The 72,089-nt window shown below is 37.9% G+C and overlaps 2 protein-coding genes across 3 annotated transcripts in view; one reads left to right on the top strand and one right to left on the bottom strand.

Annotated features, from left to right (window-relative positions):
* glrbb (glycine receptor, beta b) overlaps positions 1-1,668 on the bottom strand; it is a 30,207-nt gene extending 28,539 nt beyond the window's left edge. Inside the window, exon 1 of one of the 2 annotated variants that reach the window (XM_075481874.1) lies at positions 1,318-1,668. The gene's annotated coding sequence lies outside the window, so the exon portion shown is untranslated. Of the gene's footprint in view, positions 1-1,124; positions 1,211-1,317 lie in introns of those variants that run through there. The other variant, XM_075481876.1, reaches the window with a different exon arrangement.
* Positions 1,669-12,186: 10,518 nt separating this feature from the next.
* On the top strand, positions 12,187-65,303 carry pdgfc (platelet derived growth factor c). Its single transcript, XM_075480740.1, has 6 exons — positions 12,187-12,936; positions 45,295-45,487; positions 49,226-49,406; positions 60,936-61,143; positions 61,380-61,600; positions 64,161-65,303. Exons 1-6 carry the CDS (start codon positions 12,759-12,761, stop codon positions 64,272-64,274), a joined length of 1,095 nt encoding a protein of 364 aa, XP_075336855.1. The 5' UTR covers positions 12,187-12,758; the 3' UTR covers positions 64,275-65,303.
* The last annotated feature ends 6,786 nt before the right edge of the window (positions 65,304-72,089 follow it).

The raw sequence follows: 72,089 nt of genomic DNA, 5'->3' as shown, positions 1-72,089 counted from the left end.
AATGTGGGAATTTTTGTATTTAAGCATACTTGTAAAATATTTGCAAAGCTGAATCTTTATCAAAATCAGAATCAGAAACAGTTTTATTGCCAAGTAGGTTTACACATACCTGAAATTTTTCCGGATAATTAAACAAAAGCAATAAATAAGAACAGTAAGTAAAGGTGAAAGTGAAAGTGAAACAATGGAACAAGTATGTACAGGTACTGTAGACAGTCCGTGGAGGAGATAGTACACATTAATGTGATGTGTAGAGGGTGGTGGGGGTGGGGGTCAGTGTCAGTAGGGGTCTCTGGTCTTGTTTATACCCAAATATTGCCAGTAACACTTGGTCTTCATCAAAGTGTTGTCTAAGTTTTTTTTTTCCTGTTTTGTGGTGTTAGATATTGCATGATTTATTTTAGTTCATCTTGAACAAAAGCTAACACTAATCTGTGTAATGCTCTTTCTGCTTTTGGAACATTTCTTTTTTTTAAATAAGTAATAACCTGCTCATTATGAACAAGCACACTGAACAAAACAGAAAAGAGAGATGAGCTGAGACCATAACTCAACCTTGGCACTGGCTGATTTAACACTGTGCCACCACTGAAGAACATTGCATTTTTCTGTTTTATAGCTGGCATTGTTAAAACTGCAAAGACTTTGTCATACAGTGACTCAAACAGCAATACATTGTCTGCCCCATGGCTCTAAGCTCATACAATGTACATGTCCAGTCTGCCTTATAAAGTCAACTCATATGTACACCCTGAGCCATAAAAACACATAATGTGGAATGTAATTAATACATGGATTGGGGAATATTTAGATAAAGATGAGATCATTTCAAAGCTATCAATTTTAATAGTAATGCAACACACATATTTGATTTAATTCGATTAAACTCCACAAAACTTGGCTCCACGAAATTTCACTATTGCATACGTCAATGCACTAATTGCTATCTATATGTACTGCTTAAACCCACGAGGAAGGGCCTGTGCAGTGCTCAAGAGAATTATTATATAGAGGCAGTTCAAAACAAACGAAACAGCTATCGGAGCTCTCACAACCTGTGGCTGCACGTTGGCACGGCTCTCTTTCCAACAGAATAAAAGTAAGTCAAAGAAGCTGATACTTACCCGAAGCCTAAGCATCAGGAGAGAGAGGGGGAAGCGTAGGGACAACACAGAAAGCAGCGACCACCATGACGGGAGGATGCAGGAAGAACATGCCAACACATATGGACAATGGGCGTGCGATTTCACGTCATGACTACATGCTATGAACATAACAGACGGTTTATCACAAAACGCGCTGCGTTGTTCCACTCACCGTTTGGCTTTGTCACCTGTCGATTCGTCTGTAAACTGTGTCCTAATAAGCAGACCGTACAAGTAATCCTTATCAGAGCCTTCCAGACCAGTCGCTGTCTTTCCTTTCCATTCTGTTCTTCGCTCACTTCTGTGAAGCGATTTGTTGTGTACAATTTAATGGGGGGGAAAAGTTAGTCTACATCTCGGCAAATTGCCAATTTTTTCTGTTTTTTTTTTATTGCTTCCCCGCCCGCCCGCTTGTTTTTTTTTTTATTTTTGAATCAGTGTATATATGGCTTCTACCCTTTCGCCTCAGCTCGGGATGCCCAAGATGGAGGCTTGTGTGTACCTGCCATGCAACATGCGCAGTAGCGGCTGCACGGAGCTGGAGAGCATCACTCCCATCAGCACCACTAACAGCCGCTCCCCGCCTCCACATCCACAGCCGCTGCTAAACGGTCAGACGTGACATGACTGCAGCAAAACGAAGTGCTTTCAGACACGTGACGCGAGCAAACGCCTCACTATTTATGGCAATGTCCGTTTGGTATTTAGCAGCCGATTGGCGTTAACACAGAGAGGGCTGTGTTCAGACCATTGAAGCTGCAACCCCAAGCTATTAAAGCAGCTGTAGAGTTCAGGATCAAGACATTGGACCTCCTGTTTGTATTCATGGGAATTAGGCTACGAGGTGTTCCACTATAGATATTTGTTTTAAATGTTAAAGATTAAAATCTGGTGTCAAAATGCTGTGTTGAGTTATTACTGAATAAGCATGTAATGGCATCAAATTTAATTATTTGTTTAATATTTGTGTTAAAGAACCAAAATACAAAAATAAAGACATTACAAAATATTTTGCTGGAGCTTTTGATCTTTTGATAATCCCATCAGGGCATGGATATTGTATTTCAGCCCAAAATTTGTTTTATATACATATATATATATATATATACATAGGCTATATACTGTATATAGCCCTGTGATGGACTGGTGACCTGTCCAGGGTGTACCCTGCGTCTCGCCCGATGACCGCTAGGATAGGCTCCAGCCCCCCCGCGACCCGACCGACGGATTCAGCGGGTATAGAAAATGGATGGATGGATGGATATATAGCTACAAATATACAGAGAAGTATAGTCTGTGCTTCTACACTATCTGTAAAGTCAAAGTCAAATTAATTTGTATAAACACAAATTTATTGGTCAAATTTGAGTACAGTTAAGTAGCGATCTGAGTGCTACCAGCCTGTATGTTATACTAAATTTGGAATTTAAAGCAGATTATAATGTATATTTTATCTTTGTGGTGGAGTCACCCCGGTGTAAATCTGCGTCATGGTCAAATGTATAGAGGAATGGATGGATGAATTATTTAAATGAGTTACTCCCATAATTACTGACTGTGACAAAGTTTTTGGCATAAGACCAAACACTTAAAAACTGATTAAATATTTTCACTTAACATGGTCATACTATTGATTTATATATACAGTCAATGAAAAGCCCTTATGTAAAGAGTGATTTTATGGATCATATACTGTATAAGACTTTTATGTGACATATGATTCATGTTCTGTTACACTGCAAAGCTTTCTGTACAGAGCAAAGATTTCTGCAGATGGAATGATCTAAAGATCTCTTTTTGCTCAAGGAATCAAAGGTTGAGAAGCTAAGGTGCATTTTAATGCCTAACAACAAGTGCATACACCTGTAAGCAGTTGTAGCAGTTAACATATATTTCCTGCAGACATAGTCTTCCAGGAAACATTTGGTGATTTTTTTTTTGACTGCTTTCATTTTTTCTTTTTCCTCATGGCTCGAGGTTGTACTGGGGAGCGCTGAGGTAGTCCTAACTCTTAATCACTCCATACACAAAACAGCCCAAGAACAAGATGCCCCCACCAAACTTAATGGTTCCTATCTTCTTGAGGTTGAGTGCCTCAACTTTACTCATCGGAACATACACATTGAACTTTTGTGGCTCAGTTGTTGGAGGTTATCCAAAAATCGCCCAACAACTTTTTTTCTATACAACTTACAGTTTTTGCACAGGGATTTGTTTGCTTGACATTACATTTCTATTCTAACTCCCTGTCTGACTATGTCTACTGAACAGAATTCTGTGATCTCCCAACTTCCCTTTTCACAAGAAAGATGGGATCCAGCATGGATGGTCCATTTAAACCGTAATGTTTCTGCTGTATAGAATGCAGTATTCATAGGGATTCAAAGGGGGTTTTATCATTTTTGGAGGATTTTGCCCCCAAAAAGTTAGAAAAGTAGAAAGAGAAAAATTTAAATGTATATGTGTATGTGTGTGTGTGTAAAATTCACAATAAAAAACAACACAATAAATCACTAACAAGTCATCACACACCATTCGTGATCGAGCTGCACGTTTTGATGTATTTCTTGTATGTGTTTTCTCTAAAGCGGGATGGGTTACACACCCATATTTCTTTTGCAGAACAGTAAACAGCATGCTCTATGTCTTTATATTGGCACCCTTGAAAAACAGCATTGTTTGTGTGTGAATGGATGATTAAGAAGCACAATGTAAAACGCTTTTTTGGTATCTAACCAAGCCAGAATATGAGCACCTTTACTGTAATTAAACAACTCATTGTTTGTCTCCTCTGACCATAAACCTGTCTTCCAGAGAGAAATTTCTTGATCTGCTTTGTCAATGTCATACTTTATTTTTTCTTCATCAGTTGATTTTGAGGGATCTTCTTTCTAATATTGGTAGCGACTTATTTGTGGTAATGTGTAGCTAGTTTGACAGTGACACTGGTGTTCCAACATCTTCTAGGTCGCGGCAGACTTGTCATGGCAGATTGTTCCTTGATAATTCAAACCGGTTTCTCTTCAGGTTAAGACCATTCAGGCCTCCTTCCGGACCGTGGCAAAGTCTTCCTGTAACTTGTACTTACGTGTACTTGTTTCACCTTTTCTTAGAAGAGATCTCAGAATTTGCAGCTGCTTAGCAATGTCTCCAAGATAGATTGCTGACCAGTGTTAATCTCCAAACTTCTCTCTGAGATCTGCACTGAACTCCTTGGACTTTTTCATTGTACTGTGTTTTGGTCAATCCAATGACAGTGGTCAACCAAATCCTTTTTTTATGTTGGCACCATAAGCTTCCGGCTCCAGTTGTTCAGGAATGCTAACCGGAAGTTAAGAGGCCAAGGCAAGTTGGCAGGCATTCTGGAATTTTCAGCACACCTGAATTAATCAATGAATTGGTTTAAAGATGTTATTGAACCAGTATGTATCATGTGGGATGTGGCCTTGTGTTGAGTTCAGAAAATAGAATAAATGTCAAATCCCACTCTAAAATCTCTGTTTTGCCTATTAAATGTGCATGTGTTAAGAGTCATAATACTCCAAACTATGAATATGTCAAGAAATAAAGGGAAAAACGAATTTACCAATGCAATTTAACTTTGAACAGATATTGCATGAGGATTAGTTTGGATATATAACTGTATTCTAAGCGTAGGCATGTAATCCAATCAACAAAGGTTGAGTTGTGGTGTATTATTAATCCATCTATCACTGAACATCCTTCATAAGTCAAATAATAATTTCAAGTTTTCACCGTGAATTTCCAAATGGTTCTTTTTAAAATGCTGTTGACTGTTGAAATTACATCTGGGTCATGCTTTTCATATGTTACTAAATCAAGTATATAACAAAAAAAGTCCCAAAGCAGATTTTCAAATTTCTTTCCATCAACCATAGCACGCACTTGCATTCAGTTGTGGTTGTGCCTTCTCAACATAATAATTTATATAAACACTCCAGAAGCATTTGTGTCATTTTTCATTCATTTGGTATAAACACATGAAATAAATGTAAAGGAAGTCTGATCTTTTGTTCCGACAAAATCCATCGCTGAATACAAGTGAGCTGATTTTCCCTCCAAATTTGATCCATATCTCATTCATCATTTTTATGTCAAACAACCTGGGAGGTCTTTACACATTGATCCACATGGTATAATCTTTACTGACATGGCATTCCATTTGCATACACACATTAATAGGCACCATATGCATCGAGATTAATGATTTATGTCACAGGTCATGGTTCTGGTGTTACACTGAAGAGGCAAGCAGCCAAGCTGAAGGATTCTTTTGTGTTGTTTAGAAAGAATGTTCTCTAGCAGACTTTAAAGCATGGGTGTCATGCACAGTGGTGTGCCAGTCCAGGAATATGTCAGACTAGATTGATGCAATCTACTGTGCAATAATTATATCTGGCATGCAATCCATACTTCTGCTACTACTTCACCAATGGAGACACACTGGTGTCACCAAAAAACACATTTTCCATTTTGTAATGTTTGATTATATGTTTGTTTTTACTCAAGAAGTGATAGATAGTTCTTTAACCGGACCCAAAGAAGCTTGATGGACTTTAGATCAGTGACAAGATAAATTGTTTGGAAGAGGAAGAAACACGTCACTCGAGCTTTGAGAGTGAATCAGACCTTGGGGAACTGTAAATCATTAAGGAATAAGATTAAACAACGAGCAGCCAGACTCATGGGATTCAGAAAATATTGCTGTATTTCTAATATTAAGTTATTATTTCTATTTCAAAATTCCTATTAGTTTTAGCTAAACAGATTCATCTCTTAATCTGACGTGTTTATGCGTCTGGTATTTGTGAATATGACTGTGCCTATATTATCCGTAGGATTATCTGATGAATTACACAATGAACCTTTTGGCTTTATTTAGAAGTTTTCTAGGTGAAAGTGAAATAAATGTATCTAAACTGTATGTTTTATCGTTTTTCATATATGTTCAACTTGCCACAGTTTGGTTTATACAAAAGTGTGCTTTCAAATTGTAATGTTGTAGTTCTTCAGACTTGGTTGCTGATTTGATTGCATTCATCCAAGGACTCAGGTCAGCTGGTCCAGTCCAGAGTCCAGACTGAACATGAGAAGCAGCATTTAGCTGTTAATGGCCCTGTCACACTGTTGCGTATGAGAGAAGCGTATGAGTTGCGTATGAAAATTAATAATATAATTTTCATATGCACGAAAAGTCCTTGAAAATAAAGAATTGTGCGTATACTTACCGTATTGAACCTATGTGTAGCGTATGAGTAGCTTATGGTCAGCGTATGGCCAGCGTATGTCAGCGTATGAACAACGTATAACCAGCGTACTCTGCGTATGACTAGCATATGAACTGCGCATGCCCAGCGTACGTTTCAACGCGCCTATATCAGCAGCCTATCCACATTGCTCCATTATTGCAGTAGACGACGCGCTATCAACATCTCTCGAGACATTCATCTAGATCATGCCTCCCAAGAAGCAACCGTTGTTTGCCCGGGCCCTGGGCCGAGGCCGAGGTCGAAGTCGAGGAAAAGGCAAAAAAAACACAAGAATCATTCTCACCCAAACCTGCTGAAATGCCTGATGAACCTGAGGCTGATGAGTTACATGCTTCTGAGCGATCAAGATCCCCAACTCCTCCTCCTGACCGCTCCCGTGAATCGTCGGTTGCCTCAGATATGTCAGTTGCTAGCTGTACGGTACACCTTCATGCCAACGTATGGAAACTTATGTCCAGCGTTCTCGACCTATCAGTAATGTACCTATATCGTACCTCTAGCGTATTCAGCGTATGCCTAGCGTATGCTTAGCGTATTAACCATACGCTCGCATACGCACAAAAGTTTTGAGCATGTTCAAAAATGTATTTCTGCCTCAGCGTATGCCAACGTATGCCAGCGTATGCCAGCGTGCTTGAAACGTATACAACCTATGCCTAACGTTCCCCTAGCGTATGTCAGCGTATACCAGCGTATGAGTGGTAATTTTCATACGCTGGCATACGCTAGTGCCATACGCAACAGTGTGACAGGGCCATAAGCTGCAAACAAGTGGAACACACTGCCAGTGGAGATTAAACTTTCACCAAATGTAGACATTTTTAAATCCAGGTTAAAAACATTTCTTTTCTCATGTGTCTATGCATGAAATCTGCATGATATCTTTTAACTTATCTAGACTATTGCTTGTTTTTATTCATTTTATTTGTTTCTCTTTATATTCTTTTACGTATTTTTAATGCTTCTTCCACTCCCCGCTGCAATGCTTTTATTTTATGTAAAGCACTTTGAATTGTTTTGTACATGAAATGTGCTATACAACTAAATTTGACTTGCCTTGACTTCAGCATAACACAATATGTGCACACCATAAAGCAGGTATAGGTGCCTGCTTGTTAATGTTTTTTTATCTGTTAAAATGTTTCAACCCCATCTCATGACAAAATGTGTCATGACTACATTAATCCACAGCACTAAGTAAGCTGCAATTTCACAATGAAATTTCAAAAAGACAAATAACAAGCTACGTTTTTTTTTGTTTGTTTTTTAACTCCTTACAGGGATGTACCTCATGTCACGCAATGTCATCATGTTCACATCCCATGTCGTTATGTAAAGATGTACTCATTTGACATTGCTGATTTGGCCACAAATGCTTATAAAAATAAAGTAGGGGGATTGAGAAAGGGATATGTTGCCATCTTATGATTTTGAACCATAGACTGGGACACTACATTTGAACTTGTGGACAAATGTACCTCTTGCATGTTTTCTTGTGTGAATAATTGCTTTAATTCTGGGCAGTTTCTATTTTATTACATGCAGATGAATATAATCCAAATGGTGTAAAGAGAGTATTAAACTGCAATCCCTTTTTTTCCAGCCTCAACATGTCCATTATATAACCACAGTAAAAAGACACTTTTACATAACATGGACATATTCAGGGATTGGCACTCTGGTAGTTTATAAGCTTGCCCATTATCCCCCCCTTGTTATGCTTGCTCTGTCTAATCTATAAATGCAATGCAAATTACCCCAAATAAGTCAAAATCATACGTGATCGAGCTGCTTGGACCCTAAACAGCTCTCAACAATACAAACACAAAGCATACAATCTCACTACCAATCACTAGTCTACAAGGTTGCAGACACAGACATAAAATCATTGCACAGTGTAGGCTTCCAGAATAATGATGTCTTTGGCAGTGTGATATAGCTGACCATTTTATTTCATTAATTGAGCAGATTGCCATTGTGGAAGCTGAGTCTTCCCCAATTGGCAGATGTCTCACAAGTGCAACACTGACCAAAACTACGGCATTGAGCCAGAAATCTTGTGAGGCAGAGAGCCCCTTCCCAAAAATTCTTGGCTTTTTCTACCGAGGAGGGGATTCCTCATGGACAAGAAAATATTTACAAATGAGATGTCCTGCATTTTTAAAAAATGACACAACACATGGTGTTTGCTTGTAACATGCATGTAAGGGTTGTCCTTTTATGTGATCTTGTGAACTGTAGCTTATTTTTTCTTTCTATAGTTTTTATTTTCTTCCATTGTTTAAGCTGTTTCTGATTCATTTTTACATCAAGAAGCAACAACACTGAGCTGTACATGTGTATAACACAACATGCTTCAGTCTTGGATCAAAGTCAAGATGACTTCCTTACTGCTGTTCAGTTAATACAAAACAAAGTATTTGATTAGGTAAGCTGCATTAAACTCAATGCTCTATAACTTGTCAGTCTTGGTTTGTGAGATTAACCTTGTGAATAAGAATGTAGAATAAAGTGTCAAATAGGAATCTTCTTAAGATAGACTGAGGTATCTGAATCTTACAATGTGCCGACTATGAACATACATAGGGTATAATACGATGTATATTTTGTGACGTGGCCACATTTTGGTAGTTAGTGAACATTAAATAAATACTTCTATTTCAAGCAACTTTAATTCTACTACACCACACTTATGGGTAAATATGACATGGTTAATTAGAAGAGCGGGATTTTACATTCAAAATATGTCGTGGGAAAAATGTATTTTGTGTTATTAATTATTGATGATTGATGTTCCATAGTCAGTGGCTGATTAAATGTTAATAATCATACGACAATAATCAAAAGGTATCAAAATATACTGCAGAACCATTTTACTTAGCTTTTCCAAATTGTCCCTCCGTTTTTTCTACCCGGATTAAATTAATGAGGAGCTTTAACTTAATGCTTTTTCAGAGAGATGTTGATCAAGCTCTTTGGAAAACCTGGAATGTAAGGTGATTTAATTCCAGAATGTTATATAGAAGATCATGTCTGTGTGAGCACATGCATATTTACAGATCCAGCAAAGGGTTTCCTATGTGAGTAGAGAATTCAGCATTGCCAGATTAAATATTAAACACTTCAAAGTTATCACCAGTATGAATGTGAATCCCTTCAACTTTACTCTGCAGGAGCAGTGAGCCATTAACTGTGAATGACAAAAGCAAACCAGGCTGTAAGCAGGCAGAAAAACAACCATCAGGAGCTGCATTAACTGTGGCAATAATGAATGTTTTTAGAGATTGAAATCAAATATCCTTGAAGATGAAGGCCTCAACTGCGGCATGACCCTAAATGCTATAAACAGATTAGAAAATGGTTTGATGGCTAGATGGACGATTCCATCAGAAGAGAGCAGGAGAGTGTTTTATCCAGGACATATTTAGAATCAGGATGAAATGTGCTTCCCAGACTGGAATAAAAACATTTCTTTTTAGCAGGGCTAAGAAAGTAGACTCTGAGGGCAAAAGGCTACCTGTAGCCCTGAAGGGCACCACCAGGGGGCTCTGGTTTCAAAGCCAAGTGCAGCCAGGGGCAATTGATCACCAAAAGGGCCACACTTTTAGATTTCAATTAAATGAATACCATCAAGATCTCACTAATATAACTGGATACTTGTCTCACCTGGATATCAGTGTTTTAATTAATCTTTTGAGAGTAAAAGATTTCCCAATATGAAGGAATTATTTGACCGTATTGATTTCCATTTCACAGGGCTACACAGTAAAAATACACTGATGTTGATACATGTTCTGCTAAAACCTTGTAGTAGAAGATAAATGAAAGGCTTTTATCATCTAGGTGCAATGATGTTGAGAGATGATTTAAAAAAGCACACCCACTCCCTTGTGTTTCCACTCATTTCACTTGGAACAAAACCAGTGTTTTGTATAACCTGTGACAAATGCAATGTTTCATGTAGGCTGACTGGGAGAGGGCATTCGTTTGTTTGACAATATGTGTCCCAAGCCTAGCAAGCAAGCCTAAAGGGATTCATCCGCAAGCTGATGGCGGCGAGTTCTCAATCATATATATTTCCATCTCCAGTTTGTTCAGTGGACACAGAGCTCTCCTCATGGCCAGCATGTCTGTGCATGTAAGCTGTGACCCAAAAGGTTTACCTTGTTCCTAATTTCCTCTGTTTATTTTATAGTCCTGTATCAAAGCCTTAACATTTCGCAAGACCACCATGGAAGTTCTGATCAAATGTGGAGAACGAGACAAAATAGCCAACTTTTGCAGACAAAGCCTCATGGGGTGATTGAGTGTGTGTATGCATGTGTGTGTGAGAGTGAAAGAAAGAGGGATTCCACAATGTGAAGTGCTGACATCTGCTGCAGGCCCTTGCAGGGCTGGAATGTGATACTCTCCTTTACACAAAGAGCTTTGGCCCTTGCAGCAAGCACATCAAGACCTCTCTATGCCCCTCTCCGCGGGGGCAACACAATTATGAAATGACTGAATCAATGCCTCATGCTTTCTTTCCTTAAACATTATGTTTAATTAAAACCAATAAAACCTCCCTTCATACCTTGATGCTGCAAAGATGCCTGTTCTACGCTCCCTTTGAGGTGGTAGTTTCTGAGCTATGTGAGACTGGGGGTAAATTGCTGCAGCATTGCATCATGTGTCTTGCTCAATGGGTTCAATATGTCTCAAGCTCTCCTTTGATTGTTGTGTCTGTGCTGCAGCAGATTTAACCATACAGCAGGGGGATACACTGGTGGATTTAGCCTACAATAGGATGGGAGGAACCACATGAAACACATTTGATGAGGTACTACATTGTGCTGGGGAGAAAGGAAATTGGGAACAGGAGGGAGTATTGTTCCAAGCAGTGTCTCTGCTTTGATATGACAAATTGAGAAGTCTTTAAACATTTCCTTCCACAGAAACATTTGGGCAGAGAGCACACAACAGTATGTCAAAGAGTTTTGCTTTTGGTAGACATGTATCTTTCATTTCTCTAAGGGGGTAAATGAATCAAGCTTTGAAACAATCAAGCCAAAAAAAACAAAAAACTGTCTTGGGCATTTGTTCTTTTTGAAAGTTTCACTTTGAATCATGAAGCTCCTGATATGAAAATGCACAGTGGACTACATTGTTTAACCATGTATATATTAAGAATTTGTTTGACCAGTGCTCTGCGCCACAAATCTTGGCACCAAACTGTACAGCTGAAGTAAACACAGAGGCGGGAGATGTGTCTAATCACTATTATTATGAGCAGTATTATCATTTGTATTAATATCATTGTTATCATTACTCTAAAGAAGTTAAACTGATTCTTTGTTAAGTTTCCTAAGAGTAAGAAATAGAATAGACGTGGTTAATCCATAAGCAACAGACGTGGTAAAAACAGAAACGTTTTTTTTTTTTTAATCTCTGTTTGTTTGTTTTTTTTCCTACTTTATCTGAAGTAGCCATACTTCCTCAGTTGTGGAGATGAGAGTCTGAGAAGCTATTTTGAGGGCTACTTTTTATCAAGACCATCTCCTTCATAATAAACTGAGGTGACTTGATCACGTAAACGTTGAAACTTTTTCTCCAAAGTGCTGGAAATGTGAAACTGCAACAAGTGTAAGAACAAAATGGAACTGCAAAACACCTCATCAAATCAGACAGCAGCGGAATGGTTAACATCCTGGGGAGTTTCCTGTGCTGGGAAGCTGTGCTTTATGTATAGCACCTGTTGTGCCGTCAGTCGCCAGTCTCCAAAAACCCAACCCCGTCCGCGAAGCGATATTTTATCTCAGACTCCAAGTTATGACTCCAGACCGCGCCAGACAACAGAACTCGTCTCGCTGTTGCGGATGGTTTTCTGGTCACAGACTGTATCAGGTTGCTGCGCTCTCTTTCTGCCTCTGTGTGTGAGCTTTTGCTCTAATGCGTAAAGATCTGCTGGGATTTATGAAACGAAGTTAAGAACGCACCCTGGGCGCGCTCTTGAGTCAAAATGCATCTGCGTAGTTCTAATGATCTCGTACCATAGATGATATGCGTGCATACGGACGATTTTCCTACTAATACCAGGATTGTAACGGCTGAAAACCAAACTTTGTTCAAATCAGTTTCCAACTTTCTCCAGAGCCAACAGGTGCGCACTTGCACTGCGCAGAGGAGGCAGGTTTGAAGGCTCTGGAAAGGATTTGGTCTCATTCATCGGGGTTAAAATTTCACTTTCTGCCGAAGGACTGATTATTAAGATTATGTGGATTTTACTCAACGTTTATCCTTCCCAAATGTGTCCAAAACAACACTGGTGTCCTGTAAACGACGCATGTGTGCGGTGATACAAACCACCCCGTCTACAGCGCTTCGTGATCGCCAACTACCACTCATCCAAATGATCCTTCCATTAATATTCCTTCTTGCATCGCTTCTCCAACAATCTGGCACGGAGGCTGAATCGAGTCATGTCAGCAAATTTCCCCTTCCAAGTGTAAAGGAGCAAAACGGTGAGTTTTCTTTGCGTTTTTCTGTCATTCAGCAAAGTTATGAAATTGAACTTAGACTTGGGAATTTTTCTCACACACACAAAAGGCTCTTTCTTACTAGACTTTCAGCCATCCTTTGAAAAAAAATGCACATGTGGATTTGCATGAATGGTTGCATTTAATTTAGTTCAAAGAGTATTGTGCAGGAGAGGAAGTGCAAAATTCCCTTTTACCTTTAAAGTATACCCGCGTGTGTGTTTTAGAGGGAAAACGCTCCTGAAATTCCACGTCCCCCGGGAGGAGTTTTTCTTCTGATCATAGAAAAGGCTCCATTCATTCAGCAAAAGTTGCTCCCGGCGATGTAATTGACTTACCCTCTGAACTGACAGCACTAAGTGCATTAATTCTTATATGTAGTTTTTCAGTGTTTAGTGTTACATTCAGGCTCATGTTGTGGCATATCTCTACTTGGATAAGTAAATAATTACCCACTAATGATTTTTTGCCATCATGGGTAATTAAACAACAAGGTTCTTTGTTTCTGTATAGAGTGGGAGTGTACACTGGCCACAGGGATATCTTTGAAACGTTTGAAAAATAGCAAAGGTTGTGCACGATTCTTTAACCCTTTACTCTGCCATGCACGAGCTTTTATAACTGACAGTTGACTGACTGACATTCACTTAGAGACAACATCCTGCTCAAAATGAGCTTTTTAAAGTTTTCACATTTGAACGCAGAAGATCAACAATAATATGGCAGGACAAACTGTTAGCACAAATGTAAGCCAAAATATTCAGTTGCTGAAAGTAGCTCTCCCTTATTTAGCATATTTCCATTTATGTGCACATGATTCTCTAAATGGGAGTTATGGGAGTTACCATGGCTGGTTTTAATATTAATTAATGGAGTCACAGTCTTCAGCTTTACCTTTTTGGAAGGTACTTTGTTATTAAAGGCTGCTAAATCACTCACTAATCCATTAATAGTTTCAAAATATCATAACTGAACTGAAGTAAGATTATCCTATATTGATTATCAGGAAATAATAACACTTGCTTGACTATATGATTGGTCTACCTTCACTGCAGCAAATATTTTGCTAGAGAATAGAATTCCACTGTCTAGCCAGCAAAAAGGAAGGCTTCCCTTTAAACAATTATACAGTGATGCCAATTCTGGTGAAATTAAAATGAAATGCAATCAATGGTAAAATGTTACAAAGCATTGAAGAAAAAATAAGATATATTAGTTTTAACATGTTTATATCCTGCAGATGTTGTACTGGTCAAAATTACTAAGGCTTTCATAGCATGTAGGTTTGACTGGGGCTGCATGAGAACATATAGCACTGACTTCACTACAGTAACAGTCAGGGCTGGGAAATCAGAGCCTCCCATCGGGATCTCCAGGTTTAATCAGGACGACTGAGAAAGGAAAACAATAACGAAGAACGCGAAGGGACAAAGAGGGATGAAGGAGGTGATGGAGGAAAGGTGGGGGAAAAGATGTTAAACTGTCAAAGACCTCTTGAAAATAGTGGCCACACTTTCGTTGTGAGCAGAGCTGGCCTGGCCATCTATAACCTTTGACTGGAGTGTCTGAGTGTTCACTGTTCCGCCTTGATTGCTGATGTTCTGTTAGACAATTTGATATCGATCTGACCGTGGGGAGAGAGCCAGACCTGTCTGGCATGTTTAGTAGTTGTTGCCTGGAGAATTACAGTCTTCAGTCGAATTAAACTTGGCAGGTGGCTGTGAAGACTCAATAAGATATCAGAGGGGACCTTCTCTCATTCAGAACAAGCACTGTGCAGATACATATCCTATGTCCTATATCCTATATCTATATATATATATATATATATATATATAGATATAGGATATATCCTATATATGTATATATATACATATATATGTCACAATGAGTTATTCTGAAAACTCAAGAAGAAGTGGGGGGCATAAACTCTCAAAAATGGTTTGTGTTGTGGTCGTAAAAGAATGAGCATTTCCTTTTCCACCAGTAAGAATTACACCATAGCACGTCATTTTCATGTGGTCAGCACATGGATAATGTTTCATATCCATTCACACAGATAAAATGCAATTCTTAGACGAGATTGCCAGTTGCACCATGAAACTGCTGCATATAAATCTAAAAATTATTTTCTTTCTCTGAATATAGAGTGAAAAGGAACCTGTTAAATCAACTGCCTCTGATGATAGAGTTTTTCTAAATAAACTAAACCAACACTGATGTCTAAAGGTTACATTTACGGAACATCCAAAGATCCAATTTTAATTCTTAATCTTCCCATTCCTCACTGTGATTCCTGCAGACTGCCCTCCTCCCAAATATGACCTCATGGGTCGTATACTCTTCCAGGCAAACACAACCCATCATTATGAGTTTTTTCATCCTTGCCCTGATCATTTTCTAACCCAACCGAGATATGTTATTGCCTAAACCCAAACAGGACAAGTCCCCCAACTGAAATGATCATTACTGCTGTTTGTTCATACTCTTAATTCATCCCTTTAAAGTACCATCCCTTCAAGCCACATTAAGGAAATACACCACCTATAGGTCTTTCCGCATCAGAACTTATTTCATTGTCAAGTCTATCAATTAACAAGACACAAAGTTCACATACAGGGGAAGGAGGGATGGTTGGATGGTGCAAACAAGCTGGGCTTTCAACCACGGGCTGTTGTGAGATGTTAGCTCAAGACCAACACGCGTTCCATCAGTGGAAAGACAACAGTTTACTAAAACACTTTTGTAATTTCCTGGTTGGGTTTAGACATAAATATTACTTTGGTATAATAAGAAACTATCATTGTTTGAGCAAAAATATATTCTATTTTACAACACAACTGTCACTTACATGGATTCCATTTTGCAGGTTGTCATGGTTATATGTAAATAAAACACACTCTGTGACTAAGACGTTTCCTATATCACTTCGTTAAGGTTAAAAATCAAAACTACTCGATTAGGATAAGAAATTGATCATGGTTAGGGCTGAAAAACCTTCTTTATACAACATGACATGGATGTCAATGTTGTATCATTTTGATCCTGGACGCATTTGCTCTTCTAACCACTAGAACTAGAACTTGTGTATTGGTTGATTGTATAAAATTCCATCCAGTCCACTCCTTCTACCTTTTTAGGAGGATTTTGGGGCATTTTTAAAGGAAAGACTTGAGAATGATGTGTGCTCCAATTTGGAAATGTGCATTGGAGATGTAATTCCTCCTGGGACTTGTAGGGGCTTTACTTTACAGGATGCTGTTATGACTCATATGTAAAGGTATGAACAGGTAGCACATATGAATTGGAGGACTTGTTGGATCAGAGTCTGTTCTGCCTCTAATGTCATAACATACTGCTATTTCTTCAGGCCCTCTTGGTATAAAAAAAATCACCTCAAGGAAAGCAATAATCCTCTTATTTCAATGTGCTGGGTAAAAATGATTAAACGGTTAATTTCTGTATCATAATCTGACCCGCCCAATTAACAAAGTGAATCAATGTTTTCATAGCAATCTTATCATGAATCTTACCTGCTAGTTTTAGTGGCTGAACTTAACAAACAAGTTTTAGTGGCTTGCCCAAACCAGGAAATTGGGATGGCTAAACTTAACTTGGTAGTTATGATTCCTAAATATAACCAAAGAAACTTGTGAAACCAAAGATAAAAGGGTTCACATTCCAGGGCAGCAGCAAAGCACGATGATAGACAGATATTTGAATTTTACAACAATTTAATACCACTCATAAGATAAAACACAAGCATACACACTCAGACAGAGAAGAAAAAAAAAACATTACATGACTAGCCTGACAGTGGTCCCAAATACCTAATCTTGCAAGTTGTAGTTTTCTGAATAGTCCATCATGTTCAGGGAATAAGTTCAGCAATTATTATTCGAAAACAATGTCTGGCAATAACTCCACTAGCCATGGCAATACACACAATCCTGTGACAACCTCCAGTAATGGTCCATGTGTTGGTTAAGTGTTCATGATTGATCTGTTTGATTGATCTGTTGCACGGTGCCACCAATGGCCCTGAAAAAAATATCCAACTGATGGCTGCAATCAAACAGTTGTTTTTCTTCACAGTAGGGGAAATAACCAAGTGACATGTTGCAAATGTCTGAGTACCATCATCAATCATCACCTGCCACTCTTTTAATATTTTGAGCACCACGTACAGTACAGCTTCCTATTTTTGTCATGTTTTGTAAAATAGAAGATTAAAAGTCACCAATATAATACAATTTTTGGTTTAGAGTAAGTGCATGAAAACAAGAAAGTGACAGAATAGCTTTCATAAAGTGGTTTCGAACTTGATTGCCTGTTTCTAATTCTTGTGATTTTCCCTTACCTCACCTCCAGCCCCCTTTATGAGGGTATTGTTGCTGCATTTGCCATCAGTGTCTGTATTATTATTATGGCCAATCTTTCAGCATACAGAAAGCAAAGGATACCTCGTGTATATCTCAGACAAGCTTTGACAAATTGTCATATATTTGACACACTTGGTATGGGAATGGGTTGATTAGGACTTAATCTGAAAACTTGTTTTTCCTTCTTGAAATTTTTAACATTAATAGCTAGCAGCCAGCTCACATCAGTTGATATCTTTGCAGTAAAATAAGCTTCAGTGTTTGTTAGCTAGCATCTTCTTTATTTTTCTTCCGCTGAAGGGCGTAGGTAGTTTAACCACAGGATCATTTTTGCTTGAAGTAAGTCAACTTAAGAATACATTTTTTTTTTACAAAAACTGACAACTTACTCTTGTCAGAACATCAACAGTAACAGCTCTCCCACATTTGTGCAACACAATGACATGAGCCTTCAGATAGCTCCCCTCCCTTTTACCCAGCCACATCTAGCATGCTGAAATTGATCACCATGCAGCCTCTGGGACCCAACATTGGAATTATCTATTATGACTTCATTCCAAAAGTAATGAGTTCAGAGGTTTACTCAGAAATTCGCAAGAAGAGTGTTGCACTCCCAAATTGTAGGCTGGGGCATGTCCCTAATGAACATGTAAACTTACGCCTCAGCTCTAGTGTGAAAGGCCTCATCTGTGTAATATTATCCAGAACATGTACGATCAGAGCATGGGATGCAGGCAAGATTATTGTCTCCATTCGTTATTTAAAAAAAGAATCAGCAGTACATGTGTTCAGAAAAAAAATTCTTATATAAGCAACAATGAACATGATAAGTTATAAAGCTACAGCATTTATAGTCCATTTGGCACTGGTAGTGAGAATATAAACTTAAGTCAATGCTTACTCTCTAAGTGAACTGACTTTTATATAGAGTTACACTTTAACCCTGTCTTCAAGTTTAATAGCTAATAGCCTGTATAAACTTGTTTCATCATGTATTGATGGCTTTTCTTAATGTTATAGTGTTCACAGTCCCCATTGAACATTAAGCTGTAATTTGCTGGAAAGATGCCAGTTTGTAATATTGCACATTCAGCTGAAGATGCGTTTCAGTTTCCCAATCACACAGGTCATTTCACAGGGCACCTCCTCTTATCACCTTGTCTGAGTTAAGTGGTTTCTCTTCTTTTTCCCGAGGAAAGCCATTATTTTATCCTTTCCTATCCCGCTCATCAGCACAGATCCAGATTTCATCACAAAAAAGATATTTGTAGGAGATGAGGATTACCTGTGGTATACCCACATATCCCCTGAGCGCCACTGGAGGAAGGTATGCACCCCACTAGACCTGCCAATGATCACAGAGGCTGCTGTTCACTAAAGATTATAAGATTAGGGGGAGGACTGGGGTTGGAAAGGTCACAGTCCTATGGGGAACATGTGCCGTGTACCACATATGCATACTTGGAGGACAGAGGTGCATTGTGCATTCATTAGATTATGATGTAGACAAATAAGACGTTTCCAGTGGAGATTTAAAAAACAGGAAAGAGACTGGGTGGTCTTTTTATGAATCATGGCTGTTTCATCTGTATTGGAAAGTACATTAACCTTTCTTCATAGATAGCTGAGAACAGCTCACTTATAGAGTAGCAAAGAGAGAGGTGTTATTTTGGTCACAGGTCACATCCTATTCATTTTTTGGTGACTGACGTCTTTATTGAGGACTAAGATGCTAAAGTACTTTCCCCTTTAAGTAAAAACTCAAGGGAAGAGGTCAATCACAGCTCATAAGTAGCATTTTGACAAGAAGAATATATAAAGTAAAGTTTAAAACTTTGTTTTTTTGTGAGCTGAAGCTGCAGACAAGTGACAAATGAAAGGAAATACCAGATTTCATTCATTGATTTCATTAAGTTGCCAGCGAACGAAATGCTTAGTCATGTTAGATGATATTACTCTTAATGTTTTATTTTTATATGAGTAGTTTAACACCATGTATTCTAAAGGAAGTATCTCTCACCATTATGTATGTTATTTAATGCTGCAAAATGATACCAAAAAAATCCCCTTTTAGTGTCATAGTAAGGTGCTGGACTGCCACATGGCCTGCAGAACACCTTCATTTGGCCTTGGCAATGATACTACAAGTCACTGGAACTCTGGTGGAGAGATTACACACTACTTTTTCAAATGATATTACTTCATTAAATGTTTTTAAATTGTTAGTGGTGAGTGCTGTCTAACTTACTGGTTCAAAATCTCCCATAGGGTTGAGATTTGGTGACTGAGAAAGCTATAGCTTATTATTCACATTACTTTCACATTCATCAGATCACTGAGTGACCCACGGTGTCTTATTGATATGGCCACTGTCGTTCAAGCAGATGCAACTCAACTTACACTTAGGAGATTAATGTTTTATCATAAAGAATCTCTGTACTGATTTGTAGAAATCTTTCTCTCTAAGTAGACAAATGAAGCCCAACCTTGCTAGCAAAATGACTCCCCACAGCATACCAGAGCCACCGGATCTCCTCACTGTAGGGGTCAAGGGTTGGGGGTTTTCCTTTAATTTGTCATCCGTCTGTAGATATTCTACTTTATAGGAACCAGATGCATTCCACCATTCAAATTAACCTCCTTCAATGTTGGGTAGTTAGAGGTGCATTTAACAATTTGGTAGAGGTTTTCATTTCTAATTGAAGTGACAGAGCTTAAACTTAAAAAGACCATACCACAAAAGCTTTTTATCTTTAAATGATCATCTCACTTCACTTCTTTGACAGATTTTCAAGCTGCTACAAACAGTTATTCTCTTAGAATTGCAGGCACTGTCTTCTCAAATTACAGTGCAATATAAGCTTACAAATTTATGAATAATCTTTTTTTTTTCCTTCTCAGCCAACTGTTAAAATATCTGTCGTGCCAACACCAAACACAGTGAGTCATATAGGGTTAAGCTTCTGCCAGCAGCTACAAATGTGTCCAGATGGCATACACATTTCTACTATGTTATTTTAAGTGGTTTCCTCCATAGTGCTTAACTCTATGTTTTAATTTGAAATTACAGTACGGCTCTTAAACCAGTGAAACAAAACTAGCCTGCCTTGCAATCTCCATTCATTTTCTAACACAGGTCAGATGTTTCCTGAACCTGCTTCCCTGGGAAAGCCTGATTCTCTTAAAGTAATCTATACTTTGATGCTTGAATGAATGAGTGCAGCAGTTAATCATTGTGGTGGGCAGTTCTAGCGGTCCGTATGCTTGGCTGAATTAAAACCACCAAAGAAAATAGATGGCTTGAAAGTTCATTGAACTTGACATGACACAAAGAGGGCAACAAGTGTAACTGTTGTCTAATGATAACCATGTACACAAAGAGAAGTTCAATAAGTCCAATTTTCTCATTGGAGACAATATATTTTTAAGGATTTTGGCTTCTTGTCTTTGTCTATCATGGATGCCACAAATGACTTCTGTGTCCATTTAAACATTAAACCTTTAATGTAAACGCAAAAAAAATAGCTGCACTTGTAAAGACTATTGAATAGAAGCAGGTCTATGTGCCTGGACAGAGGTAGATGTTCCCTTCAAACTCTCCCACCAGAGAAGGTGACACTGAATAACAGTATCAATGTTTTCCCTGTCAGCACTATTTGAACACGGAGTGCTGTATTTGGCAAGCAAAGCATGTCACCGCCTGCCTGCTGTTTGTCATTTCAGGCAGCCAGTGCACTGTCTATCCCAAGTCAAGGGAGTTTTCAAGGGATCTGGGTTAGAGGTTTAACCTGTACAGTAAAATATAGTCTTTGCAGACAGCCACTGAGTTTATCAAGCTCTGTGTTGCTGGGCAGTGCTTTGGAATAGTCGAAAAAGTCTAATAGTCGAAAAAAGACAAGATGGGAAAAAAGATAAAATGGTAATACTGGCAAACAGCATGAATTTGGTGACAGGTAATGAATAAAACAATGACCTAACAAGTCTGCTTAAAGATTTTGTTTGTTTACATAGCAAGCAACTTAGAAATCCAGCAGGAAGTTAGGTTTACGTCCTCAAAGTTACGTTTCTGGGAACTTGAAATTTCTTATTTCATCATTCGTTTTAATTTTAACTTAGATCTAGAGATGTTGCAGAAGAGAGCGGAAGTCAAGTTAATTTGTATCTCTGATTGTACTAGTAATATGCTCTAACCACATATTTTCATATCCAGAACCAAGTAGTTTTGTGCCTAAACCAAACCAAATACTTTTAACTCAATCTACTAAAGAAACCAGCCTGGAGATTAAATTTGATCATTCCCTCAAATGGACTCGTGAGTGAAATACCAAATTTATCTTAAATATATGGATAGGAAATAGGAAAGCTTGAATAAAACTGAAAGAAAATGTTTGGTTAAAAAAGTTCTATTAAATCTTTTTCTTTTCTCAAATTTAATGGAACCTTCCCCTGATCTTGAAAGGTAATGAACAAATATCTACTGAAGTTTAGATAGTTACACTTGCTCTCCATTTTGTCTGAAACTGTATGAATATAGAGATCAAGGTGCTGGTGAGGAAACAGACTCGTGCTCTTATGCAAACATTGCCTGGCTAATGTTATTTCTGAATAACATTCTCAATGTGGCAAGCTGTTTCTCATCTTCAAGTTTTTTATCTGCTCAGTGTGTGTAATGGTCATAGTGGCCTGCATCCGTCTGCTGCCCTCAAATAAGAAACATTTTCTGAAATATCATCACTTTGCAGATAAGGATTGTAAGTATGATACACCATCAGCTTGTAAGTATCATTTCAAAGTCTAATTTAGTCAATCCTTGTAAATGCTTACTTTGGAAGCTGCTAGTTTTGATATTCTTATATTACTCTTTCACCTCCTAAATGTGTTAGCTAATTGTTCTTCCATGTTTTTTTTCCCTATCTCTAAAATGAAATTACCCAGATTGTAAAGCAATGTTGCTGCCTTTGAGAAACAACTCAAAGGCAGCCTGTTTAGGAACCTGTTATCAGCAGGTTTGGCAGAATGCCTCAAGTAGCTACAGCATAACTATCTGGTGCAGAGCAAAGCAGCAACAAATGAATAGGACTGAACAAAAACTGGAACAATTAAAAATCAAGTGCATGTCTATGAGACTACCACAGCAAAAATAAAAAAGGACAGTTTTTGAACTTCAACTGCTTAAAGCAATACTATGTAACATTTCTACCTTAAAATAACAGCTTGAAAAAAATTGTGCGGCTAGAATGAGTTTTAATATTACGATTGGCCTGTCTCCTATGCCCTTCGGGGGTCTGAGTTGGAAAAACTGCGCTATGTAACTTTGCTGGAGCTGCCCGGGAGCTGAGCGGAAGTACTTCGACTTGCTTTCTGGCACACCTACCGCAAAAACAAATAGACCCCTCTCACGCTCCCAGGTACATTTGATTACTCTTACCTTCTCGGTCGACATAGCTTGCACCTTCTGACTCCTCGCCGGTTCGTCAACAAACGTGAAACGTGAAAGCGAAAGGGTGTTGTATTTACGACAGTGTAACCGTACATTACCTCCAAGCCTGTAGGGGGAGCTCCATAATGGGCTTTTTGAGAAGTTACATTGTATTGCTTTAAATAAGGGCTGGTATTGGGTGGAGTATGTCAGCCTCGTCAAAATTTGTTGTAAGAGAAAATATCTGCAATTCATTGTGAATGAGCATCATCTGCTATGCCTGCTTTATTTTTTCTCACTGTGTGGATTGCCTCCTGCCTTCCTTACTGCTTACGCAAATTTAATTGGTTCGAAAACATGCCAACAAAGTGAAGAAAAGCTTATTTTTTCACTGTTAGGAAAGAACTCCAGGGTCATAAAATGTGCCTTAAAAGATAGGAGGCATCCCAAAGACATGGTTTCATGCTTTTATATGCCTTAAGAAGTACAATATCAAGTGTGTAAGGTAGTCACTCTAAAACAGAAGCCTCTATTAATGTAAACATATTGATCAATTTGATGCTACTTCAAACAAGAATGCCAATATGGTCTTTACAGCTGAGGTTTCCTGCAAGCACTGGTGTTCTTAGGGAACAGTGATTTCAGGTGGACTAAAAATCTTGTCAGTGAAGTTACTGTCTATGCTGGGCATGTTACTTGGCTGATGTGATCATTTACTAACAGAAAAAGATCCTGTAGATCTACTATTCAGTTTAATGGATTTCATCGACATCATCTTGCAATTACCAGGCATTGAGGTGAAAAAAATGTTACGTCTGTTATGATAGTATAGGACTTGGCCTCACACAACATTATTTAAAATATTACCAGAGCATAATAAAACAAATTTGTGACTTAGGTCAGATTTTTCATTGGCAAATGCATCATCCTTAATCAACCAATTACTTTAGGTTAATTGACAACAAATAACTAGATGTTGTTGATGAAGCCATTAGTTGCCCCAATGGTGGAAGGCTACTGATGAATAAGAATTTATATTTGCTCATTACAATAAGAACTGTGACAGCAATAGATATTGCACATTTTTATTTTTTTGTTAATCTGACAATCATAGATATTTGTGTGATAGAGAAAGTCTCAAATCTTGAGAAGTCATAGTTTGTAGACCCAATACTGGCACAAAGAAACTCAGCTGTTTCACTTAAGCATTTCTCGCTTGCTCCTCATTATGATTTGAAGGGTCCATCATGTGTAAAACTGAGCCACTTGGTTCATCTGATGCAGCAGAGATATTTTACAGCTATCAAGCACCATCATTAAGTGGTCTAATTTTAGAAAGCAGCAGTAAAAGTTAGTGATGTGTGAACAGCTTCATATAGTTTAGAGTACACATACACACAGAGCAGAACAGAATCAGTTTCAGCAGTAAATATGAGAATGAAGAACGTCTCTGTGTTAGTTACACGCTCAGGTTAAGGAGCTGAGTGTTCCTTGGAATGGGCCTTAACTAAAGGTATAAATTTAAAACCATGTTTCATATTCTGTGGTCATAAAATTGACCTAATATACTCTTGTTCCACCGTGTTCTCAATCAGATGGTAACAGACTGATGATCTACAATATAGTGTTGATGGTGTTTGTCAAAAGCTGGCGTATTTTGTCCTGCTTTTGCTGCCAAATGTTGTTTTACATTTATGCAATTATATTTCTTTTTCATGTGTGACTTGATATTTATTTGACAGACTGCTAATTGACAGTCACCAATGCGCGCTGCTTTCAATGAAGTCTTGATTGTCCACTAAATGGTGGAATTTTTTTTACTAGTCTAATTTCCATATTTTATAAAAACATTTATGGTTACTTTACTGCAGCTTTTTTTTGTGTCTTTGTTTTATACTGTATTGGTAACTTAGTTCCTTTTGTGCTTAATAATTGTATGCATATATCTGACAAGATTAAGAACTGAGAGACATATATTTCCCTTATTATTTAATCTACTAACCAACTTGTAGACTCAGTATTGAAATAAATGTTTAGGTTAACATTTAGATAGATGATAAATGTACATTTTATGCAGCATGATCATGTACTTCACATCAGTGGCTCTATTGGACTACTTGACTTGCTGAAACTCATTTATGCAAAGCCGAATTGATGTACTGTCAGCTGCTTCTTTGCAAAACCATTTTTTCTCCACGTGTTGCTCATGTGGCACGTCCTGATGGAGCAGCTTCTCTTTAAATGAAATCCCACAAAGTTTATATGGGTACATTTTTCTTGCTTTCAGTTCTCGTTACCTGACATACTTATAATACGAACTCACATGTCATGCATGCCAATAGAAATCAAGCCACTGCTGTGTCTTCTTTATGTGCCACTGGAGTAGAGTGAGAAAAAAACAGAAGCTATCAAATGCAGATATGAAATATCCCAGCTCTGGTGCATTTAGGGGCTGAAATAAAAAAAAATAAAAAAACACCTGTCACTGTAATCATCGGCACTGCACCGTCTCATACTGGCTGGATTATGTCACCTAGCACATGGTGAGATGTGATATACGACGCTATGCCAGTGGCATACATAGTCGGTAACCCAATAACATACACTATTTTGAGAATGTATGGCTTTTTCCAACTCACAAATAGGTTTTCAGTGCATGCTGGATACTCTCCGCCACTGCATGCTTACACTTGGATCCCCTTGAGAGGGTATTCATTTCTACGGCCCAACTGGAATGAAAATACACATTAGCCATTAGACCTTATGACTGACTGGAATGATTTTGCCAACTGTGAGTGCATATGTGTGTGGCTGTCTGCATGCAGAGCAAGACCTTCAGCAGTCGTGGTTTAATGAAATGAAATTACATTACTTTTCATGTCACTACTCTACAACAGGACTGTTATGGTGCTGAAAATTGTTTTGTCTTTGACTAACTTAGTCTAGGATTTTATTCGAATATAACGCTCACAAAACTCACAAAAAATGGTCCAATGACAAAGCTGCAAAGGAGAACATGTTCGCGGGGGTGCTGGAGCCTATCCCAGCGGTCATCGGGTGAGAGGCGGGGTAAATCCTGGACAGGTCGCCAGTCCATCACAGGGCCACACAGAGACAAAAGAGACGAACAACCTCACACACGCTCACTCTCACTCCTCGGGACAATTTTTAGAGACACCAATTGACCTAACATGCATGTTTTTGGACAGTGGGAGGAAGCTGGAGTAATGTTCTGATACCTTTAAACTTATTTAAATTCACTTTTCAAAAGCATAAACACAACAGGATACTTAATATCCTACTTTTTTGCTTGGCCTGTTTTATTCCAGTCAGTTGAACACTGGATAAACTTGTGAGGAATATATGATACTCTGTCACTTTGTTGTATCCAGAAGAGCTGCTGTCCTTGTACAATTTGAAAAATGTTGGCAACATTGATTGACTTACTGGAAGAATGCACTTTATTCATTCAACCCTTCTTTCCCTTCCAGTAAGCCAGCAGAGATGCCAATTTTTTTTTTTTTCCCATTTGGTTTTGTTACATGGAATCTAGATGAATGCTGAAGTAGCTTCACTGTCTTTATGTCCTTGTGCCATCTGTCTTTGTTTACCACAAATCTCTGTTTTCTTATATTGCAATGCTAAATGCCTGTAAATTAATTATTTTTGGATTAAAAGGGATTGCGGTTCTTCTTGTTGTGGTTAAGTGATTGGTGCAGAGATGTGCCAGATGTTGCCTGGCTCAATATTTGAGGCAAACGAGAAATGACAAATTCAGTTAAGTGGTTGAAAATTATCTGTAATTACTCAAATAATCTAATAAAAATATGTCAATAATCATAGAAATGGAAGTAATATAATATAAGCCATTTGGTAGATGATTTTCTGTTTCCACACAAAGCACTTGTCTCATAAGCCCTGTAGTGTTAACTGTAGCAGTACAGTATGACAGTATTCATTGTGACCACACTGTTCAAAATCAAACTCTGCGGGGTACGGCATTTCCCCCAGCAATATATTTTGACTTCATAGCCAGAAAAGCACAGATATAACTAATAATCTCAATTATAGATGTACTCCAGTTAGGTGTGTCTCATGTGAGCTGTGCCAGAACGCACAGTGTAACCCACTTGTCCTAGCTTTGGGAGATCTATAACTGACAAGTCAAAATATCCACAGGGAGTAAGGTGGGTTTATTGTTTGTGATGACACAGCAAAGTGTTACACTGGGAGACGTGGAAGCAGCAACAAAGGGGTTAACATAAATCCTCAAAAGGACTTGAAATATGCATGACCATTACAGGCCTTTGATCTTGACTACTGTTGAAGACAGTTTTGTGGGTCTGGAATGAGTGTCTGGGTGATAATTTATGTGACATATTCTGGGCAGTTTGCCACTCCAGTTAGTGATGGGCATTAAGAAAGAGTAAACACTATAATATCTTGTTTCATTGTGTTTCCAGCTTTGGCACATTTGCTGTTTGTAAAAGTGGTGGTTTCTCCTGTTTTTTTTACCTGTTATCTTAGCACTTTTGTGATTATGTGAATGAGTTTTGTTTTTGTTTTTTTACTCAGTCATGAAATAGATATTTTTTTGTATTTCCAGTATTTACCCAGTGATAAGGGAGAAATATATATATAATGTCATGCATTAACTAGTCGGAATAAATTATTCCAATACACATTTGGCGTTTGTAGAATCGTATGTTCAGAATCATTCATTTATTTATTCATTATTTCACAGTTATTGAATTATTACAACATATATATGTAACATATGTAGATTTTTCTCCCAGAAAACAGATATCCATTCCACTTATATTCAGCGATTACGATATTAACATGTACTGTTTTTTTTTTCCAGAATACACAGAATGAGGTGTAAATATTCTTGTGCGAACACATATGCTAAGTTGACATTAGGTGAATGGCGGATGGTGGACTTGAAGGAGAAATGAAGGCTCGTGACACAACAATCGACTTGAAGGGTGTTGAGTGTACGAGGCAGTTGAGGAGGAGGCTTTGTTGGTGGAGGTGGGTGAACTTGAGGGAGAAGGAATTTGCGGGTACGCATCGTCAGTAGTGTACCTCTGGGTCATGGGATGTTTCGGCCTTCAACACTATACACCCTCTCCAGAGGCGGCCAGCTGCAGGGTGATCAGTCCTGAGCTTGCGTCCCAAGCCCAATTAGCCTGTTGGCAGACATCTCAGGGGACTATGCATGGCAGGGGCGTCCAGTTCCCTGAGTCAAGCCTAGGCTGGCTGACCAGAAAACATAAGCAGATTCATTCACTCATCCAAACTTTAAGCTACAAATACATTAAGTCATAGAGCACTCATTTACATTCAAGCCAAGACAAGAAATAAAATATTATTCTTTACACACACAAAATAGAAACTTGAATTTGAAGGGCGATGAACATTTTAAACAGAACATTTGAAGACAGCCAGAAAATGATAAAGGCAAGAGCAATTAGAGCTATTAAAAATTAAAGTGAGTGAACTGACTCAAACAAGAACAGCTGCAACTGAATTATGATAAAATTAAAAACGGAAATTGCCCTGCGCATTGAATGAATCAAACTTTGGATTGCTTTCCATGTAACATTTTAAAACCATGTAAAACAGCTTGAATTTACAACTTGCTTTTCCTCTCTTCTTATTACTCCAAAACTTTCAGTGGTAGATTCTGACTAAATGCTTTTGCTTCCGTATTGGGCTTAAGTGTACATTTGATGCTTTCTAGTTTTACGACACTATATAACAGAGGGAACATACTTTTTGTTTCACCAAATAAGCATTTATCAAATAACTTTACAAACTAATATAGTTACACACAGCTGATTTCATATCAAGTACAACTGATCAGACAAAATGTCAATACACGTTAGCTTGTAACTGTCTTGCTCATAGCTGAAGTAATTTTTAATGAAAAAAAAACATTGGACAAAGCCTATGAGCGCCTTCATGCTCTTTTATGTTGCGACCAAAAGAAAACCTCTGGCAGCTTACTTGAAATAAACTTATCAAAATGACGGTAGTTACAGCTAGTATATATTTCTATTTTTCAACCCCAATAGTTTGTGAAATCCAAATTAATTTTCCTCAAATTGTCAAAATTTGAAACCCATCTCTTTTCTCTTTTTGCAACTCATTGATAAACAGAGAACATTCAGAATATTTAGTCTGCCAATTACGACTTTGCTCTAAAGCATGAAGGACACCTGAATGACTAATGCTGAGAGAATAAGAGTAGGTCTCTGGCAACAAACTGACTAGGTACTAGCCCCCCTTCCTCCACCTCCTCCTCCCTCCTCCTCCCTCCTCCTTCCACATCTTACATCTGTTCAGCTGCCTCTAATTAGGACTTTTACAGACAACAACATAAAAATGGCCCGGAACCACAACAACTAATGAGACACCAATGACAAGCCAGATCTTCCATGCTCAGCTCCATTTGTCAAAATCAATCTTTCATTTTCAGCCTTGACAGCCAACGTTTATTCAACACTTTGTCTCGCTGCACACCTGTTGACAGGCTTTAGTAGAGGTTTGAAGTGGGTCACTGAGCTAGCTTGTTTCTCTTTTTTTCTTTTGGGATAGTTTGGAGCATCTGATTCAGGGACCTGTTGTTGAATGATATTCTCAGGCAGGGCACAGATGTGTTATTTTTATTTTTTTTATGACAACAGGTCTGGATGAAAGCTGCACTGATGTTGCAGCTAAATGTTTTATGTTTTCATATATTCCATTCTCCTTTTTAAGAAAGTTACAAAAGCAGTTTTTCACAATAAAAACATTCAGAATATAAATAACTGCCTATTAGCCCATAGTGACTTTAAAAAGATTCAAACAGATGACAACATGTCAAAAAACATCCCATGATAAACTTAATTTTCAAGATATTCATAATTCATAATAAAAACAACTTCATAAACCCAGAAGCTGGGTTATAATTAGCAAGTTATAATTATCCCTTGTTACTTGCACTTTTGCAAAATAATAATAAATTTTTTTTAAATATATTTTGGGGCTTTTTTATGCCTTTAATGTATAGACAGTTGGAGAGAGACAGGAAGGAGGGGGCAGAGAGATGGGGAAGACATGCAGCAAAGGGCCGTCCGGTGTGGGAATCGAACCGGGGCCAGCTGCAGCGAGGACTGTGGCCTCTGCTTAACCCACTACGCCACCAACCGCCCCAAAATAATAAAATTTTATTAAAAACTCAACAGCAGAGTAGCTGATAGTCCTGGTTACATAAATTGCAATTTCTCAAAGGAGCTTTCTAGCAATAATGGACGAAATATTCAGAGATCACCACAGTGCATTGGCAGGCAACACAGGTGATCTCTCTTGGTAGACTACATGAACAGGAACTCATTGCCAACAGTTCAACATATGCGGTGCTGAGATGTTCAGGATTCATGTACAGGATTACACCATCTAGTGTTAAGATGCAGTCCCTCCTCCTTTACTGTTACCTCTATGTCTGCAGTCCCCGTCTGCATGTTCTGAAAGTCATGTAGTCAGGTGATATTGCTGCAGGGATGTCTCAGTGAAACTAATAATTTTGCCCCCGTAATATTCCTGTTGTGCTGTTGTCGGGGCTCCGAGCTTATTCATTTTATCTGCCTGCATTTTCAGTTACAATCAAAAGAAGAAATTATTCAATCTTTCTCCTTCTTTCTCTCTTTTTTGTTTCTGCTCTGTATCCTAGATGTCTTCCCTTCGACTCGTTTTGATTTGGGGTCCTATTATAGGCAGTACTTGAGCTTTGTAAGGCTCAGTCATCCGTTCCAACATTCAAAAGGTTATGCATGATAACAAATGTAAATAAGTGCCCGAATTACCATTAGAAATCAGCCAAGCAGCACATGACCAATGAGATTATCTGTGACGATTCAAAAGGTGATGCTTTGTTCAGTGTTTCAAAGGTGAAATATGGATTTTAGCTGTGTACTCTCAGCTCTAATTTATGTTTCAGGGATAAGTATTGCATCAAACAATGAGGTTATGTTTTGAGGCAAATCGACCTTGGTGATTGAGGTGCTTTTTTATGAGCAGTCAAAGTGAGTCAGAGAGAAGTGCTGGAAGGCCTTTTATCAGGCTCAATGACCTGTGTGGATGATAAACAGTCAAATTGGATGCAAGAGGAACAAGAGTTTGCTGCATTTGAGAGAATATAGCCTTACTCTGTGACAGTCAATTACTGTTTTGCTCCTATGATCAAAAAACAAAACAACCAAAAAACACCTGACTACCTGACTTTCAGAACATGCAGATGGGGACTGCAGACATAGAGGTAGCAGTAAAGAAAGGAGGGATTGCATCTTAAAGGGATAGTTCGCCTCTTTTGACATGAAGCTGTATGTCATTTTATGTGTGACCTTGCAATAACTTGCTCAGTTGTGATGTCCTCAGCCGGGATTGTAACATCTTTGTCGTGGCAATTTTCTAGAACACAGCTTGATCCATTCTCAGCTAATCCCATGTAAACTTGGAATTGTCAAGTCTGATAAGTTGACTTTATGTATAATTTATGCAATTCCCTTAAAGCACTTCAGTCATTACAAGACATTATTAAAACTTCAGAACGGCAGAAGCATTTTGCAAAACTTAAAGATCATGTTTACTTTTTCATCCTACAGTGTTTTGTAATAATAGGACGTTATAGTAGCTTATTTGAATGATTTATTTGGGTTTTACCAAAGTATGGCACAAAGAGAGCATTTTGTCCAAATTTCTATAAACCACCCAAAAGTTTGACAAACAAACTGTAAAACTTGTAAGAGTCAATGTAATACTTCTGTGAGCTCTTACAATTCACATATTTAAGGACTGCTAAGATTCTTGCCACATCGTAAAGTGGCAAAGAGAGCAGAACACATTCTCTTCTCACTCACACTTCCCATAGGGATTTCACCTCAAATCCTTTGGGAACCCTTGAATCATTGGATCCACAGTGAACAGCGCTGTGAATGTGGGAATTAACCTGGAGAATTTAAGTCGATGCCCTTGCCTGCAGACAATTCCCCTCAGAAACATCAATTTTCCCATTTTCTAATCCTCAAATTGCTTCTCATGTCAGCTCTGAAAGTCTTCCTACATACTTGCTTGGTTTAGGAAATCCAGCCCCATGGCAAGTTGCTAAGGCTGTTAGCGCAGATCCCATTGTTTTGAGTTTAGGGACATGTATTATGGAAAGCTGTGGACTGACTGCTATATTATTAGAAAAGAAAGCTTTTGACCAGATATTTTTGCTTCTCTCCTCTTTTCAACAACTTTGAATGTGGCCGGTAACAACAGGCTTGTATTTGTAGGAGCAAGGGCAGGATGTTACAGGAAAAGAGTAGTTGCACACAGCAAATCCTCCCTTGGTAAATATAGGTTAAAAGTTATATACTTTCATTACCTTGCACTCAGGACTGAAGCCCACCTCCTGAAACTAAAAGAATAAGAAGCCTTCATCAGGTGGCAGTAATTAGAGATCCAGAGCAACCTGCTTTAAGAAATCAATCTGTATCTGGAGGCAGAGCCAAAAAACAGTGAGTTTCTCTTTTAAACTGACAAAATTCAAATGTATTCTCACTTGTCTCCTTTGTGAGTGCTTTAAAACTGCTATACAACAGCAAAAAAAGGGTACTAAGATGGTATGTTTGCCAAGTAAATTATATGATTTTTGAAATTTTGTTTTTTGAAATTCAAGACAGTGATTGTGTCCTGATAGTTACTACAGTACAGTACTGTCTGCAATGTTTAGTTTTTAAGGGCCATAAAAGACCTAGACTTCAATCATTCAAGAGTAGATTGTAGTAATGGGACAGGAAGGTGTATGAGGAAAGCAAACATTGTACACATGTGTGTTCTGGAATCAATCTTGAGATCATTATGGAACTTTTCCAATCCCTTCTTTTTGTCATTTCTGTCTTTGAGGCAAGTATCTACAAATAATTTTATAATCACCTATCAATCCTCATCTATGTAGAATTAAAAAATTTGGATCTTTGATCAGTCCTAATTACAGTGTTTAGGTCCTGTTTGGCAAAGCTGCGCTCCAATCTGTTGTGCCACAGATCAAACTGTAATTTTCTCCAAATATCCAGCTGTCCAGCTTACAGATGTGACTACAAAGCAGCGGAGGAGCTGCCATCCACAGCTGTGGGGAGAAGTTTAAAAAAGACACGGTTAATCTGTCAACGCCTGGTTTCTAGCCAGAAGCCGAGCTTAGGCCTGTGTCCAAGTGTTTGTGTGAAACATTTTTACAGCCTTTTTACTTTTTTGACTTTGTTTTTGTCATTACTATCCATTCGCTTAACAGTAATTGTTTTTTATTCTTCATTGACTTTGATTTTGATATTTGTTAGCTGACAAGAAAGTTTGGGTTTCTATTAATGCTGGGTTTTAGAGACTTAGAGGATTTTTCACTGCTCTCACTTGTGTGAATATAGTATATATAATCAGTGGTATTGTGATGTGTTTATTCTTAAATTAATTTATTGATTTCACCTTTTTTTTAAAGCTTATGGTAGTTTTCATATACTCTTTATAAACATGTATTCTTTTAATGTTCCTTTTCAACAATTTGGAGATCTCTGTGTACTTTACTGATTTCCAAGCTGATATCATGCCTTAATCCAGGCTTAGGGGCTCAGACTCTGAATCCCAGAGGGTCAACACAAATAGACGGCTGTAGTGAAAAGAGTGACACTCAATCTTACATTTTCCGGATGCCAAACACAACTGTGGGCACTAATTAGAGGCTAAGAAAATCATTGAGGGGTGGGGAACCATTGTAATATGAGTAGAGGCTGCTGTGTGGTGGCGAGTTTCAGTCACTCTGCTGGATGGACTCAAACCCTGAGGGTCTGAAAGACTTTAGTTTAGCTTCGGTGTCTCTGCCTTTTAGACAGCATCACATGTGCTTGCAAACTACTGCACTTTCACTATCATTAACTGCTTGCAGCTGTGGCTTTGGAAAACCTTATCACAATGTGTAATCATTTCTCAGATAACATTTTGCACATTGCATTAAGAATATGTTTCATTACTGTTCTGGAAGTTAAAGTTCTCAATGGCTCGAGGGCTCCTTTTACAGTACCGTTAGTAAGTTTATTTTTGTGGAACTTTGGAAGCCACTTTGTATTTAAGTGATATTAAATTACTGTAAACTGAGATTTTAATTTTGTCCCATAAACATAATGTTGATGTGTTTTTGGACGCAGCGAGACAAAAATGTACTAATACAAAAATGTTTACATTTTGTTTTTTCAACAATCAACTTCTTCTAGCATTTTAATATTCATATTCTTTACATGAGTCTTTAAAGACCTCAACCAGACCTTTTTCTGTCTTTATAAAATTGAACAAATAACACAAATTCAAGATATTTCATGCATATCTATCAGTTTGATATGATATGGCTGATTTCTACATTGTCCCATGCACTGCAAATAAAATACACTTTATACTCAGCAGTTGAACCTTGTGTGAGAAAACTGTAGATGGATTGTGACATGCATCTCTACTCACACACGCTCACACAGTGGTATCAGGTTGGGCCATGTGATATGATCTGCAGATGTTTTGTTGTGCCTCTGCAGCAGGTGTTAGCAGACGTCCCTCCTCTCAACTTGGTCTGGGCGACCTCATGGTTAGAAAGGGGATCACTGTTCACTCAGATGACCTCTCTGTGCAATAGCTCTGCTTGAAATGATCTGCCCCTGCAAAACTGTTACTAAGCAGGTCAACACCCCCCCACCCCCACTTGCTCCCCACGCCTCCATCTAGGGTTACTGCTGTGGCCTCCCTGAAAGTGGAGCATCATAAAAGTGGAGGGGGATCAACAAAGTATTGCATTTTTTTTCTCTGGCAACCTAGAGAGGATCAGACTATGTTTTTTTGCACTTGACCCCTCACTTGAAATACTTTCATGGGTCAAAACTATCCATCTCAAGATGACATAACTTGAGATTTAGGAGGTTGGAAAAAAGTATCGTAGAGGAGTCAGACCTAAGATAAATGACCAAACCTTTGATGTGGTGTTTTATAATCCTTCCCTAATTGTTCACAAGTCTCAGTAACCTCCCAGTCATCATTTTAGTACTCCCTGAAAATTGTAAAATACTGTCTCTCATCGCACAGACTGTCCTCACACCTATCCATCCATCCATCCATCCATTCATTTTCTATACCCGCCTAATCCAATTCAGGGTCATGGGGGGGGGTTACAACCATGCACTCACTCACACTCCCTCCTAGGGTCTATTTTGAGTCACCAATTCACCTAACATGCATGTTTTTTGGGCTTTGCGAGGAAGCCAGAGTATCCTCACACCTATTTTTCTTTTTTTTTTTACGATGAATGCAGGTGAAAGTGGTCATTTTCAGTTGTTGAACAGCTAAAAATGTAGTATATCAGGGTTCAGAAAAAAATTAGAACATATGAAATGTTTGTACAGATAGAATTTATACTGTGACTGTGTTACGTGTCATGAAGCCTTTATGGTTTTGCTGCATTTATAAGTGCATTTATTGGTGAACCCTCTGAGTTTAGGGGCCTAGATACTTTCTGCATGTCTGGTAGCGGTGTAACTAAAGCCACCATAACACATATGGCATTGCATTTGTCATGACACGTATAGAATAATATAAAATAGAATTATGTGCTTTTAAAAGTAATCTACTTAAATTAGAATAGCCACAAAGAAAATTGTACAATTCACATCATTTTCATGTAACTTGATTTTATTTTAGGGAGGAAACAAAAAAAGAATCCCATGTTATTTCCCAGTTTGCGTATGGTTCAGCATTAGTAGCTGTTATTAAACATGGTGACTGATATTATCTATGAAATTTCTGATGACCTCTTATCTTTTAGCCAGACATGTGTGAAGTGTTGCGAGAATACTGTATACACACACACAAAACTGATATTAACAGACACACGTCATTACCATGGTATGTAGTCTTACTCACTTAACTACAGAGACCAAAGTAATATTACTTATTAGTATTTACTTTGCACTGCAAACTTTTTTTACCTTTATATCAGCACCATTTGTAGGCATTCTTTGTGTCAGACATGTTACACTCCTGTTTCATGTACAGGAACATACGTCTGGCAGATCAAATGGCTACGGAACGGTCCCATGTAGCCAAATTATTTTTCTAATGGTATAAAAGGTTCCCATGGCGTGTTTCAGCTCCCTTTTTGCCTGACCTACTGCAAACCCAAAAGCAATAAATATCCTAAGCATGGTTGGGAATTTACTGCACCTGTAGTAACCGCTACATGGCCTTAATAAGCCACAGATGCTGGAATGATTGCATTGAGACCGAAACATATGCTCTAAAAGAAGGAAAATCTTTGTTAGGTACAGTTTCATCACCTGAGCAAAGCTACTTCAGCTCTAGGACTGCTCAGAAGCTCTCATTCATTTTGATCAGCAGGTAACACGGCTAAAATTAAAAGTAATTTGGATTTAGTGTCACGTTGACCTGGCTTTCGATTACTGAACAGGAAATAGCTGCCATGAGTGGTTATCTTTGATGTATGGAGCTGCTGGGAAAACACAGTGAAGAGCTGGGTGAATCTCTTTCTCATAAAGTGTGAAAATAATGATTTTGCCAACTTACTAAAAACATAAGAAGAATAAACCCTGAATACCAGTATGAACTGATTTTCCAGTTTGTGTAAACTAATATCTTAACTATTCAGAAAATGTCGTTTTTTTGTGGTGTGTTGAAAAGAAGACAGACAATGGTTTGTTTGCTAATATATTCAATTCAGCATTCAAAAGATAAACTCCAAAGCTACTGATCATTATATTTAGACATTCTAACTCTATAAATGAAGAGAGGTTACTTTATTGTGCGTAAAAGGGGCCTAAATCAATTTTGTTTATTTATTTTTTAATTTTTTTTATTTCTCTATCAGTTATAATAAGCTGTCTGGACAGAGAGAGGTCAAAATTATTTGTTCAAGTTGTCTCATATTTTAATGAAGCATGTCAGTTTGCATGCCACTATATGACGTTTGGGTGCATATGTGTGTAATAGGGAGGGAGCCCTGCACTGTATAATTGTTGGTAAGTTAATATATTTACCAACACAATTATTAGTAATAGTTCAGTGTGCACTAATGCCACAGTGTGCATATATATCAATGATTATCTGCATGTGCGTTCCAATTTTGTTTTGGCAGGGGAAAGGTTAATGTTTAACAGCATGATTGGCTGAGCCACTAATGTGTGAACAAAGCACAATGGCTGCACTGTATGGGCTCCTATTTATTCAGAGTCACTTCCTCCCTTAATAGTCAGCTCTACTTTCCTCACACAGGAAAAAAATAGAAGTAGGTCAAAAAAAAGTCATGTTTGAGGTAATTCACTCGAGGGGACCGCGTCTCTGATCATTAGATGACACTGGTTAACCCTAAGAGTGAGGTCATATTCCAGTCAAAGTTACACCCAGAATGGTAGTGTTTTACAGTGCACAGAGGATAAATCAAACAGGGAAGCCATCAATAGGAAGGTTGAGGAGAGAAGCATAAAAAGACAACATTGCTTTTATATAATAAGAAGGGTTTTTTTTTTACCTTGTGTATTCTACTTTAATCTGTATTGGTTTTCAGCAGCTGAAAACTCTGAAAGAGGTCACTCTTGAGAACTTTCTGCTTTGATGCAAGTGTACAAAAGATCGACAGTGAAGAATCACTTGGATTTTTCATTCTTGAGCTTCATGCACAAAGACCTGAACCAAGGAGGAATGCAAACACATTGTTTCCTCAGCTACAGCAATTACTTGTGATGACTGTCTAAGGATTATGCTGAATATTAGCAGACTTTTTGGATTAAGTATGATTTTATCTCTAGAATACCTTTTCATCACGACCTAATACCTTCATGGCAAGGCCTTTTTTTTTTCCTTTCTTTTCTCTTTTAATTCCTGGTAGCATGCACAATTTTTGCTTTTAACCTTTCACATTTGTAAAATTAAATAAAAAGACATTTTTGTCAACATTTAATAACTTTGTTTCTAAATAAAAAACATGCATTTATAATGATACAACTATTTCTGGCAGCTTTTCATAATGCCATATGTACACCTAATATCACACATACATCAGGACGTATGCATTAAAGAATCATATATAAGTTTTAACATAATTCATGGTGTATTTTATGAGTTTGAATGTTAGAGCCAACAGTAATGGGTATGTAATTAAAAACATGTCATTGTGATGGAGGGCCAAGCTTTAATAGCATGAAAGCTATCGGCTTGTTTCCTCCTGAGCCAGCAAATGGATATAAAAGCAGTCAATCAAACTTAATATGCTGTAACTACTTTAAGCATGGTAAAATAAAAAGGAAAAGACATAATTCAGATGTATAAATGGAGATACATTTACTGGAGAAGAGAATCATATCATTGTTAACTCTATTAGATATGTGTAGCCCTGTTTTTTTTTTTTTCTTTTAAATACAATGTTTGGTAAAAACCTGTCCATTTTCAACCCTCAAGGAGTACATGTTCTGTTGTATCCTGCAAAGATGGTAGCCTGTACTTTGTGAGACTGCCTGTAACTGAGGCCAAACTCTTCACACAGTTATGAAAGAGCCTGTTCATTGAGGAATCATGCCTGGGCTTTGTTTTTCTTTGCATCTGGCACACCGTCATTCATTCTGTTCCCACCTGGCTCGCCACCAAACCTAAATGAAAACATCAAAGTCATAGCTGAAATGAGAAGCATTTTTTTCTATTTTTTTCTTTCTCTTTTAAATCTACCTAGGTTATGCTATTGATTGACAGCATTAGTGAGGATACCTGGAGAACAATTCCAAGACTCACAAAGTTACATTTTAAGAAAAATCTATTTTTTAAATTGCTTTGGACAGGGTTTTGACATACTTAATTCTCTAAATCAAAGTCAATTATCTCTTCTATCTGCTCATTTTGCATTGAGTGGCTAGTCCTACATTAGTATATGTGACAAGTCATTGCAGACCCTTCAAGGCAAGGATTTCTCCACATTTTGTCAGTTTTGGACAGTAAACAAATGAAACTCTGCATGTAAAGACGTGCATGTAAATCTCTAATGTCTGTCTTGCTTGCACATGTAAGCTATGTGTGTCATTCTAATTATTTAAAGAATTAGAAAAACATCAGGTCTTGAATAACAGTGCTGCTAGTTTATTTCCAAATCTTCGATGTGGGTTAGGATGGACTTTGTCATAGAGATTAACTCTACTGAAGGTTTTTAATGCAAGGTAGCATCTCTAAGCTGCATTACCTCACAACCTATTTGATTAAGGATGTGTACCCAGGAGTTGCCTGGGAAGTGGACTACACTGGGTATCCAAGTACGTTAAGTAAGATGGCTAACTGTAGTTAGTAGGGATGCTCAGTCCAAAATGAACTGTGTAGCCAAGAATGAAACAACCATTCTTCACTTCACATTTAGTTCAACAGCAAGAGAACTCATCGGTTATAGTAGCTCACCTGAGTTTAAAGGGGCACTAGGTAGCATTTTCACCTAAAATTACAGCCTTCAGGAGTTTACCAAAGGTTAAACAAGTCAATAGTAAGCGAATGAAGCCTGTCTCGCTCCCAACAGGGGTCTGTATGCTGAAAATCCCATATGTAACTTCAGCAGGAGCGACCCGCTTCTGAAGTGTCGTGATGCGCGAGAAGAGTCGTTTGTGTTTACGGCACTTAGCTAGGTACTGTATGCTAGCTGTAGTTGTAGGCTATGTGTTCGCTTGCGTTGAAGAGCCAACACCAAGCGTTTCATATTCTGCCTTTCACAGACTGAATATGAAACGTTCGATGTTGGCACTTCCCATTTGTGAAATTTCTCCAAGCGTGATCTTGTTCATCTACCATAGTGATCTGCGTTTTAGATCGTAAAGAGACAGGTGATGACGGTGCTCTAATTCCTCCTGAGTTCGAGACGTAGCCTAGCTTCAGAAATACACGGACTGACCTGATTAGAATAAGAATAGCGTTTTGATCCGAACAAGAATTGTTATCTACAAATGAAAATTGATTCATTTGTGATTGTAATCGGAATAGTGTAGAGCTAGTCTGCGTTTATTGCGGCGTGTGTTGGTAGTGCCTGCGCACATCTGTCTCAGATGTAACTTTTGTAAGTGTCTGCTAATACAAAGGAATCACTCCACGAATACACCATGATGAGGGAAGACTCCCATTCAAGATCAGCAACAGTCCATCCATACATCCATACATCCATTATCTGCCGCTTGTCCGGGGATCGGGTCGCGGGGGCAGCAGCCTGAGCAGAGAAACCCAGACGAGCTGTCCCCGGCCACTTCCTCCAGCAACAGTATTATAGCATATTATCCTGAGTTCTCTCTACAGAAAATCTCTGATTATAGTATCTTACGTGGGCAGTCTACACTTGTGAATCAGATGACCTAACTGCACTGACTAAATAACACAACGGCAGCATTCGCCACGATGGTTAGTTAGTGGGTGTGTACAGGTGGGGATTTTTACGACAGTGTAGAATTTCAGTTTGACCAATAGAGATCGCTATACTGCCGCTAAACTACCTTGTATCCCTTTAAAGCTAACTCATTTCTTGCGTGACCTCGGTAATGTATGAAGAGAGTGCAGTCTTTACTGGAGTTGCATGGTGTTTGAAATAGAGGAGTTTTGTCTGACGAAGTTGCCCTAGTTGATTTTCCCTGAGCAGGTAATATCGCAAGTACTGTTTATCTCTCAATGTGGAATGAAAAACAGCTCAAATCTTCCAGCAACAGGTGACTGTTGGTGCCTAGGTGCCTAGACAGTCACTTCAAATTGCAAAGCTTACGTTGCCTGCATCTGACCAAACAAAATAGACAACTTCCAGCTGCCAGCTAGGACATCTATCTCATCAGTGCAGAAGGGGTTGGTATTACCTCCTTAGTATGATAAAAGCAGAAGACTGTATAAGAGTGTATATTTAAAAAACCATTAATATAGCAGCGTGTTCTTTGTGTTTTTTGATCCCGTCACCAACCTGGTCTGTCTTGAGTCACGGTCATCAACTGGTCTTTAGTTTCTTCACTCATCATTGCCTTATTGTTGTGAAAGTGTATCTTGTTCGAAGATGACAAATGAGAAAAGATTGTGTGTGACACTTTAAGTTAGCTGTTTGCTTTCTGTCATTACTGCCACCTCCATTCTCATGCACACTGTTGCACAAAGTCACCAGAGTGAGCTCTCCCACTGACAGACCCAAAAAAATATTTTCAGATTTTTGTCAATGGAAACTGGGTGCGCATACAGAAAATACAAGAGACAGACTTTCATCAACTCTCCTACATGCCCTAAGACCTGCTGTCAGCTTGGTGTATAAGGGCTCTCACTTTGAAGAGCTCTAACTGAGACTGACAAGACAATGCAGAGGGTGCTTTTAAATATGCTCACTTATATTTTTGTTCATCACCTTTTCAACTGTGGGTTATACAAATAAGGAGGTGAGAAGATTTTTATAATGGAAGCTTATAGCAAGGAAACACAGGTATAATCTATGTAGACTTTTCTTATTAAATGGCCTGATGTACGAATCTTCCGCATTTGGCATACAATGCATTAGGATTTTGTTTTAGGCTGATGAAATGGAACCAAGGAAATCTTATTTGGAGGTTTTGGCTCCTTCATCCTTGTGCCTTTTCCTTGTATCCCACTCTAACATCCTTGCTTGTAGGATATAAGATGGGAAGAACCGGGGAGGGAAGCAAAAAGTTGGCATCATGAAAAAAGCATGAATTAGAGACCAGGTATTCTTAAGGTTCTATGTGACTGAATGACTGAAGGGTATCTGAGAGCAAGAGAAAATGAAATGAAAACCAGAAACAACCAGATGGGAGCTGTCATGATTAGGAGAAAATATGATTTGTTGAAGAGAACAAGCAGAATTAGTTCTACCAAGTGAAACATTGGTTATTATCTCAATCCTTTGCCTCTGTCTGAACATGAGGATGTTTTGTTAAACATGAGATTACTTTGACTTTTTGAGAGGTAAATCTGCAAATTATATTGTAAATAACATATGAGTCATTTGTCACTGAAAAGGTTGGCAAGAAGTGACAGCAAGGTGTGTGTGTTCTCTGAAAATGTTTTCTGAGTTTATAATTATGGAAGAAGTTGGTTCTTCCCACTTATTTCGAGTGACCACTCCTTTAGATAGATTTATTTCTCTCTGTTATGACTGTTATTTGACATTAAACAGGGTAAACACATGACACAAGCTCAACCTGCACATGTTTTCTTTTTATTGCAAGGAGAATGAATCAGGCTGCAGGATATGAATAACAGCATTAAATCAAATATATTCAAAATAAGTAGTAATCAGGTCAAAATGTGTTTAGATACATATTTGTCTATGTTACACTGGGGAAAGGGTTACTCATCTGTTTAACATATTAATAAACTTGTAGCAGCACACTGCATTGCCTATACACATTAAACCCGTGTTGGTCAGATGTATTAGACTAGGTCCTGAATACAGAATGTTCATCAAAGGTATAAAAATAAATACAGCTTAATTGGACTGATGACGGGCTGGGGATGGGATTCATTTATCAGTATAAACTCTAAGAGCAAATGTTATAAAAATATCAACACAGCTCTTTTGACACAAACAAGATTTTGAGCTACAGCTTATATTAGAATACTGCTCTGTTGACAGATTGTTTTATGTGGAAAAAAACCCTTTTCGCATTAACTACAGCTTAATGTGGAACTTTAACATCATCCAATCAAATAAAGAATTTGAACACAGTTTTTTTCTGATGGGATAAGCCAGGAAAATGTTGTGGGACATGTGGACATTTTGTGATTTAACCTTATTTGACATTCTACAAGTTTCATATGGGGGAAAAAGATGGTATCGATTACAACTCTATATTCAATGCATATTTTTATGGCAGATTAATCCATGCTTAGCTCATAGGGAAAAGCATCTGATTCAGCCTCACCAAAAGTACATTCCACATGCTGAAAAGCTGCTTTAAACACTCAGTATTTGGAAATACTGACAACAACATGGGAATAAGTTGTTGCTTTTTTCAAAAACATGCTTTTTCCTTTATAGTAAGGACTAGTTGTTTTGTTTGGGAGGGGTTGTCCAAAGCAACGGTATCAATCATGTACCACAAAGATAATAAATGAAGGTGACTGGTTAGAAAGGCCATTCATTTATCAAGCCCAGTCACTTTACAAGATTTTGAGATTTTCCTGCTGTAGACTAAAGCTGGAGATCACTGACAAATGGCTCAGATCTGAGGCAAATCGGGGGTTTGATCAGTGGTCATCAATCACTACGTATGAAAGTTTCAATGTGAGCTGAGAGGCTTGTGGAGTTGTCTCAGCCTACAACTGAATATCTTGCATGTTTGATATTCTGGAGCAGCGGGGGAATTGTGAGAGAGCCGTCGGCAAGGAGCTACAGACAGTGAGCGTACAAGAGATGAGACAAGGTGACATGATGTAAAGAGTAAATCCAGAAATGGAAAACAAACAAGCAACCATGGTGAAGACAATATCAGTCTGCGCAGGAAACTCAGCCGGATCTGTTTCAACATTGGTGAGAGCACCCATGCTCCCTCAGTCTTTTCCAGCATGCAGTATCATAACAGACCCGAGAGAGAAATCTTGAAGTGTGAACTAGACATAAGCCCCAGCACGGATCAGGCATATAGTGTGAACCTGGTATGACATTAAAAGTCGCAAACAAAAAGCTGTTGCCATGTTGGCTTTTCTGGAGCCAGAAGTGACCATATTTGGAAAAGAGTGCGGAGCTGAGAAAAGGTATTTTAAAGCTGAAAATTTTTCAGAAGGACCACTGGTACTAATCAGAGGGAGGGAATGTTGCTTACATGGATGTCATGACTTGTGGAAAAAAAATGTCTGACTTAGCATGTCTGGTGCAGCTCTAAGGTCTCTTCCTGTTGAGAGGGAGTTCTACTCTCCATGGTTGCCTGTTACTCCATGTATGCTCAGGAAAAAAAGACTGAATCACACTCAAGATTTGATGTGATCTGTTATTTTTTTCCAGCTCTACTATTTCTATCAATTGGCCTATAATGAAGTGGATTGGATTAAATTGAAGTAGAATTGGATTGTGTTGGTCTGAATTTGGACTGTACTTAATTGGACTTAGATTGAACTTGTTTGTTTTCCATGTAAAGTGCCCTGAGATGAATTTCGCTGTGAACTACTAAAAATAAGATAAAATGAATTGAACTGAATAGTTCATGAGAAAAGTATGCATTTCTTTGAGTGGGTGTCAGTTGTGGCTAGGCATGTTTTGGAGACAGCACCTACCGGTTGTCCGTGGTATTGAACTTTAAGGTATATGTGCATTGGCTGTTGGTCCGATACTGGAAGGCTTCATCCATTATACAAAAATTCTTTGGATGTAGTCTGTGCAAGCTGTCGTGGAAATTTTGTCTGAATTCCCTATTAAGATTTTGCTTACCTTCCTATTACATCTGATGAGAAGTGAAATAGAGACTTTCAGTGTTTCTGCCGGCCGGCCAAGTGTTTATTTTCTTCTGCAAAAGAGGTCAGTCCTCACCAGTCAGCGTTCATGGTGAAGAAAGACCCAGAACAAGGGGAATCAAAAGCATTTATACAGGAGGAAGGGGCTTTGTTCTTTCAGGTGTGTATTATTCAAACTGTCTCCTTGCCACACCCCCTGGGGGAGAGTCTCGCACTTTGGGGAAGGGTGTAGAATCTGGTAACAATGGTCATTCAAATGATTATTTTCTATGTGTTAATCAAGAGACGAATAGTCTGCAGACATTGGATTTACAACAAGGTGTCATCTAAGAGACAAAAGGTTAGCAGACATCGAATTTACCATAACAAAGCCAACACTGGGTGAAATAAGGGGACCCTGGACAGTACGCTAGTCCATTAACGGCGCTAACACACAAGACAAAGACAAATAAACAAACAATTGCCAGAGCTAGGAGAAAATTCAAACTACTCTCTGTATTTTGCATCTGCAAAGTACAACAGTCCATGGTAATTGTGACCTTTTGAAACAGAAAAAAAGTATATAACAGTAAATGACCAGATGACTTTACAGTTTCCCTGCAGCCAGCAAGGCTTGAAGGTGACCATTCAGTTCAGCAACGTGGATTGTGTAAAGACTGAGAAATCTATTGATAACACGTGTAAGTAGGAGCCAGATATCTAAATGTTTTTCAAACTAAACCACCTAATAAGTGAATAAAACAATGAGTGAGCATCAATCTGGTGTTTTCTTTTTTTAAGTCTTACCCTTTATATTGGACATCTGGTCAATATTATATTCTACATGATACCATAGCGTTACACACTTTTATGCTTCAAATAATAACCCTAACATCTCCAAACCATGCCCTTGTCAGTCAAATAATACACATGGGTAGTAAAGGGCCATGGATATTTGATTTCATTTATCAATCAAACTTGTGCATAATCTATATCAAATGTAGGACACAAAACCTTATGTTTTCTTTTCTTTCTTTTTTTTCTTTTTAGGAGTGCAAGATTCTCTTCGTGAAAAAGTTATAACTGTATCTGGAGAAGGAATGGTCCACAGCCCTGACTTCCCGCACACCTATCCCAGGGATACCGTGTTAGTCTGGAGACTAGTGGCGACCAACAACATGAGGATCCAGCTCACGTTTGATGAGAGATTTGGTCTGGAGGACCCTGAAGATGGAATATGCAAGTAAGGCAATGTGTATGAAAAATTTTTTTTTTTAATTAATCTTTGCCTACAGACAGAACCTAAATACAAAACTTTGACAAAGTTCACTTTACATTTGTGGTTATACTGTATAATCAGTTACAGTTGTGAATGTTTCTGATCTCAAATCCCTAATTTGAGTATTAGGTCAACCTCCAAAAAGTCCCTTTGTTTCATATAGAATTTATTAGAGAACACTTGTAGGGTGTCAATAAAGGTCCAAACCTAATTGAAAGGATAACCTTGTACAGCTGTTCGAAGTAATAGTCAGCACAGTCTTTCACAAACCATTCTTCTGCCTTCTTGGTATGCTCTCATCAGATGGGGGCTTTCCCCGCTGGCATGCCAGATTCATGCTGATCTGAGGTAAAATCATGTCCGACGTGGATTGCAGTTCATCTTTAAAGATTTAGAGCCAGAGTGTGGCCATTTGCGAAATTGCTTTGGTATGCCTTGGCAGCTCATGATTATTGAAAACCCAGCAGCATAGTAATTTATTTAGCCCAAGACAACACAATGACATTGGTCATACTAGCATATTTTACAAGATTAATTAAATATTTTTAGCTGCTTACAGGACAGTTCAAACTAAATGTGCCACGTCTCTGAATGGAAATGCATAAACACAAACAGACACTTATAAGTACAGCGCATCGTTTCCTTTATTGAGGAGCCCACTTTCAATTACTTCCAGGGTTTTCCTCTTTTGTCATTCAATTTAAAAGGGGATTCCAAGCCCCAGCAATCGATTGACTCCCGGTGCATTATGCTCAGTATCTTGCTGTCAATTTATAACAAGTGACTGGTTGGCATAAAGGAGCCCAAAGAGGGGGACGTGGAGAAGACCAGGGGGAGGGTAACCTCAGTAGTTGTTCCTGGAGAGCCCCCTAATGGATGACAAATTAAACTGCACTTGTCTGCAAAGCATACAATTGATGTTTGACATAGCAGCACCAGATTAATATTTATCTTGTGACTGAACATATGGGGGCAAAAGAAAATGTGGCTATGAATGAGTGTAGCTTTTATCCACTGATGGTTAATGGATAGTTTTCATTGATCAGTGAGGTGTTTGAATCTGTGGCCCTGGTCTTGGTCCAGAGTCTTAATCAAGATGGGCAGTAGCTAATTCAGTTTTGCCATTCTGTATTCATGCTGTTGCTTCACATTATATTTTGTGTGCCCTGTCTTTATTGTCTGAGACGAAGTGATGAAAAAACAATGTGTGAGCCCAAGTAATGTGAGCCCATGCAGCACACCTGCCGTGTGCCGGCTGCCTGTTGACGAATGAGGTTAGCGTTTCTGTCAAAACCCTGTGAGGGAAAGTTGCACCGTGGAGCAGGGTGCAGATTGACAACTTTTGGCCCGTCCTGACTTTACAAGACTGCACTAGTCAGAGACTTCAAAAAAAGGGGAAAGAGACAATAACAACATCCTTTTCCAGGGTCAGGCAAGTCAGCACCGCAGCTACTGCTCCAGTTTTGAAGCATTTTTCATTCCCCTTACCCTTCCCAACCCATGACCAAACCCCAACAGGTTTTGGTCAGATCCCAAGATACACACTCTTGGCAGGGCTGGCAGGCAGATGAATGCAGCATGCAGTCACAAGCAGAGAGCTATATTCATAAGCCTATCAACTTTTCTCTCAACCTCTTTCCTTTTTTCTCTCTCAAGCACTCCATTTCAGTCCCACAAACACATTCCCGCACATGTAAGCCCCTGGCTTAGTCTGCTTCTGCCACTTTATGTTTCATGTGTGTTAAAAAATGTATCCATAAATTTCTCCCTCAGACCTCAAAACCCAGAGGCAATGTAATTGATACCCTGCTTTTGTATCACTATTAAATATGATGCAAATAAGCAAGACTGCAGAAACCCATCCAGTTATTGTCAGCAAGGGCAGGGGATAAAACAAACAACGGTGGGATATGTGTTCAGCTCTGGTTGCAAGCCTGAAGCGAGAAGTCTTTGCTAAGATGAGAGGGAGGCAATGTAGTTGAGATGCTCATCTGCTATTCTGTTTGTCTGAGGCACGATGAAAAGCATTCTTACCAAATCCACTGGAGGAGAGGCATATTGGAAAGGGATTGGTCTTGCTGCTGGTTGGCATGGCAGCGGAGTCGTGCTTGGCGGCTCCCAGACAGGAAGTTTTTTTTCTGAAAGGCATTTATCCTCTGTGTCTCATGACTGAAAAGAGGGAGACTGGGAAAATGTGTTTGTATTGCTAATCTGAGTCATATCTGTGGAAAATACTGTATCCATTAATAATATACAGGGATAGAATTACGTGGGAGAAAGCTTTGTGAATATCAAACACAGTATTCTTTGCAGTGTGCTTAAAGGTACTCCTTTCAGGTTATAAGAATTCTCTGCTCTCTTCCTGTTGACTGTAAATGTTCATACAGGCTGGTATGTATGTCATTGCATTTGTAAATCTCAGAAACCACTGTTCAGCATGGTAATTGTGAACATATGGTGATGTGTAATGATCAGGGCATCCTGCATTATTGATGAACCATCTGTCAAAGCTCTGGTGTTGTCTGCATGACAAGTTTGAGAAAAGTAAATTACTTTTCACCAACCTCCATCAAGAACAACAGAGAAACGAAACTAATATGTCACCATTTTCCAAAGCTATGTAATGCCAGTGTGGTTTCAATTTAAATAAATGAACACCAGGTCATATAGCTGTCTGTTTTGTTTTAATGTCAATATATGGTTTCGCAAAAGAGATTTTGCATTATTACCTTTTACCAATAGTTTTATTTGTTCCGATAACAAACTTTCTGTATGAATTTATACATCAAAGGCAAAAAGTCAATACATTTGTTGACCTCCCCCCTCCCCTGTCTGCCCCCTTCAGTTTATTCAACATCACAGAAAATCCACTTTTGGGATTTCTCATGCCCTTCCATGTTGTTTTATAGAAACCAGCTTGAACTGAATCTGTCAAGCCAGTGCAAAAGGTAAACAATGTCCTTGAAATCCAAATATCCGAATTGGCAGCAGTGAATGAGAGGTTAGCTTGCCTGTTGGCACAAATGGCAGAGTGAGCATGGCTATGTGCCTCCAAACTTCATGATGTTTATAGGAGTGGCAAGTTGGCCAGCTGAGAGAGACTGTCACGCAGTTATTGGATCAAGTTTGACAAGGCAACAAGCAAAATGATGCTTTTCGTTTAAGTTTTTTCTACTGCCAGAAAAGTACAGTAATTTAAGCTCTTCGAAGCTCAGTCACAAGTCATTTCTCAGCTCAATGAAGAAGAGCTGCTGACTGAGAATTGAAATACAATTTTGATGAACACCTGATGAAGAATTAGCAAACATGCCATTATAGATCATAGATCTTCATATTGTCTGCTCATACCAAACCTAAGTTTAATCAGCTTTTGATAAACTTAAAGAAAGCATAAAAAAAGACCTGGCTCTCACTGTCAAAACACAATTTGATGTTCTCATGGTTTAATTAAAAACTATATTTCAATGACAACATGTAGCGTCTGTGTATGTCTTCATCAGTTATCATACTTTGATTTTCAGTACAGTTCCTTATTCTACACTATCCACTGAAGATTTGTCCTCAACATACTGTCAATCTCCAGTTATATGTCAGAGCTCACTCATAGCGGGTGTTTATTTTTAGTAAATAGCCCTAAAAACGGTTGATGTCTGAGAAACTAAAATGATCATTCTCTTCTATTTCTCTGTCTCACTCAACAAGGTACGACTTTGTGGAAATAGAGGATCCAAATGAAAAGACAATTCTGGGTCGCTGGTGTGGGTCACAGTCGGTACCGGCAAGCTACACCTCCAAAGAAAACCAGGTCATTGTGCGCTTCGTCTCTGATGAGTATTTCCCCTCAGAGCCAGGATTCTGCGTCCGCTACACCCTCCTGCCTGTGGTACGTGCAGTATTGATAGTCAGGGACTGAAAAATGTGCATTGTGAGTTGCTAAAAATTTGGCTGTCGTGGCAATTCTCTGTTTCTATGACCAAGCAGGGAGTTCACATGGCAATGAGCAATGCCATTATGTGTAAGCACATTTAAGATAATTTCCACATGATGTCCTAATTTGCAATAATCCATTTCTGCTTATGTGTGCTGGAGCTTTTAAACATCATTGGGGAAAAATTATGTTGAAGCACTTTTGAAAATCACTTATTATAGCTATGGAGGTACTGTACACACAAGCACACAAAATCCCCAGCAATGACAGTGGAGAGTACAGTTAGACTGTAGATACCAAATGTTCTACAATACCTGAGTTTTCTGTTGTTTTCTATCAAAAGCAAAAAGCCTAAATGGAGCCTGATGTAAATGTAAATGTACTTTATTTATACAGCCCTTTACAGACAATCCTTATGGTGTACCAAAGTGCTTTACAGCAGGTAATAAATAAAGAGAAGAATAAGTAAAAACACATATAAAAGCAAATAAAAACAAATAAAAACAATAAAAGAACAGTGAAAGCAATAAAATATAACAAAATCGATTAGGATGAAATAAGATAAAAGTGCCATCATACTACTGGGTATTAAAAGCAATCCTAAATAAGTAGGTTTTTAGCCTAGATTTGAAGAGGCCCAGGTCAGAAATAAGACACAGCTCGACGGGGAGCTTATTCCAGAGCCTGGGGGCAGCGACGGAAAAGGCTCGGTCACCCCAGGGTTTGTATTTTGACCTGGGCAAAAATTGATTTGTTGACCTCAGAGCTCTACCAGGATTGCGGACTGTTAAAAGCTCATATAAATATGATGGCGCAAGGCCGTTAAGAGCTTTAAAAACAAACATTAAAAGTTTTAAATCAATTCTAAAAAGGACAGGAAGCCAATGGAGGGAGTTAAGAACAGGAGTGATGTGCACACGTCTGTTGGTGTCGGTTAAAAGACGGGCAGCAGCGTTTTGCACAAGTTGAAGGCGACTGAGAGAAGACTGGGAGACGCCAACATAAAGCGCATTGCAATAGTCTAACCTTGAACTTATTAGGCCATGGATGGCTTTCTCAAGGTCATGACGACTTAAAAAGATCCGCTGCACTCAACAGAACAAAAACAGATTTATTTCATACCGTTTCAAGATCTCTAATGTTCTTATTTATTGGGGATAGTGTTATTTTAGGGCCTCTATCTTCAATGATCAAACTTTCTATGAAATTTGTCATATGGCATCTTCTGTATCTATACATCCTGTCAGATGACTCTGACCGATGAGGTTTTGTAATGTCACTGATGTCAATGATGGTGTTGCATGAGACTGAAACGGAGAAAATAAGTGGTTTTTCATTCCAAAAACAGTCCTCTGACCCTTGGGTGGATTCGTTCAAGCGTCTGAAATGATAGTAGGAATTACAGTAAATGCTTTCTTTGTTTTCCTTTGCTGGTGTTGGTAATATTACAACATACAGAGCTTTTTTTTTCTTCATATTACACAAGCTGACAAAAAAAAACTCGTGTTATTCTTCTCTGCTTACCGCTGGAATATTTTTCAAGCAACCCTCACAATTGTTCTCCCTTTGTGCAATTTCCGATAAAGCCTCTCTTTTATTTTTCTTTGAATGTAACAGAAACTTTAATATAGACCCATTTTAATTGGTTTATTTTCAGCTTTACATATTTCAGGCAAACATTCATTCATAATAACTCCAATCAATCTCATGACAGAAGGAGACAAGATGACTTTAACCTACATAAATGATACACCTAACAGCCTAAAAATGAAATATCAGCACCAAGAGACTAAGATTTCCTGTCAGGTTTCCGTATTTGAGCCCTCATTTCATCAGTCTTTATACTATGACAGACACAAGAACATGAATTTACCAAGAAAGTGCAGTTTATTTTCCCCATTAACAGAAATTTAACCCAGCAGCAGAGCTTGTAATTTGGCTGCAGAGAAGACTTGCTTCCCAAACATGCAGGCTTAACTACTTGGAAATTCAATAGTCTTTTAAAAAGTGGTTGAACCAATCTCAGTGTTGTTGTAATTCTGTCACTCTTTGTCCTCATGCTTCCTCTTTGCATTAATCATTCCGTTTTACTTCATGGCTTTTACTTTCTCCTGATCCATGGACCACACACACCGTAACACACAAGCACAATCCCCTTCGTCCCTGCTCTGTCACTTAACAAAAGCCCAGAGATAAACTAAAGAGACAACTGCCATGCTTTATGGGGCAGTTCTGTTCACTTGCTTTAAGTAAACAACAGTATTCCTCATTAATCTTTATAGCAACTGAGGTTACGTTGTATTTGCTCTCTAACTTTCTTTCTGCTTCGAAAGTTTTCATGTGCTTCATTATTGTATTTTTTTCACCACACCTAAAACCCAAAGTCAAACTGCTGATAAGAGCAAACGCTGACACAAAATTTGAATACTTTGTGACAAAATACTGAGGGTTATGAGGGTATTAAATTTGGATTTCTTAGAATACACATAGGATAAAATGGAAAAGTCCCTAATTCCATATTCTAATGGCAGAGTCAGCAGACGTTGTACATACCGAATTTATGATCTTTTATGAACACTGCAGCCGGTTGTGATGTTATACTGAGAAACACCATAAAACTTTTTATTGCTGAATTTTACACATTGCCATGGTGAGAATGATACTTTACCAGCTCAGGAAATGCACGTCCGAAAGTGATGCTTTTGTGGTGTCCTGTGCATTCAGCACCAATGCAGCACACTCTTGACAAATTATCAGTGTCTGATGAGGTTCCAGTGAGAAGAGCCATGACTTTCTCTCCTTTGATTCATTACTTTTTGAACTTCATTTTGTTTTACACAAATGTTTTGCTTTGGGCATAAACATGAAGTACCCGATCATGTTTGGGCACTTAAACTACTTAATTCGGAAAACATAATGTATGTCTTTATATTAAACCCTTACACAATGTTGGTCTGACAAATGTTTTCAATTTTTCTTGTTTACTTGGAGAGGGTGAGCTCTTTCTCATCTGGAAATGACACAAAAAGTGGTGCAGGCCCAAAGAAAACCAACAACTAAAAGATTTAACTGCAGAAGTTGGGTTAGATTGTAACTACACACAAATAAAACTTAGGTTCGATCAACATCGTATTATGGATTTAAGTGAAAGTAAAGGAAATATACGTTTTTTAACCCCTTGAAAAGAAAGCTGAAATACACGATCCATGATCTACTTTGAACCACTACATGATGCAATAATATGTCACTTGCAACAGAAAAAAAAAAACGTTTTATGCAAGAAACTAATATGATGTGAAAATAGTGGATGTTTGGAAATTTGAAATGTAAATTTCTTTCATTTCTAGCTGAATGAAATGATTCTACTGTGGTCTTCAAATGCTTGCCATAAACCATTTAATGAGACAAGAGACCACGTTTTCCTTTCATATTCCAACTCTAGAAGGTGCGGAAACCATGAGGGGGAAAGGGAAACTCTGGGCTCCGCACGATCAGTTTGTCTTCCCTTTGAACCTCCGTCTGACAGAGGAGGAGTTCTCTACAACAGCAGCACTCTGTTTCCTCTGTGGTCAACCAGCAGCTACTGGAACCTCATGCCATGCAGGGGCCAGTGCTTTAGTTTATATTTAAACAAGCAATGATTCCTTCCCACCACTTCCATGAAATGGAAGGGGGGAAAAAAAATAAGACCCAGTCTGTAATTCGCAGGAAGAGATTTTAGAAAAAGCGAAACGGCTGAGGCAAAGAGGTTGTTAAAACACAGAGGAGAAGGAGCCTGTTGAATAGAGCATGACGGGTGTTGAGTGGTGGGCGTTGTGGGTTAAAGGAGCAAACAAAACATACATCATTGTCTCTGTGTGCCAGGGTCTCGATCCAGAATTGAATTGCACTGCTCCTTTGGCATGAAAGATCACTTTACCAGCTTTGTTTATTTTAATAGACTGCAGAGAGTTTTACACAGACAAGATTTAAAGCACTTGTGTTTGTCTAAAAGCACCTTAAATCTACAACTTGAATGTGAAAAAGAGACATTTTAAGAGAAGCTGTTGGGACAGCTAAAGTAAACCCTTGTGAAAGTAGAAGCAGGAGTCTTACCGTTGGCTTGATGAAACTGAGGTCTGTTTTTACAACAACCTCAATTGCAGTTTATTGTGTGCAGTGAGTGAAAAAAGACAATTTTTTTAAAACGCAAAAAAACTTGCTTACTTAAAGTCCTCTTGTGCAAGGAAGTGGTTTGCAACTGCATGTGAAAGAGTAGATATTGTTTTTCAAAGCTCTCCCAAGATGCTATTTCAGAATTGTCATCACAACATAGTTAGCTAAACCTGTCATTTTAGTTACCAAGAATAAGATCATGCGGTTGTGCGTTACAAGAACAAAGAGAGCTGAAAACTAGGAAATCACATCTCCAAAAACAAGCCTGTTCTTAAGGTGGAGGGGATTCAGACGGTTGTGCTAAACAGGCTGCTGCACTTTGATTTGTGTCTTAATGATTACAAAATCAACCTTTTTACAAAACAAGCACTTTTACCACAGGATGGCATGGAAATAGTGTCACACTAGGATTCTGTTTGTGTTCAATATTCACTTTGTTAGCTTCTATAAAAAAATTAAGAAGCACACATATTTCAGATTATTGGTTTGAAGAGAGGATTCCACTCTCATCTTTATGAAGTATAGAATAGATGGAAGCTAAGGTTTGATTTAAGTTGATATTACTTTTATACCTTGAGTCTTACTGCTGTCAGATATGAGTTCTGTCTTGCCTTAAAGATTTAGAATCACTTCAGGCTGGCAGATTGCAAGTTTAGATATATTTAGCTTTAAATACGTGAGACAACTGGCAGAAAAAAAGATATAGTTTAGTCATTACATAAGTGGCTCACATAAATACAAACCTTTCAGTTCTGATTTGAATCTTTACTGGTCTTCTAAAAATAAATACCTCTGTTTTTCCTTTGGTTTTGTGCCGTCAGATGCCTAGATATAAATTATAAGAAATGTACCAGGACCTGAACTGACCTGCTGGCTCAGTGGGTCAAGATACATCTGCCAACTCATCATGTAAGTCACTTCAGCATCCTGTTTTTGAATCTGAGCCAAGCCATTGTTGAATGTCATCCCACTCACCCTGTTTCAATCTCTTCTGTTTATCTAAAACTCGTGTGCACTTTTCTTGAATTCAACCTTTCCATTGTTCACGTTTAACACACCACATTCTCCGAATTCATTGCCTCTCGAAGTTATTGCAGTTAAATTTTTTCCTATGTTCCTGAGTTTCTCAAATGGGACCTCTCATCTGCTCCTTGTAGCTTTATTCACACCATCTTGGTGTGTCTCTAAAGAATTGCTTGGCTTTTCCATCTGAAGCTGAGCCTGCAGAGGGCTGCTAATTGGGGGAGTGTTGCACCATCGACATTCACAAGCTGTTAATGTTTTCCAGTCCATGCTTTCAGCCACTGCCAAGGTTCACCTAGTAAGTATCGCAACTTACCTCTGTTGTCTGGAAATGCGGCTCGGTTTCAGTGGTGCCACATGACCGGTTCCTTTCCCATAAATATTCCTTTCACATTTGTGTCTGTTTATCTCAGTTGGTGCCAAATAAACCAAAGATATTCTCACGGGGTATGAAAGCAACCTCATTAATGTGAGTCAAATGTGTGGCATGAACACAGCTGTGGATCAGCTGCATTTTTGCTCCCTGTGGTGCAGCCATGTCACATCACTGGTTTCTTATTTTTAAGTCTATGCAGAAGGGAGTTCAGTTTGAGAATGTTAGATATGCTTGTGCTGTCAATGAATCTCATCTGTGCTTTCTGTATTATACCTTTTGAATATTGTGTATTTTAATTTATCTTTAATTTGCTTTATATTGAGCCCAGCTAAAAGTTTGATTTCTATTGTCATCTCAGCTTCTCCTTTTGGTAGTTAGCTTCCGCTACGGTACATTAAGCACACAAAGCATGCTGATGTTGTCTACAGGACTCCTTTGTACATAAAGTATATGAAAAAATCTCTAAATTTAGCTTCTAAAGTGATTGATAAAGTCAGTGATTTGTTGTAATCTTTTAAAATTGTCTTGAGCAATAGTTCTTCAGACTTTTTGAAGTTCTGTCAAAGTTTTTCTTTGAAAAGTTGCTGCTTTTTCACTCATTGTCACTCCCAACTGACCATTTTCATACGAATGTGTTTTATAGTTAGGCCACCTATTACTGACCTATGAATAATTCAAAATCAGTAGAAACAGGTCAGATTAATCCTTCAAAGGATATTTATGTATGTCCATTTATGTTTGCACATGTTTAAACAAAGATTATGCATATATTTCCAGGCATTTATACATAAATGAAAGCTGTCTGTAGACTTTTGCATAGGAGTGTATGCTGTACATCTTTATCTATATTAATAGAAAGTAATGTATAACAAATAATCGAAAATCATCTGTCACACGGTGAGGTCAAGTTGGGTTTTTGTCCTCTCTCCATGTTGTGTTTCGTTCTGTCGATCACCCAAGCCTGCCACCGTCATAGTTATCCTTGCCTTGCTTGTTCGATTCATAAACCACAATTCTTTGCCTCTGTGCGAGTGATTTTTTTTTTTGTTTGTAATTTACATAAACTAGTCTCAGGTTTTCATAGCCAATTTTGATAGCCTCCTTTTGGAGTGATTTTTTGTTATAGATAACGTTTCATAGATTTTATAGAGCCTCTGGTTTTTAGGAGTGCATTTAGTTGTTTTCATGAGACGTTTCAGTCTGGTTTCCGCAAATATCACTCTACGGAGACTGCCTTGCTGAAAGTGTCCAGTGACATTCTGATGTCTGCTGATTCGGGAAAATGCACTGTTCTAGTTCTTTTAGCTCTGTCCTCAGCCTTTGACACCATTGACCACCAAATCCTGCTGAGAAGACTGAGGGATGAAGTAGGTCTGTCAGGTTCAGTTCTACACTGGTTCTCGTCAAACCTTTCTGGGCGTAGTTTTAGTGTCACAGCTAACCAAATAAGGTCTGAGTCAGCAGATCTGCTGTGTGGAGTCCCTCAAGGTGCTGTCTTGGGTCCTATATTATTTTTGCTGTATTTGATCCGTTGGGAAAAATCATCCAGAGATTTTCTAATGTTTCTTACCACATATTTGCTGATGATATCCAGCTTTACTGCTCTTTCTAACCAACTAAGCCCCAGAGGCTAAATTCCTTAGTTCATTGTTTGGTGGAGATAAAACAATGGCTAAATGACAACACCTTGCAGCTAAATGTGGACAAAACAGAAACACTGGTTATTGCCCCTGATGACTCCATTCCAGGGATTAACCAGTACTTGGGTGACTTGGGCCAGTCTGTTAAAACGAGCCTCAGAAACCTGGGTGTTGTGTTTGACAAGGACATGTCATTAGTGCAACACTGCAAACAGCTGACCAAAAGCTGCTTTTTTCAACTGAGGAAAGTCTCCAAACTCAGGAAAATGGTGTCACGGGATGATTTGGAGCTGATTATACATGCATTTGTGTCTTCGCGTTTGGACTATTGTAATAGTCTGTTTTCATGTCTGAACAAGAAGGAGCTGTCTCGCCTGCAGTTGGTGCAAAACTCTGCTGCGAGAATTCTGACCCGCTGAAATAGGAGGACTCACATAACTCCTGTTCTTAAAGCTCTTCATTGGCTACCAGTTTCCTCTAGGATAAATTTTAAAATTTTGGTTTTAACTTTCCGAGCATTGCATGGTCAGGCTCCACCCTACATCAGAGATCTGATCCAGTCTTACACCCCAGCTCGGGATCTGAGGTCTGTGGATCAGAATCTTCTGATGGCGCCACACACGCGTTTCCGGACCAGAGGAGACTGATCCTTCCAGGCTTTTGCTCCCAGGCTTTGGAACGATCTTCCGCTCTCTCTGCGCTCGATGGAGTCTGTTGACGTCTTCAAAAGGCAACTTAAGACCTTTTTATTTGTTCAGCTTTTTTCTTAATTTTCTTAATTTTCTTAATTTTCTTAATTTTCTTAATTTTCTTAATTTTCTTAATTTTCTTAATTTTCTTAATTGTCTTAATTGTCTTAATTTTCTTAATTGTCTTGGGCTGCTATGATTGTCACTGAGTTGCTTTGGCCTTTTTAAACTTATACTTTTATGTACTTCTTAAACTGTGCTTTTTTTTTTTTTTTTCTATTGTACCTGTAAAGCCCTTTGTGACCCTGGTCTGTGAAAGGCGCTGTACAAATAAAAATTACTTACTTAAATTACTTACTTTTGTTTCAAGTAAGAAGTTGTTTTTCCTCCTTAGGGAGTAATTTTTGATTTCATAGTTCATAGTTAATTGCCCTCTTAGCAGAGTGAGTTTCTGTTGTTTTTTCCTCTTTTCTTTATTAAGTTTTATAGAATATATAGATAAACATTTTCATAGCTTTTTATTTTATCACTTAGTATTGGAGGTTGGAGATATATAAATAAAGTCTACCTTATTGGATACTCTGCATCTGAGTCCTCTTTCAAGTCCATGTCTGACATCCTCACTATAATAACTACGTTATATCTTTGTAATTCTACCTTGTAAGTCATATTTTTATTTTTATTTTTTTCAAACACATCTACCTCTCCCAAAGCTTAAACATCCAGCTCCCAAAAGCTCACATTTTCAAATCTTCACAGGCTTTTTTTTTCTTTTTGTAAGTGTCACAATGTTGCTTTTTACCTGTCAATCACAAAAGATTAGACAGACCAGCGGGCTGACATGTTGGACAAACACAGTGTCACAACTCTGAAAGGTTTAACAGATTAGTCCATTCTGTTGTGGGAGGACCAAGAACCCAGTTATCAGTCTTCTCTGTGACTGCATGACATAGCCTGAGGAGTACAGCGCTTGAAACAACTACTACTGTCACCAGCCAGAACTATAGGAACATTTCGGAATGCAAGGTGAGCGGAGGAGATGACAGAGATGTAATCACTATTGACAGCTTAATAAAATTCTGTTATTAATTCACATTGGCCTCTTAACTTCATAGCATAGAGCATTTTGAACACATTAAGTACCATATTTGTCTTACTGGAGATATAATGACTGTTATTGTTTGTTTGTTTTTCCACATTTAAAGCTGAAATAATTATTCTAATGTAATTAAAGAAAATATCGCTCTAAAAAGAATGAGATTAAATCCATAGAAAATTGAAAAGATACTGATATGACTGTTATTCATTATTGCCTTTTATTTGTTTGGTTTTGTTTTTTTGCAAATGATCTACACATAGAGCAAAAATAACAATCTGTCGCCATACAGTTTAAACTATGGCAGCATTCCAATATTATTTATGTATTGTTGTCATATTTCTGTTTCATCTTTTGATGTTGCATTCATTGTCTGTACCAGCATTTGGAGTAGCTAATTTAGGCAGTGACAGGTCCATTTCATGACCACTTCTTCTTTGTGAACCATTCATTTGTTGATTTGTTAGTGTTCTGGTATTGATATCCAGTGAAAGGTCCATTTACTGTCCTCACATGATCTTCAAGCACTGTTCGATATTACTCATAATTCATAGTTGAATCAATGACAGTTAGCCCAGTACCTAAAACCATGACGTTTTACACCACAGTCCTTTGGCTGGACGAGATTATTTGAGGCCAAACAACTCTTTTAATTGACTCGTCGCTTTGGACCACATTATTCCAAAAGGCTCATTTGTGACCAGCAGATCCTGTGATGAATGTTGGGAGTCTACAAGTCCTGAATATATTTGGCAGTCATTTCATATTGGTACCACTCTTAGAGAATTGTCTTTACAGTAGAAGCATTTATTTTATATAATTAGGAGATTGTTTTAAATCCCCTGCCAGACTAACAGCATCTGCAAACATTTTTTATGAATGCCATAGAGACCTCTTTAAATCTTGGTATGATACAGTTCATCAAAGAGAACACAAGGTCAGAGATTTAAATAAGATAGCCCTCCTTCTGTCTCTCTGGGTTCTGATCCCTGATACCAGCCTTCACTGATTCTGTGAGTTTGAAGAATTTGAAATGTCAGGAGCCGTATATTCACTTTTTTACGTGTTACATATTCAAGTTATAAAAATAATTATAATATTTTGGCCTCATTTCAAAGATTTAAGCAACACATAGATTTAAATGAAAAAATATAGAATACTTTATGTGGACTTTGTCTGGTGACAGTGTGTTTTTAATGATTAATAATGTTTGATAATGATGAATATTATTGGTAATGTTGCCACAATATCACCATGTAAGATTTTCCACTTGGTTCATTTCACCACAACGTTATGGAAAATCTGAGTATGCGGTCCCCATGAACTGTTTTTTTCTGTTCTTACACACATAATATTTGACATAGACTTTTAAATTGGGCCCTTGCTACCCTGAGCCATTGCGTTTCTGTTAAACTCAAATTAAGTAGAAACTAGTGTGCCATTTACCTAATTTAAGACTAATATTTTACCATGGCATAATTCGTCTTTTCTGCTTCTCACACCTTAGTAGATTTTAACATTGTAAAAATAATCTTCTCACCACTGACAAATAGTCTCCTACAGTGTAATATCCTGTTTTATTATTCATAACCTAAAATAAGCTTACAAGTGTTTGAATATATCAGTAAGTGTCAGTGCAATGTAAGAATCCAGATGGTGCAAAGTTGATTGCAGTGGGTGCAAAGAGGCGGGAACGCTCTGTTAAATTAAAATAAAAATCAAATACAATGATTTGAAAATCTTGTAAACCAATTTTTTAACTCACAATTAAACATAGAAAACATATCCAATATTGAAAGCAAAACACTTTTCTACTTCTTAAAATCTTTTTAGCTCATCTTGAATTTGATGGCAGCAACATGTCTTATGAAGGTTGGAAAAAGGCCATGTTTACCTCTGTGCAACATTCCGTCTTCTTTTAACAACAGTCCATAGACAGTCCATTAATCAGCATTTGTGGCTGGCACGGCGAACTGTGTTCACAGACATTGATCTCTGAAAGGATTCCTGATCCCCTGTAGTGATCTCCATTACAAAATTGTGTCTGTTTTTAATGCAGTGAGGTCCAAGATTACATGCATCCAATTTTTATTGGCTGTGTTTCTTGCTCACAGAGAAATGTCCAGATTCTCTGAATCTTTTGATGGAACAGTAATAATCAGTCGATGATGGCATATCCAAAGTCTTTTCCATTTCAAATTTTAGACACACCTTTTTCCCATTCCAACTTTTTTGAGCAAAGTTGTTTTCATTGATTTGAAAATGAGGTAATATCTTTCATGAAATATTAAAATCTCTGTTTTACATTTTACATGTTTTTGTGTACTATTGTGAATTAAATTTTGGTTTAGGAAGTTTGCAAATCATTGCAATCTGTTTTTACATCTTCTACAAAGTCCACACTTTCTTTAAAGTGGGGTTATACTTATTTTAATGTAATGTGTGTCATTTACCGTATAAATTACCCTTCTGCTCTGTCTCCCTCATGACTTGATTTTTCTACAGAGTGTATCAGAGCCGGAAGTCCCGTCAGTTTTCCCTCCATCCCTGCAGGGCATTGAGGAGTTATCAGAAGCTGTTGCAGGGCTTAGCACGGTTGAGGATGTCATGAAGTATCTGGAACCAGAACGATGGCAGTTGGATATGGAAGAGTTGTACAAACCTACATGGCATGTGCTGGGGAAATCCTTCATCCAAAACAAGAAGGCTAGAGGTAGGCAACTTTAAACTTTACATTTTATCTTAGTTAAACACAAAGGTTAGAAAAACTAAATAGGAACTATAGTGCAAAGCAGATCAAATCAGTAAATAGCCAGATCTAAGATTTCAAACATTAATACTGGGATTGAAATAAACTCACAACAACCTTGAAGTGTAATTTATTCCTTGATACTGTGAGAAGTGTAGATGTTATAGATATGAGGTGATTGAAATGAATGTGTCTTTAAGGAGGAGCTGATCTCAATCTACTGAGGGAAGAGGTTCGACTGTACAGCTGCACACCGCGTAACGTCTCTGTGTCATTACGTGAAGAGCTGAGGAGAACAGATGCCATTTTCTGGCCAAGCTGCCTCCTTGTAAAGCGTTGCGGTGGAAATTGTGCCTGCTGCTCTCACCACTGCTACGACTGCCAGTGTGTTCCTGCCAGGGTCACAAAGAAATACCACGAGGTAATCATCACTTTGGAATGATGAAATGCCTGTAATAATCAGCTTTTTGGGATCTGGACTCTGAATGACATGAACAACACACTGAACTTCCCACCCAGTTTAAACACAGAATGCAAAACCTGGATCAAAAACCTAATCTAATGGTTGATGTCCACAGACACAGTTTTCCTACTTTTCTTGTGCGCGTGTGCTGCTGGAAACAAAAATTACCGCATAAGGTAATAGGGTCTAAAAGTAATTTTGTGAAACTGTCGCAAAAGGAATGTTTATCACGTATAACAACTGGCAAAGTCTACACTTGTAGGTCAAGCTGTAGAGACCAGTTAAATAATAATAATAAACTTTATTTCACAGACTCAAGGTCCAGATCCGGACACGGAAAGGATTGACAGATTGATAGCTCTGTCAATCTGTAGGGTTAGGGTTAGGGTTAGGAATTGTGTGGCTAAACGTCAGCTTCGGTTTCAGTCACTGTTTGGTAGAGTTATTAGGGTTAGGAAAACATTATGGCTTGTGTTTTGTTTTGTTTTTTAAAAATAAAAGGGATTTTAGAAAAATGGCTTGCTAGAAGGGACAATATTGAAAGAAAAAATAAAATACAGAATTTTTATTCATTTGCATAATACATTTATTGATTTTTTTTTTTTTTTTTGCAACCATTTCAGGCACTGTGAGACAGGGCTCTAAGAATATGTGTTGTCCTAACTATTTTCTATACTAAAATAAGTCAGTTCTATACGAATAAGAAAATAATATTTAAAATAATTACAGATAAAAAACTAACTATGGCAGCTTTACTTTATTTTATTTACAGTTTACATTGCAACATACTGTATATCAGATGTCTGGTTTTACTTAATTTTAAATGACTTGTACATCTACATCTATAGATTTTGACACTATTTTGCCAGAGAACCAACCAGAAACTAAAAGCAGAGTAAGAGGACAGCCTGTTAACATTTCCCAAAAAGATTTTCCAAAATACACTCACATTACAACATGTGATCAGTTGAACTGCTATTACCTTCAAGCTACTGTACTTCACCTGTGAGGTAGAGAATGCAACAATTAGATTATAATTTATGTTTCAATCTCCGATAAATTACAGAACATAGACGAACATGCTGCTTTTGTAATGTCATATATATCCCTTTAGTTGTGAAACATTAAAGTTAGTATGTGGAGAATGCAAATAGGTTTTATTATAGGAATCAACCACAGCTTCAACCTTCTATGATTAATAACTAAGGAAATTATCATATCATAAATACACGTCACAATGACAAACGAGAGAGCTATTCAGTAATAACTTTACCAATACCACTAACAACTTTAAGTTTGTATTGGTCTTCTTTGATCTCCATCCAGCTGCAAACGCCACTTGGATTTTTAAATCTCGTCCTGTTTTTTGCGCATGCCCTTTATCCCTTTTCCCCCACTTTCTCAGAGAGCTTTGTCTCGGGTCGTTTCACTGTATCTGCCACATGTTTTTTTTTTTTTTTTTTAAACTTCATTTATCATGGCAAAAGTGTATTTTATTTTTTATTTCATACTTTATTTACTATGTGTGTGTTGTTGTCTGGTTGTTGGTGTGACTGTAAAGCAAAACAGTGTGATGCCAAGCTTGAAACCAAACACGAGAACTTTGGTTTTATGCCTCGAGCACTCAGTTTAAGGTCCAGGAATGTGTTTTTAACAAAGTTAGCATACTTCAAAACAAACCAGAAGTGCACACTTTTGAGGTTCACAGACTCCTCTATTGTTGCTTTATACTGCTAGAGACTTCCATTTCAGACAGTTTCACACAATGCCAGCAGACTGTATATGTAGTGACATTTGGTTACTTATACACAAATAAAAAGTGACTCAGATGAATTTCATAAACTGAGCATAGTGCAAATAATGTATCAGTGAGTCTCTCTAAATATTGTATGTATAAATATACTGCCTAATTTGATTTTCAGTCACACTTAACCTCAGATAGAAATGTAATGCCAGTCATCCACATGGCTTGAAAACTTAGAAAGCTAAAACTGTTTAGCTTGGGAACCAGACGAATATGAAAGTTCTTATTTCATTTGCTTTGGCTTAATGTTTCTGACCCTTCTCCTGCTCAAAAAAGATTTCCACTGAATCAAGCCAGCCAATAACAACAGTTTATCAAATGTCAGGTGGTGAAGCACAGTTGAGACATGTCGCTCAACTGATTCACATGTTTTATCGGTTGGCTGACTTAATTCAGTTGCGTAAAGAGGCATTTTGTCTGTTGCTGTTGATATTACCCTTGCAAAATTAAAGATTAATTGAGAGGTTTTTAAATTGTTGCCTTTTATTTGTCTGACAACACCATACTAATAAATGTAAGCATCTATCCAGCAATTTTCTGCTATGCTGATTGCGATTAAACCCTTTGAAACCACTTGATTATGGTTAAAACAATGCCTCTATGCAAATCAGTGGACAAACCAATTAAATTTCTAAACAGGCTTACATTTGAAACTTGTTATAACTGAACTTTTAAGGTCTAGCAGTTAACTCATGCATTGTCCTTTCCCAACAGGTTTTACTGTTGAAACATCGAAGTGGTGGGAGAGGCCTGCAAAAGACCATGACTGATGTGCCCTTGGAGCACCATGAAGAGTGTGCCTGTGTGTGTAGAGATGACTGGGAGTGACCTCAGACATGCCCAATACCTGCGAATAGAGGCACACAGGATGCTAACAATGAACCCCTGCTGCTGCTCTGTATCTCATCCACTTCCACTGGGGGCTAACTAGATTCTCCCTTTATCCTGTTGTCCTTTCACTAATTGGATGAAGCAGAACAGACTGGAATCTAATAAATCTTCTGAATGGATGTGGCCGCTGTGGAATACTAATAGTTTGCTCTGAGTACATTTTAGAGAGACAAAAATTCACTGGAGCAGATGCGGACTATTACCTATGAGCTCTGAATACTATTTTCTGAGCTCCTTGGAGATATGAACCTTGAGGCATTTTTGTCTCCTCTTCCTAATTTTTTATCTTTTTTTAAAGTTCAGTCGATGTGGGTGGATAGGGGCATGGAAAATGAGAGCTCCTTTGTTCAAGTACTTTTTTTTTATGCCTATAAGTGAGCTGGTTCTAGCTGCCTTTCTCCCTCAGCTCCTCTTTTATTACCATTAAGGCAAAGAAAGTGGGGTTTTTTTATGAATAGTTTTCCTTTGCTCTCCCCTTTTTTTGTGGCAGATTTAATCATTACCAAAATGCAGCTGCATGAGACTGCGTTTTGTGTAAATACTTTATTTACATTTCTACATTTCTGTGTTACTATGCCTTTTTTCTTTTCACCAGAGATCCTCAACGAGAAGAAGTTGCACATGATGAACTAGTTACCTATTGTTAAGAAAAAGTCTACATTTGATCCATCTCAGCAATACCAAATCTGCTTGCTTCAGGAATTCCTAGTCAGGCTAATTTTGCAACATGTTCATATTTATTTCTTTAATGAAAGGGAATATAGGTCCAACGAGCTTTGTTTGCTACATGTGTCTCTGTACATTAGTATTAGCCTGCATTCTCCATTGTAAGCTATTTTTTCATTGACATTTCATCATGAATGTTTCTAATTTTCTGTACACCAAAGTTATTTATCTCTACTTTTGCAACAGCTATTTGTGTATTTTGTAGTACTGAACATAAAAAATAAATTTTTCCATTTCTAACGGATTTTCAGACTGAAATACTCGGGATAGGTGAACACAAAACAAAAACAAGGGAAACGACATTTGTTAGGGCAGTGTTTTATGGACTTCATTATTACACAAACCTTTGACAATCCACATCCCCTCTGAACTTTGGCACCTTCCTTAGGGGAGCAGGGACCCCAGGTTGGAAACCACTGGTGAAATTAACATTCAAATTCTTTGCCCACATAAAATGATATTAACGGTTGAAGCAAATGTTGAGTTGCTAAGACCCCAATTCCAAAAAAGTTTGAACTTATTGCAAAATGTAGATAGAAACATAATGGAATGATTTACAAACATTATGAACCAATATTTTATCCACAACAGAACAAAGAAAAACATGCCAAAAATTAAAAAAGAAACATTTTACTATTTAATCAAAGAATATTAGCTCATTTTGAATTTGATGGCAGTAACAACGTGTCTCCAAAAAGTTAGGAAAGGTCCAAATTTACCACTATGTAGCATCCTCTCCTCTGTCAACAACAGTCTGTAAACTTCTGGAAACTGAAGATATCATGTGTTGGACCTTTGAGAGAGGAATGTTTCCCATTCTTATCTGAAATAAGATTATAGCTGATTAAAAGCTGATTAACAGCCCTATGTCCTCTTTATCATATTCAGTGCACCTTTTTCCATCGGTGAAATGTATGGACTGCAGATGGACCAGCCCATTACCTGTACTCCTCTAATTCTAATCCAAGCTGTTCTAACAGATGCAGCGTGCAGTTTTGTATTGCCTTGCTGAAATATGCAAGACTTTCCCTTAAAAGAACTGTCTTGATGGGAGCATATATTGCTGTAAAACTTGTATATACCTTTCAGTATTGATGGTGCCTTTACAGATGTGTAAGTTGCCAGCTCCACTGGCACTGATCCACACTATACCTTCAGAGACACTCTGCCTCTTTTTTATGCCTAATAATGTTACTGACCTGTGGCCAATTAACCAAATTAATTTCAAACATGCTCATCCAGCTGTTACTTTTTAGTAACACTTAGCTTTCCAGCCTTTTGTTGCCCCCTTCCCTGCCTTTTTGAGACATGCAGCTGCCATGCTACTGCTTATCATAAAATAGTCAAATGTCTCACTTTCAACATATTGTTTACATCCTATGTTCAGTTGTGAATAAAAGAAAAGTTTTATGGGATTTGCAAATAATTGCATTTAGTTTTTTATTCACATTTCACATGCTTTCTGGAATTATAACTTTTAATGACAGTTGCAAGTTTGCATTTATGAATTATAAATGTGCAGCATATTCAGCAAATTAAAAAGTCAAGTAAAAAAATATTGTTTACTTGGTTGCATGTTGGAATGGGAGCTCCACCTCATGAAGAACGCTCTCCTGCTACCTGTGTTTCCACCTTTGTCACCTTGTCAGCTGTTCTTTAGTTTGGCTAAAAGGTTATTCAAATTGGTCAAATTTGATGGGGAAAGGGAGAAATGGAAAAAAAAAAAGGAGGAGGGACATGGACCATACAGAGAAGAACTGAATTGCATTTTCAAGGATGCGGATGCACTTTGTTTGAGTTTAAAGGTTACAAATTCAAGGAGGGCTGCAAAAAGTTTATCAGCAACTGTATACATCATCTGTTTGTGTCCAACCCTGTTTTAGCCCATTTCTTTCACTGACACCTTTAAGTAAAACTTGGAATTATTTCGATAATCTTGGAACTTGTTAAAAAAATGTTTTTTTGCAGACAGACGTTGTTTGACGATGTTTAAAACATTATTATTTCGAGTAGCAATCGATTATGACATGACTTTAGAAGCTAGTCCAACTGTATGTACATAAAAACATGATCTTGACGGTTGAAATGCAGGTTCCCTTGATTCTTAAGACAGAATCAATTTTATAAGTTTACAAATTTACAATATAAGTTGTTGGTGCATACAAACACCCCAGCCAAAATTCAACACAGCATTATGCCAGCTTCACATTCTGGATTGTGATGTACAATAAAGTATCATATATAGAGAGAATAGAATAATAATTCATTAATATAGTTTTTTAACTCTTGCACACTCTCTAGGTCCGTGGTAATCATTCACTATCTTTGCCAAATGTCACTCTGGGCCACAGGGGGAAAAAAAATCCTAACCATTATCTTAATACTTACCATAAAACTACTTTGTACCTCTCATCAACAAATGCATTAAAACATTGAGTTTATTAATCAGTGACTCAACTTTTGCAGCATTTGTTTCATAGTTTGATAGTGGATATTCCAGCGTAGCACATGTAAACTATTGCTTCTCAGTTTTCACTTTTGTCTCTTTATCATTCGAACTGCGCATGGGTGCGTTACTTTACACGCATTATCTGACATCCCAGCAGTTAACACCTCTTCCTTGAGACTCACCTATTCTTTATTCCACAAGCACCTTATCAGACAATGAGCTGTGTCGTTCATACACTCTTTGGCCATAAGGTCACCCAGGAGGAGGTTCACATTTGTCCATCTCACACTGCTGTCCTGGCCAATTATTCAGATCTAATGTGCACTCTGGCAAGCATCTGTGGTGATGCCAGATGCTACTGCATAAGTCCGCCGGCTCCCGGCGGGGTTTTTATAATATTGAACAGGCTGCCTTCCTTGGTCGGAACACTGTTGCTTTGCAGGCGAAACCTCATTTCACTGGCACAAGATGTGACACAGCATGGGCAGTTGGTCTGGCTCTTGATGTGTTTGTGGACATGTGAGTGTGTGTGGGTGTGTGTGGGGATGTTTACCACTATAATCGAGCACTAGACACTTCCAGCCTTTCTCATGCTCCCTCCCCCCTCTTCCACTGCCTGCTATTCTGTGGAACCAAACAAGCCTCAGACAAAACTGCAGAATTATGGTGACATTTGTGTCTATTGTTTCTAAAGGTGCACCGTTTTAACTTGCTTAGAAATACAGTCACAAAGCACCCCACACATGAGAGTACCGATATTACATCACCTGTCACCTACGACATTACCAACCAAAATTGGATAAAGAGATGTAAAAGCTTTTGGTTTTGCACTGACCGAATGCTGAAGCACATTCTTTTTGCCTCCTCCACAAACGAGTCATCTTTTCAAACACAACACACTCAACTCCTGCATCAAAACTACTCTTTTTTTTTTTTAAAATTGAAAGTCTGACCTTCCCAATCAATAGCTGCTACACCTCCATACAAATAATTATAAGAACATGATAAATTCATCTGGTGACCTGTTTGGGATGTATCTACCTTTCGCCCAATGGCTGCTGCAATAGCCTCCAGCCCCCTGCGGCCCTGAATTGGATTAAGTGGAAATAGATGGATGGATGGATGATAAATTCATTCCCCAATGCAGTGTTTCAGTGAGGCGAAGTTTGTCCCTGACATTTCTCTTTCATTGGAGAGTCTTGCTATTGTGTGATAGCTATGATTTGAGAACAAATATGAGAAATGTTTTAGAATTATTGTTGAATTTTTGCACTGTACTACTGATGTACCTACTGATCCTGGGTAATAGGTTTGCTATGCAACTCAAAGAGACAACACTAAGAACCTAATCATCCTGTCAGCTGGTATTGTCACAACATACAGAGAACAACAGTTACACCAACCGAAATGACCAAGTACCAGGTGATACTGTCACAAGTTAAAAAAAAGGTGCACTGATAATCTAAATATACAGATAAAAAGACAGTTAACACATGGTTTACAATAAGACTAAACGTTTGGGATATAAAAAGATCATTCAGTCGCATTGAACAATTTGTGTTACAAAGCAAGCCTAAAAACAGTCAAATCTAATTACATTTAAAGCGGTGAAATGCCAATATTCTTTTGATTGATTTGAGCATATATTTTGATACAGAATTGTTCCAGATTATTAAAGTTGAACATATAGTAGTGTTTCAGCAATCTGCAAATAGTCTATGAGCCTGAGAACAGCTGCTTTTAGTTTTGCCAACTCCCTCTGAGGAGGTTGCTGTGTTTTCCTTAGTCAAGTAAATTCTATTTTCAGATATTTTGTGTGTATTTAACACTATATAGATAGTTTTAACAAATTACTAATGTGGGTTTGGGCGCCAAGACAATGTTATGTAGCATGTTAAGTAAAGTAGAGCAAAAGTTTGCAACTCTGGTAAAACGGGTGCATCAGCAAAGAATTTGTGAGTTAGCTGAGCTAAAATTGGAAAATCGGAAGTGAAATTGGATGCCCAGAAATGTAATTTTATTTTACAGTTGCTTATATATTGTTTATTTAGTAACCTAGTTAAGTAACCATATCCCTGCCATAATTATCATTCCTCTTTTTTTTCAGCTACCCTGTTCCTTAGGGGCACAACATTATCCATATGAACATATCCACTTTGAAAAAGAACCAAAGAGTTGTATAGATAGTACTCAACCCCTGAGATTCATTTCATGTTGCAGTTATTTTGCTTGTTGACTAGGAGAATGCACCACAACTATTTGGTTGGGCTTAAGTAAAGCTCATGGTTAAAATCCAGCTTTACACAACCACATGTGGGAAAAATACATTTTTAAGAATACGATGTGTTGAGTCCACCGAAGATTTCACAGACACAACCACAAGGAGTGGGAGGATTTAAGATAGAAATTACACAAATGAATCATGCCGTCATCTCTTAGGAGAGGACATTCTCATGATGAAAGGAACATTTCAGAATCGATAATCAACAGTTAAGCATTTTCATTTAAACATTTATTTTGGGAGTGTAAAGGAGTCATTTGAGATGTACAGTTCTTCATTTTATAGCAGATAGTAACATGAATAGTAAGTAGTAATAGTATTTAAGAAAAAATGAGGATCATGCAATTACAGCTATGAATTGGTAATAATGGTTACAACAGCAAAACGTAAAAACTTTTATTGTGAAAATACAAGCCAAGCTGTCGCTAACACTAACTGCAACTCTAAAGTCGACTTGATTTCACAGAAAAATATTAAACAAGCACAGCCTCTTTAAAAGGGGGTTAAGTAACTTCGGTCTTCAAAAATGATCACCACAAGAGGCAGAGGTAAGGTTTATATTTGCCTTTTCTATTCAAGAGTCAAATTTCTTTTATTTATCTATAAGTCTGTATTTGTTTTATGTATATTTTTCAGCCTAACAATGTCAATCAATCAATGGGATATTGATTCACTGATACAGTTGACATATAGCGGTAGTTTCATTCATGCGAGGAAAAGAAAAAGAGCCTAGCTACTGCTGTCTTTATCCCTAAGTACAGAATCCATGTGTTAATTACTTTACATTTACATCTGTCACAACATTCAGGTTCTGAATGTTAAAAAAAAAATTAACTGATTCTTGGATTTAGACTCCAAGTCTGTTCATCTCTCATTTCAAATGGATAAACACTTGTTTAGAAACTTTTTTAAACTTATGGTAACACAATCAAGCAAACATCAGTCATACTAACATCATATTAGCAGTACAGTAGAGTTGCTTTACTGTTGACATCTGCCTGCTGCCTGTGGTGCTGACAATAGCAGGTGAGTGCAAGTTTTTTTTCTTTACATTATTTACTCATGTATGTGTGATCTCACCTGGATATGAAGCCTCAAAATATATAAAATATATAGAAATATATGCAGCTCTAAAGCTTGACCCAAAAACATTGGCCCTTCTTATTATCCTTTTAGTGACTACCAATTATCAAATTATTCTTAACACATTTTGGAAGGTTACCCGATTGATCAGCAAACCCTTTCTTTCAACCAATGGACCCCAGTTTAATTCTTACATTAAATATTAGTTCATGGCCCTGCTCGTATGTATTTTTTTGGCTATTATTTTTGTCTTCAACTTCGGTTTGGTCAGGTGTTCACAAAAATAAAAAAAAATGTTTTGTTTTAGAAAAATAGGTCATTTGGACACCCAAACTCACCTGGAAAGTAACAGGAGAATTCTATTTCTGCTCTGTTCTGAAACAAAATGAGAAGCTTTTATTCACACACCAATAAATAGACTCACAAAGTCACTTATTAGACAATGCGTGGTTGGTTAGTTTGGCAGGTTTTACCATGCAGAGGGTTCATTACACACATGTTTATTCAGCCTTGTAACAACCTCCACTCTCAGAAACACATCAACTTCGAGCACCCCATTTCACCTCTGATCTTTACAAGCAGTGCAAAAAAGGCACATCAGTTCTGCCTTGAACAGGCAGTATGAAAAGGGATTTAAGAAAGAGGCTAACCTTTTGGGCCAAAAAGATTCAGGTTTTATGTTTTCGTGTTTTTTTTATGTTTTTTTTTATTATTACTATTTTGTTACTCTGCTTGTTTTACAATATACTGTAAATCAATGTAATCTTTTTCCCCCAACGCTTAACAGATGTGTGGTAAGATAATTCAAAATCACATTATCACTAACAGCCTATTTGTTACAAAATATTTGATTTCAGAATGTTACCACAATCCAACAGAGGCTTGGTAAGATTTGATAAGTAAATATTTTCATCCTGTAATATTTTCCTTCTGGTCATATCGTTTCATTCACAAAAGAAGTATCTGCAGGCTTTGCGGAGCCTTTGCAACTGGCAAATGACTTTCAGCATGCAGCCTGGGAATCAATCATCCTGAGGTGATTTATAACTGTGCTGGATCTTTGAGCAGCGACTGATGAGGAAAATATGGCCGCTCCATCAAGATGACATCTCCAGCATCCCAAATTGGTTGCAATGGAAAGGCCAAATTGACGGGTGCATGTTATGTCTTGATAATTACAGGCTTCTTAGGTGGTGGTTTTCAGAAAGATGGC

This window comes from Odontesthes bonariensis, chromosome 13, assembly GCF_027942865.1.
Source record: "Odontesthes bonariensis isolate fOdoBon6 chromosome 13, fOdoBon6.hap1, whole genome shotgun sequence".
NCBI lineage: Eukaryota > Metazoa > Chordata > Actinopteri > Atheriniformes > Atherinopsidae > Odontesthes > Odontesthes bonariensis.
Note: the sequence above shows the minus strand (reverse complement) of the source record. Positions and strands in the feature narration are given on the sequence as shown.

Excerpts from the sequence above, each read along its gene's own strand:
- pdgfc (XM_075480740.1), top strand. The coding sequence starts at position 12,759 with ATGTGTGCGGTGATACAAACCACCCCGTCTACAGCGCTTCGTGATCGC. Across the intron at positions 49,407-60,935 it reads GCTACACCCTCCTGCCTGTG|AGTGTATCAGAGCCGGAAGT; the intron begins GTACGTGCAGTA and ends ATTTTTCTACAG. Across the intron at positions 61,144-61,379 it reads CCAAAACAAGAAGGCTAGAG|GAGGAGCTGATCTCAATCTA; the intron begins GTAGGCAACTTT and ends TGTGTCTTTAAG.